This window comes from Schistocerca serialis, chromosome 3 (genome assembly GCF_023864345.2).
Source record: "Schistocerca serialis cubense isolate TAMUIC-IGC-003099 chromosome 3, iqSchSeri2.2, whole genome shotgun sequence".
In the NCBI taxonomy this organism is placed as follows: domain Eukaryota; kingdom Metazoa; phylum Arthropoda; class Insecta; order Orthoptera; family Acrididae; genus Schistocerca; species Schistocerca serialis.
Genome location: NC_064640.1, coordinates 509,998,763 through 510,070,851, shown reverse-complemented (window position 1 = coordinate 510,070,851; position 72,089 = coordinate 509,998,763).

The following is a 72,089-nucleotide window of genomic DNA, read 5'->3' as shown; positions in this document are numbered from 1 at the left end:
TCCATGCAAAGGTCGTGAAACTGAATGCGATAGAGCGAGGCTCAAGTAGTATTCTTAGGAAGAGAATGAAGATCAAGGTTAACACGATCCACTTCACGAAGCCAGGGTGGTGAAGGGTTCACGTCCACCAGGAAAGTGGCAGATAGTGTGAAGTTAAGCAGCAGAAACAAGTGCCGAAAGTGAAATCCAGGAGGTGACAGAGAAGAGGGACGTGGCCCACAGTGTCGATCAAAGAAATCATCTCAGGAGGAGGCATAGGATTGGTGGCTACACATGGCAGACAAACGGCATGAATATCTGCTGAGGAGAAAGTCACGGGGTAGGACAGTGATAGTTCTGCAGCTTTATGCAGACTCTCAACCGGGTTAATGAAAAAGGCGCCAGGCACCAAACGTATGCCACGATGGTGGATAGATTCGAGATGGCGTCAGAGGGACGGACGTGCAGACGCATAAACGAAGCACCCATAGTCTAGTTTCGGATGGTCAAGGAACCGGTACAAACAGAGGAGAGTGATTAGATCAGCACCCCAGGAAGTACAGTTGAGGACACATAGCACATGGAGGGACCACTTACAGCGGACTGCCAGGTAAGACACATGCGAGGACCAAGAGTTTTTCCTGTCGAGCACGAGACTCAGGTATTTCGTAGTTTCAACGAACGGAAGAGCAACAAGCCCAAGATGTAAAGACAGTGGGAGAAACTAATAGCCCCGGCAGAGATTCATACAGATGGTTTTGTCAGTGGAAAAACGAAAGCCATTGTCCATGCTCCAGGACTAAAGACGATCAAGACATCGCTGAAGACGCCGCTCAGTGGGACAGGACCGTGGAGAACTGCAATAGATGGCAAACAGGGAGTCGGAAATGACTGACGGGAGACAGGTCATTATAGGGCTAATGGCAACAGCAAAGAGAACAATGCTCAGAACGGAGCCCTGAGACACACCGGTTTCCTGGATAAAGGTGTCCGACAAGGTAGAACCAACAAACACCTTGAAAACTCGGCCATTTAAAAATTCCCGAAGGAAACGGGGCAGGCAGCCACGGAAGCACACGTGTAAAGAGTACGGAGGATACCAGTTGTCCAGCAGGTGTCGTAGGCCCTCTCCAAATCGAAAAACAAGGCCACAGTCTGGGATTTCCCCTGAAAACCATTCATGACATGGGTGGACAGAGTGACGAGATAATCAATGGTGGGCTAGAAATTCACATTGTGCAGTCGTCAGTATGTTACGAGGCTCGAGCCACCATACCAGCAGGGCATGAATCCTATTTTCCATCACCTTGCAAACACAGCTGGTGAGAGAAATGGGGCCGTAGCTAGGAGGAAGGTTTCTGTCCTTACTGAGATTGTGTATGAGTATGATGGTGGCTTCACGCCAACTTCCGGGAAATGTGCCCTCTTCCTAGATGTGGTTGTACGTATTAAGCAGAAAGCGCTTGTTCGCAAGATAAAGATGCTGCAACATCTGAATGTGGACAGCGTCTGACCCTGGGGCGGAGGATTGGGATGAACTGAGAGCATGATCTCACTTCCTCATAGTAAAGGCGGCATTGTAGCACTCACCATTCTAAGAAGACAAGAGTATCACCTGAGCCGCCTCAGCTCGTTTCCAATGGAGGAAGGCAGCATGATAATGAGAAGAACTCGAAATTTCTGCAAAATGATGGCCCAAGGTGTTGGACATAGCAATAGGGTCCACAATGATATCGTCTGCTACGGTCTGGCCGGAAACTGGCGAAAGGACCTTGGTCCCAGAGATCCAACGGAGGTAGGCCCAGAAGACAAAGGAAGGGGTGGAACTGTTAAAAGAACTAGTGAATGAAAACCCGACGAAAACCCGACGTTTCCTCGCCATCTGCGGAGGGCTTTTAAAGGGGGATCGTAGCTTTGTTGGATGTCCAAATGGCTCTGAGCACTATGGGACTTAACATCAGTCCCCTAGAACTTAGAACTACTTAAAGCTAACTAACCTAAGGACATCACACACATCCATGCCCGAGGCAGGATTCGAACCTGCGACCGTAGCAGTCCCGCGGTTTCGGACTGTAGCGCCTAGAACCGCAAGACCACCGCGGCCGGCTCTGTTGGATGTCCGATTCACACCATTGCTCGCTACTGACTACAGCAAAATTCCGCTTCCGCAAGCTTCCGGGTATTGGCGTGACGTCAGATGTTTCGAATAAGTGAGCGCAACTGGCCGTTGTCGACTGCCGTCGTCCGCTGTTACTATCATCCCATGGTGGAAGACTGGTACATATCTTCTTCAGCACCGGAATCAAAATTCCGTGCCCTCCTTCCTCCTATCAAAATTCCTCGGAAGTTTCACAATCTCTACGGCCCCTCTGTATAGCCTTTCGCTGTATCCGTTTGTGGTTGTCAGTACTTGAATCCGATCAAAATGGATGTTGTCGTCTCCTGGCTGTAGAGCATGTTCTCGTAAAACTGATCTGTCAAGATGTTCAGATGTTTCTGAAAACGATCCAGTTCCTCCCTGCCATGCCGCCACAAAACAAACGTATCATCCACGTAACGGATCCAAATCGCTTTCTTGTTCGCAGTTTCCCATGGCTGCTCCCCGAATACTTCCATAAAGAAGTTTACTATAACCGGGATTAAGGGGCTCCACATAGCGACGCCATTCCTCTGTTCATTGACGTCTTGGTTCCATTTGAAATACGTGGTTGTGAGGCGATATTTGAGCAGTTCTGCAACATCGGGAGGAAAATTCCGATTCAGCTGTTGCAACGCTTCATTGAGTGGAACCATAGTGAATAGCGACACCACATCAAAACTAATAAGTCCTCCGGCTGTGCGACTATGCCATTTAATATACTGATAAAACGTGCCGAATTTTTAATACACGAATCAGATCGGCCGACATGCGGTTGAAATGAGGTTATCGAGAACTTGGCAATCGAATATGTTGGCGAACCAGTAGCACTCACTGTAGGACTTAGAGGAACATGCTCTTTGTGCACCTTCGGCAATGTTGAAGTACTGGTGCCAGCGCAACTGAATTTAACAGACTTTTCTGAACTTTGTCTTCGACAGAGCACTTATTTATCAACCGCGTAACAGTTCTAAGAACTCAGTCAGGCCGTCTTTACAGAGCTTCCTGTATGTTTGCGGATTTAATAAGTCGTTAATATTACTATAATAATTGGTCACATTTAAAACAACCGTTGCATTACCCTTGTCAGCGGGGAGAATGATAACACTATCGTCCTCATTCAGGCCTTTTAATGCATTCCTCTCACCAACAGTTAAATTACCATTGGGAGGCTTTGCACAAGGCAATATTTTTACTATTTCTATACGGAATTCTTCAGCCGTAACTATGTTCACATTACGAATATCTGCTTCATACTAGTTATTATATCTTCCGTGGGCACAACTCGTGGGCTAATGGCTAAATTTCTACCCTTGTCAAGCACAGATCTCTCGTCGTCAGATAACGAACGCCTGGGTAAACTTATGATGGCGCGGGGAGCGTCTAAATGGTGTATCCTCATATTAGGTTGCAAGTTGCCGAATTTCTTTTTCTCTCTATTAGACGTAGTTAACATACGATTCCTATTAGAATCGTCAAAAAGGCTATCAATTCTATCCCAGTCACCACTACACAAGTTGCTGATAGTAATATGGGGAGACATTTACTTAAAATCTGTGCTTACCAGGTCCCGGCGTGTCTGTTGAATCCGCTCTCGTAGTAAAGCCTCTTCCGTTCGTTTGAAAATCCGCTGCGCCTAGGCCGAGCTGCATAGTCGCTTAATTCTCAAAAACTTCGAAATGACACTGACCGCTCTGCAGTGAGACAGAAATGTGATGCAACACAAAAGCTGAACACTCTTCTTCTGGAGAGCTTCCATGCGTCGCACATTTCTTGACGTCTCCTCCCCGTGGAGGCATCTAATTGTAAAATGTAAACTTTCACGGTCGGAATGTCAAATTAATAAAATATTAATTATGTCAAAAAACGACACAAAGAGCACATGGGCAATTTCAGAAGAGGGGAGAATGATAGTAGTTGCGGAACATGCTTTACGGCCAGAAGACCACCGCATTTATTTTGACCGGACTCAAGTACTGGAAGCCACAAACGGATAAGTGGTGGTGGTAAGTTCCTATGGGACCAAACTGTTGAGGTAATCGGTCCATAGACGTACACACTAATTAATCTAACTCAAACTAACTTTACACTAAGGACAAGCCGGCCGAAGTGGCCGTGCGGTTAAAGGCGCTGCAGTCTGGAACCGCAAGACCGCTACGGTCGCAGGTTCGAATCCTGCCTCGGGCATGGATGTTTGTTATGTCCTTAGGTTAGTTAGGTTTAACTAGTTCTAAGTTCTAGGGGACTAATGACCTCAGAAGTTGAGTCCCATAGTGCTCAGAGCCATTTTTGAACACTAAGGACAACAAACACACCCATTACCCAGGAAGGACTCGAACCTCCGACCGAGGAACCGCTCTAACCATGGCAAATCACCTCCGACCTCGCGGGTACTTGAACGGATTCCACAAAAGGCTATGCAGAGAGGCCATAGAGATTGTGAAATACACCACGAATTTCAATAGGAAGGAGCTTGGCGTCAAATTTAATGAAATATTGATTCCAGTGCTGAATAAGATGTGTACCAGTCATCCACCATGGGATGATAGTAACATCGGACGACGGAAGTCGACAATGGCCAGTTGCGCTCGCTTAATAAAAACATGTTACGTCACGCCACTGCGCGTAAACTTGCGGAAGCGAAATTTTTCTGTAGTCAGTAGCGATCCGGGGTTGAATCGGACATCCAACAAAGCTACGATCCCCATTGAAAATATTCTCCACGGATGGGGAGTGTTTTAAAGTGTAGTCCCTTCGTCCACGGCATAATAGCCCGGAATATGGTATTAATTATGACAATTCCGGCCGTTCAACATATTTTGGTTCGCTGAATACATGTGTTTTAGTATATGTAGGGCCGGGCCCTTGCCACTCCTGTCCTCAGCACGTCAGCACGACACTTAGCCCTGCTGGTTGCCACTCATTACTGCCACAGGCGCAACTCCTTCGGTTACAAATAGTTGTGTGTCTCGATTGTACTCCCTGTGTTCGTATTCGGTGCTGATTGTAAACATTCTGTGTACAGGCTCAAGGCTAAGAAGCACCACCAGGAATCGGTAACATCGGCCACAGACAGCACGCGCTCCATCAACGGTGGTGTTGTTATCAATGACTATCTTACGTCCGCGCATCAAGTGATCCTCGCGTGCCCGTCGATATTCCTCCGCCGTGGTATGCCTAAGCCGTGGGGCACACTCGAGCAGCTATTGTGTTTCATTTTACGTTTTATGATTCCCGTTACGTACTACCAGTGCAAAAACTCATCTATCATATCTCATAACTTCCGTTTTGTCCCTTAAAGGAAGCGGTGGGATGAAATAATAATAAATGAAAAATAACTATAGCAGCCAGTTCCAGTAGCAACTTATCTCCAGGCCGCTCGCACCGGTCTCCAACAGCGTCACATTTGTTTGAGCACAACCGACTCTGCACCATGCCATAATGCTCCGCTACGCTATCCGTAATCCATCACCACTCTCCCTCGGTTGCCATGGTTCGATGTAGTTGCGCAGCAGTGATTATGTTGCGATCTACGTCGTCAGCCAGATCACGACAAACTGTTGGTATTGCTACGATCACATTGGTCAAGAAAGATCATTTCTGGTATAATTTTCTTATGTGGAAATTTACTTTTCGGGGGTGATACTGCAATAAATATCACTTTTCAAAGTAACAGTGAATTCATCAATCGTTGCAGCCAATCTATGGATATAAAATACACACATCAAATAAAGTTTTGCATCACTCCGGTTCCCAGAACTCCTGAGGATAGACGTTGACTGTGGATACTGTATCACAGTCACAGTCCCTTTACTTGTACAGGGATGTCACAAAACCCACTCAAAGATACAAACAACCACGCATGGGTAGTGGCTATTAGACGGAGGGGGTCTGATAGCCGATCAGTTCCAGCCATTCCACCGGGAAGCAGGTACAGGGCTAGTGTGGTCCGTAGTTCAACCATGCCTAGACGGTCAGTACCGCGGTTCGATTGCGTCCGCATTGTTACGTTCTGCCAGGAAGGGTTCTCAACAAGGGAAGTGGTCCAGGCATCGAAGAGTGAACCAAAACTATCTTGTTCGGACATGGACAGATACAGAGAGACAGGAACTGTTGATGACATGCCTCGCTCAGGCCGCCCAAGGGCTGCTACTGCAGTGGATGACCGCTACCTACAGATTATGGCTCGGAGGAACCCTGACAGTAAAGCCACCATGTTTAATAATGCTTTTCGTGCAGCCACAGGACGTCGTGTTACGACTGAAACTGGGCGAAATAGGCTGCACGACGCGCAACTTCACTCCCGACATCCATTACAACCACGACACCACGCAGCACGATACAGATGGGCCCAACAACATGCCGAATGGACCTCTCACGATTGACATCACGTTCTCTTTACCGCTGAGTGTCGCATATTCCTTCAACCAGGCAACCAGGTGAGGCCGAACGCCTTAGACACACTGTCCACTGAGTGCACTATGGTGGAGGTTCCCTGCTGTTTTGGGGTGGCATTTTGTGGGGCCGACGTACGCCGCTGGTGGTCAGGGAAGGCGGCGTAGCTGCTATGCGATACGTGAATGCCATCCTCCTACGAATAGTGCAACCACATCGACAGCATATTGGTAAGGCATTCGCCTTCGCGGACGACAATTCGCGCCCCCATTGTGCACATCCTGTGAATGACTTCCTTCAGGATAACGACATCGCTCGACTAGAATGCCCAGCACGCTTTCCAGACATGAACTCTATCGCACATACCTGGGATACATTGAAAAGGGCTATTTATGGACGACGTGACACACCAACCACTCTGAAGGTTCTACGTCGAATCGCCGTTGAGGACTGGGACAATCTGGACCAACAGTGCCTTGATGAACTTGTGGATGGTATGCCACGACGAATACATCCATGCATCAATGCAAGATGACGTACTACTGGCTATTAGAGGTACCGGTGAGTACAGTAATCTCGCTGTATGGTGGTACAATACGGAATGTGCGGTTTTCATGAGCAATAAAAAGGGCGGAAATGATGTTTATGTTGATCTCTATTCCAATTTTCTGTACAGGTTCCGGAACTCTCGGAAGCGTGGTGATGTAATACTTTTTTTGATGTGTGTATATAGAAACACGAAAGAGTCAGACTTACGAGGGCGTAATCTGATGAGCGTCAAAATGCTATGGTGGTGGTGGTGATCAGTGTTTAACGTCCCGTCGACAACGAGGTCATTAGAGACGGAGCGCAAGCTTGGGTTAGGGAAGGATTGGGAAGGATATCGGCCGTGCCCTTTCAAAGGAACCATCCCGGCATTTGCCTGAAACGATTTAGGGAAATCACGGAAAACCTAAATCAGGATGGCTGGAGACGGGATCGAACCGTCGTCCTCCCGAATGCGAGTCCAGTGTGAAAAATGCTGTGAATGGATGGAAAAAGACAAAAGGTACTTAATTAAATCTTATGTCTGGAATTTGATCCCTAGTCAGTTTTAGAGATTCCATCTGTGATTGTCACTCTTTTACCGTCTTCACATATTTGTTAACCAGGAAAAAGTCACCCTGGTTCGCAGACTATGTTATACTCCAGATTTTGCTATGACTGGCTGGGTAAGTCAGTCAAAGGTATGAGAAAGCTAGTTCGACTTCGCGTTCGCTTCCGAGATGCAACTCAGCGTTGAGCACAGAGAGTGGGGACTTCGCCGCCCTGTAAACAAATTACTGCTGTGGCTCAGTACCTGCGGGCACGAACTGGTTAATAACATAAAAATCAGTTGCTCGACGACGTTTATCAAAATTTTGATAATTCTATTCAGACGGATGTACAAGTAAAGAATATCGAGTGATTCAACTGTACAATCAATTTCTTTACTTCCGTCTATGATATTAAACTTGTTAGGTCCTCAGACTACCTGTTTCTGTGAGCAATTACTATTTTCAGATGTATGTTAAAAACATGTCGTAATACAATGGAGCCATAGTGGCAACGTCAAAAGATAAACACAAAACCAGCTTAAAATCGACGATGCTGTGCTGATTTTGTGTTTATCTTTTGACGCTTTCGCTACGGTCGCAGGTTCGAATCCTGTCTCGCGCATGGATGTGTGTGATGTCCTTAGGTTAGTTAGGTTTAATTAGTTCTAAGTTCTAGGCGATTGATGACCTCAGTCGCATAGTGCTCAAAGCCATTTGAACCATTTTTTGACGCTTCCACTACGGTTCCATTGTGTTAGGACATGTTTTCCAAACTGATCCGAAGATGGTAACTGCTGATCAAACTGGTAGACTGTGGACCTAACAGATTTGTGGCCACAGACGGAAAAAATTCGTTCTACACTCACTGCATCATTGCTCTATTCGCAACCATGTCGCAGCTTGTGAATTCAACTGTTTTTCGTAGTTTTGTGTTGGTTGCAAACAACAGCCACAGACTTTGAAATTGCATTGTAGGTGTAACATACTGTCAAGCCATTGCTTATAAACCTTTCCAAGATTTGTTATTTTCATGTTTATTAACCCTAGATTACTTAACGCTTGTAAAATTTAAATTGCGTAATTGTATAAAACAGAACTCATTTTCATCATTTGGTATGCAACAAACCAATGGAGACCTAATAATCGTAATTTACTAATGTCTAATAGCAGTTACGACTTCCTTTAAATAAAAAGATGTTCAAATGTGTGTGAGTTCCTAAGGACCAAACTGCTGGTTCATCGGTCCCTAGACTTACACACTACATAAACTAACTTAAAGTAACTTATGCTACGAACAACACACACACTCATGACCGAGGGAGGACTCGAACCTCCGGCGGGAGGGTCGGCGCAATCCCTTTGATTAAAATTTGGAGTGGTAAACTTTACGATAGTTTAGTTGCAATATAACATTTTCCGCCTTTAGATTCCTAGGATTAAGGACGTTGCATATTTTGGCGGGAAAACGTTGTAGATGCTCTCTTCAAGCTAACCTAGAGCTAGGAAATGTCAGCATCATATTCAACGAGTAAATTTGATAAGCTGTATAGCGTCTCAAATTTTGATCTGTAATACCCTGAGGTACAATGCGTTGTGAATAGACCAGATTAGAGCCGAAAACTTTAACGAACTCGTATTACAAAACACTAGTATCTATATGTTTCAAATGAGAAACTGAAACATACCCTATTTTCACTGGGGAATCACTCGCTACCATGCCAAAAATTAGCGATTCTTAACATCTGGGAAAACTATGAGAGTGTTCCGATTTCGCTTCTGGGCTTTCTAAGTGTATTTCCCTATGAGCACTGTGGTAACTACGGCCGTTGTTCAAAACGCTCCTGGGCAGGGCAAGTGTAGTAGAAGAGTCGGACAGGAGTCACCGAGTGTTAATAAGGACGAGTGCAATCTGATGCAGCCAGTTACTGCGTGAATTCATGATAGTAAGCAAGATCGCCAAATGATGCCTTATCAAGATATTGCATCGCGTGCTATGTCTTCTCTTATCGATGAATTACGTAATTGGCTTTTTGTGGGATGTCTGAATGATAACTGTGATTAATTCATCTCAGATATCGATATTTTGCTCGATCTTTTCTGTGGTGGTTGCATGGAATACGGCATGGAAATTGGAACTCTACTAGAACTTTCCACATTAGGGGGAGAAAAGTAACATTGAATTACCGCTTGATTGTTAATAAAATTGTTTGGGCTGAACTGTGGAGGTCTGGAGACTCTCTGATCCAAAACGTGCCAGATACTGTAAGAAAAACAAAAGAAAGAGATATACCTTCACGGTGGAAGTATAATGGAACAATAGTTACACACATTTATACCAGAATAGAGTTAAAATTACTTATTTAACGGAGAGTAATTTTTACGCAAAAGCATATCTCACTGTTAGTTCATCAGTTTTGAAATTAATTAGCTCATTATTCGCAGCATTTAGAACTAAAATTGACAACGGATGGACGGCTATTTTTCAGTTACCTATTTACGTTGTACTGATGCCCTTGTTGCGTGGGAGATAGTAAGAACTGACGAATTATGGACTGCATGAACGAGTAACGAGCACCACATTACAGTATAACATCTCGTTCGTCTCGTCGGCACAATGACAATTGTTCATAGGAAGACAATGGCATACAACGTCCAACAGAACCATTCCTTGTAAAGCTGTGTGCTGTTTAAGCCAATATTTGGATGAATAGCAGCTATTACTGTTCTTTCGTTAGTTTCATTAACGGTTTCCCTGGCGTATTCTTCTTCTGTACATGGGAAACTGGTTGGTAAGAGTTTTAGTCTCAGTATATCTTATATGTGTTAACGTCTCGTTTCCAGGGAAACCTTGTATGATACTTCTAGAAAAATAGCTTGTTAGAAAATGTTTCACTTCGCTTTGTACGTTAATTGACCAAATATGTTCTAATTATGTGAAATGTGGGGGAGTTCGACCGTGCGCAGGTGGTGTTGAGGTCGCTTTGCGAAGTGATAATTTGTGATTAATGGCTCTCTACGTTCAAAGTGATAGCGCGGTCGCCCCACATGAACAGTCATCATGAGAGTCACTTGATCGTAAAATTACTACTAATTTTCCGAGTTACATGACCAGCCGCGCTGCTGCATGTTATGTTCTTCATCGGGTGGAGTTTTAACGGTTGTATTGCTACTGGAAAAGCTATATTCATTCCATAGTATTCTAAGCACATATAATTTTTCTATGCTAAAAGAGAGATAGAACGTATACTTTGAAATTGCAGGAAAATCAACTGTCATTGCGCACAAAAATTTTGTACGCATCTGCTCAACATATTCATTGCTGAAATCTGACAGTAATTTAAACTGGATACGCGCAGTCATTCGATACCGCTGCGATACACGGCCGTAGAGGAGATCTGATCGTGTTTTACAGGAATTTAATAATATTTTTTGCCACTTTCAGTTCAGTATGGTAATTATGCAGGCCACACCGCGCTATTTAGCCAAGTTGTCGCTGGTCAGTTCGGGTCAGCGATATCATCAATCATCCCACCTCTGGTGAGCCGAGGCCAGCGATTTAAACATCTGTCTATTTGCCACCCGGAGCAAGCTAGCTTTTTACCGATATTATCGTGGGTTGTTTTTGTGCCTTGAGAAGGATACCTGTAGCAAGACTGGGGGTAAACGTAGGATTTTAGAATGGTAGCTAGGGGAGAGGTTGCTGCTGCTGCCGTCGCGCTGACCAGAGATTCCTTTCGAAGTTCGTTGCTGATTTAAGTAATGTTGCTCCATCGCGCTGGTAACTGCTCCTTTCGTTTGCACATCCCCAGCAGCAGTTCAGTTGATATGGCAAGTCGCCGCTACCACAGTTTGTTGTACATAATTTGGCGTCATATTGTAGACTTGGTGATTTGAGATACCATGTGTCTTATGAACAAAGGAAACCTAGTCTCACTTGGTAGTGTGCCATATTAGGGATAGTTTGCACCACTCATTTTACCCCACATTAGAGCTTTGTTTCTTTGAACGCTTTTCCAAATTAATTAAATTAGTGGCAGCCAGAGTATGTCATTTAAAACCACATGTGTCCACTATTTAGTTTTGTTTCCCAGAATTACGATACCTAATTTCTTTAACATTCAGCATTGGTAACGAGCTTTCGAGTGATTTTGGTTATAGAGAGGATCCTAGATTGAGTCTGAGTATTTTTATGAAGTAAGCAAATGAGTTTCTCCGTAAAATTATTAGAGCGAACAAGTGTTTCAGGTTAAATCACTGATCAGAACTTTTGCTTAACCCACGATTAACATTCTATTTCTCCACGAATAGGAGAATATATGAAACCTTATTTAGGAAGCAAGTTGTGCTGTGAGCAGTGCAGCGAGTGACTGTTTAAATGCTGATTCACAATAATACAACAATTCGAACGCTTGGCATAGTTTAATATGAATATACGTAGTTATATTGCGTGATTAATCTAAGCGGCATGAATTATTTCCCCCATTTATTTTGCAGCTGTACCGTATTACGTCATAAAATAAAGGCGTAAATATACTGGAGTGGGGGATACAGTACTGGACAGTGAAAATGAAGCACTATGAAAAAATTGTAGGAGGCCACGGAAAGGTTGCCACAAACAGCTAATAGTGACACAACGTTATGACGTTTAAAAGTGCTTTCTGTGTTATTGCTTGGGGTCGTAAGTACAACTAAGCACCTCGTTGATATCCTACTTAAGTTATGCCTAGATATCTTTGCAACAGTAACTGGAAAAGCAGCGATCGTTAAAACATATTTAATAAAAATTGAAAAAGTCTTGATGGCCTTCATACATTTATTTAAAAACTGTGACCGGCTTCAGTTTATTTTAGACCATCGTCAGCCCATAACTGAAAAGTGTCAGGCAATGACAATGACACGGAGCTGGAACCGTATACTGAGCTGTTGAGAACCATGTCTTGTACATACAATTTCTGCTCCGCGTCACGGCATCTGCCTCCTACCTTTCTATTGTGGTCTGATGATGGTCTAAAACAGACAGACACCGGTCACCATTTTTAAAAAAATTTGTTCATGAGGACAAGACTGCTTTTGAAATTTTATTAAATGTTGTTATTACGCCCCTGATTTGATGCAAGTTCTGAATTTATTGATACAGAGTTACAAACGGCATTGTCTGGTAAACTTCCAACTGGTATGTGCTACACGTCTCCACCGACGGCATCCCTAGCCTCTCCTAACTGCTAAAATAAAGATATCATTGTAAGATTCACGTGACGGATCTTGAGTCTTGTACTCGATTTTTCGGGTACAAGTCAGTCGACTCTTAGACAGTGCTTCATGTGCGTAGTGTCTTTAACTGGTATACGTACATATTAGAAATTGTCAGTAGATCCGGTTAATCGAAGAGTAAGGCATACTATTGAGTAGTTCAAAAATGGCTCTGAGCACTATGGGACATAACATCTGAGGTGATCAGTCCCCTAGAACTTAGAACTATTTAAACCTAACTGACCTAAGGACATCACACACATCGATGCCCGAGGCAGGATTAGAACCTGCGACCGTAGCGGTCGCGCGGTTCCAGACTGAAGCGCCTAGAACCGCTCGGCCACACGGGCCGACTATTGAGTAGTGTGCGCTCTGCGTTGTTATCTGTTATATTAACATAAGGGCCGATGAGCAATGTGAGCTCGGTCGGAGCTAACGGAGAGGACAGTCATTTCACTGGAACATAGCTAGCGAATCGGGTTAGCTGGCTAGTAATTCGGAGCTTACAACCAGTGCACTACCTCCGATTATCGACACTTATCAGAGAACGTAATGAGAAAACGGATAAGGCCATCATTGGGTGAAAGACTGTGTTCGTATATTAACACTATGAGCTCAGATTAACTTTGTGTGCTGCACAGAGAAGCAGGAACCTAGAAGCTTATACAGATTGGGCAATTATTCTTGTAAGATCGCTTTATCTGAAAATATTACTATATATTGTCAGAAAACGTTTTTTAGGTATGTCAAAACGAAAATCTCATATGGGACACTTTTTCTTAGTGAGCGAAGGACCAAAAAAGCTTATATGTTGTCCCTACTGGCGGGCTTATGCCACAGGTTGAAGAACATCTAAGCTCCATAATCATGTAAAATTTAAAATGACACGAAAAACTGTGTGTGCGTGTGTGGTGGAGATGATCAGTTTGGCTTTAAGAAAGGTAAAGCCGCAAAAGAGGCAGTTGTGACGATTAACGCTATGCGTGATATTGGACGACCACGTAGTAGACGATGATAATGTTTGGTTTGTGGGGTGCTCAATTGTGCGGTTATCAGTGCCCGTACAAATTCCCAACCTTTGGTCAGTCCAGTCTCGCCACTTTCTTGAATGATGATGAAATGATAAGGACAACACAACCACGCAGTCATCTCGAGGCAGGTGAAAATCCCTGACCTCGCCGGGAATCGAACTCGGGACCCCGTGTCCATTAAGCGAGAACGCGACAGCGAGACCAGGATCTGCGGACGTAGTAGACGAAGAGAAGGAACTGTGCTACCTTGAATTCAAAATATTGCATAATGGACAAAGGTAGGGTTGAAAAGCATAGTCGCGCGGGATTAGCCGAGCAGTCTGAGGCGCTGCAGTCATAGACTGTGCGGCTGGTCCCGGCGGAGGTTCGAGTCCTCCCTCGGGCATGGGCGTGTTTGTTTGCCCTTAGGATAATTTAGGTTAAGTAGTGTGTCAGCTTAGGGACTGATGACCTTAGCAGTTAAGTCCCATAAGATATCACATACATCTGAACATTTGAAAAGTATACTAGCACAAGCAAAGATGACAAACCTCCACAAAAGGAGTATAATAAAATTAAATGTAGACATTCCTTTGAAGAATAAATCACTGAGAATGTAAACTGAAACTACGATTGTCCGTAAATGAATCATGAACAGTGGGAAAACCGAATAGCAAGATAATAGAAGCATTTGTGATATGGTCTTATTGAAGGATGGAGATAACTAATTGGGCTGATGAAATAAGAAATGGCTGTTATAGACAGAATTAACGAGGAAAAGTGCATGTAAGAAACATTGACTAAAATAAGGTGCAAGGTAATGGGACATTTGTTTAGACGTAAGGTAATAACACCCAAAGAAGGCAAAACCATATGGGAAGACAGGTATTGGAATACGTGCAACAATAAATAACCAAGGACGCGGAGCGTCAGTGAGGAAGTTAGCACAAGAAGGGGAAGGCGGGTCATCAAATCTCGTAAGAAGACTGTTGGTATTAAAAAGAAAACCAACAAATGCGTCTGTTTAAACTGTAAAAAATTATTGCTTGTCATGCAGGAAATTATAGTCAAAAATATGTTAACATTCTCTCAGATATTACATAATTTGTCGGGATAGTAGAAGCTTGATAAGTTGTGTCTTCTGAAGATTTTAATTAAATACTGTGGAATCTTAGTCCGCGAACATCGGGCGTATTACACCATACACCGAAGTTCATGTAATTCATGTCATTTGTACAAATTTAGTGTAAAGACGTTATCAATATTGCAGGTATCTTTACTCTAACAGTGAAAGAATCGGTTGACACCGAAAAAGCCTTTGAAGAATGTATAAAGAACTACAATTCTGGAACAGAACTACACCATAGATTCATGTGGAAAATCAAGTTTGGTACCTGCCACTTGGTGCTTAATAAGGTCACAATGACTCCCTGTTCGCTATTTTATGAGACCATGAGACCATAATGACTATACATCTGTGAGAAAGTAGACTATCAATTTATTTAGCGTAATAAAGAGCATCAAAAATAGAACAGTGGTCCACGGAAACTACGGTTCGGTAGTTTTGAGACTTATATAAAAGACCTGGTAAATGATAGGATTGGTAGCAATTTTAGACAAAGAAACATAAATTAATGTGTAGGAGGAGAGGAACTGGGAATCGACGACTTCTCTTTGTTTTATGTCCGTTTGTTTGTTTGTTTTGACATGATTAAAACTTTACGCGTTCAGTGATAGTCCATTGTGTATTTTCCATCCTTACAAAATGTAAATTACATTTCATAATTAATATAAATTAGTAACTCGAGTAACGCCCTTAGTGTTAAGTACTGAAATATTTACTTTTGGTGCAAATAGAGTTTATACGCACAAATATCAAAGTCTGTGTAACTATTGTTCTTATATTGTACTCAATAGAGCTTTCATCATGACCGAAGACATGAGTTCCTGTTGTTATTGATAAGAGCGAAAATTAATACTGAATAACGGAAACATGCTTTATACAAGCTCAAAAAAGTACTGAAACGACGTGTCATATGTTTCATTCTTAAGAATTTTTTGTTGTTGAGGAAGTTTCATTTTCTAGCACTATATGTTAAACCTGATTTTTAAAATTTTTGCTACATCATCTCTTTTTTCCACGCAACAAATCAACAATTTTCGAATAAAATATGAATTAAACATTGAAAAGTTTAAGTTTGCTATAAATGCTGTTCATTTTATGGCAACATGTGGATAACTATTTATGCCATTAATGTTCTGTAGGTTATCCGTTCTTTGTGTACCCTCACTGAGTTCCTAGGCGGTTCACCGCTTCCGGTTTCTAGAGGAATCAAGTAACAAACTGATCGCATAAGCAGACAAAGCGATCTAAATGAAGTAGCGTCCGACAGGTAGGCAACACACCCCACGTACAGGCAACGCGGTTACGATTTTAACTGACCTAGGCTGCTAGCAAAACTACAGTGGTGTACGCTTACTTACGACAGTCTACGGTAGCCTAAAGTAGCTTTACAACTGTAATCTAAAGTGAAACAGATGCGTCATTCAATACAGGATGTACAATCTAACAGATATAACGACAGATTCAATAGAAACTTAATTTCTTTTACCAATCAAGTGTTAGGAATGTATACTGAAGTGAGTACTCGACTTGCCTAGGAATGTTCGTGGTGAAGAAGATAAACAAAACGTACGTTCCTCTAAGATCGATATACTAACTCTCACTCTAGTTCGAGCAGCAAAATTACTAACTTTCTATTACTGGCGAGTGAGTTAAGTGCACTGAATACTCTGGTTCTTAGGAGTATTTGAGCACCACCGTAATTTCATGTTCTCTTTAAGTGTAGGGCTACATCATCGTTTTTAAAGTATGTGAACTTTCATTTCAAGTCGGCGAGGTAATAAAGTGATGTAAACGACACACGAGATAAAACGTCCTAGGAGATTAAAACTGTGTGCCGTACCGAGACTGCAACTCGGGACCTTTGCCTATCGTGGGCAAGAACTCTACCGACTTTTTTTTGTACTTGTATTAAACTAAAGAGAAAGTATCAGAACCTATCAGAAAACTCAAAGGCCAGTAAAAACATTTTCAGATCCAGAGCGATTCGAACCAGCAACACATCGCAGCCTACTTTACAATTTTGAGACACAATCCTATTTTTTTTAAAATAATCATTATTGAACAAACTAACAGTACATATATAAACACAATGCAACAGTTCTTTAAGGTACAATTTAAACGTATACAAATGAGTTTTAGTTCAACAAAAATAATAGAAAAACGTTAAGTACAACAAAATATAACACTTTTTTTATCGATGCATGAGAACGTGGATAAGGGTGTTGCAACATTTGACGGGTAGGCATGACACACCCAAACTTTGAGCGGGGTCAAGGAAGACGCTGCGGATATAACCGGCAAAAGTTTGTGGGTAAGATGGTTTTCGGGTGAGGGTGCTATGCTCGGTCACAACGTTGTAACATAAGTCGAGGACTGTATGCGGACCACTCCGAAAGAGGTATTCTGAAGCCTGTCCTCGAAACCAGATGAGTGTATGGTGCTTAGAAAGAGGGTAGTGAAATGTCTGGGGCGACTAAAAGAAATCTGGGATTACCGTTCGTTGGATGAGGAGCCAAACGTTTCGTTTTAGGGGCACGTAAGACGGTGCTCGAGCTGACAGTCAGGGCAGAGTGGGGAGGTGGCCAGGCCTATGTGATAAAGTTGACTATTAGTCGGGAATTTGCCGTAGACTAAAACATACCAGAGTGCAGACACAGACGAAGGTAAAAATGTTGCATGCACACGCCCCCAAACCGCTAGTTAATGACAGGGTGCTGTAGCACCATGGGGTCACAAGGGTTGGACAGCATAAACAAACGATAATAGTGTTTTGTACGGGGAGGACGGGTGACTGGAAGATAGAGCCTAGTGTAGCTGAGTTCTATGAAACAATTGGCGACATGGTAGAATAATGGAGAAATAGGGGCCACATTGATAGGTGGATCGAGAGAAGCTGGTAGGGGGATATCTAAGAGACTGCGTGTTAAAGACAGGACGGGCCCTCGCCAGTGCCGCAACATACTATGACCAAAGGGTGCAGGGGACTGATGACCATCGATGTTAAGTCCCATGGTGCTCAGAGCCATTTTTGAACCAAAGGGTGCAGAATATTGTGCCCGCACGTTGACGAGTCCGAGGTCACCTCTTGCAGGAGGCAGGAGGCAGTGTTAGAGTGTTGTAGCGGACTCTGAAAAGTGCTGATTGGATGTGGCAGCCAAGGAGTAACGGCATTGGGAGGATCTGGGAGACGTGTACCAGCTTCGTGGCGACATAGGTGTTGACATAGGACATACGTTGCAGTTGGTTTAAGTTACGATGAACTTGATCGCGAACACGATGCCGAATCGACTGCAAAAGCCGCCGGTAAGCTAGGACACTGTACGGTGTGTGGAGCTCGTAAATTCGATACCCAAGTAACGAAGGGTGGTACTGACTGGGAGTTGGGTTGGCACCATAACCGGTAGGCCACGCTCAATGTGCATCATAGTCGATTTGCGGACATTAAGAATGGTACCCGAAATGCGTCAATACTGGTGGATCCATTGGATGCGTCAATGAGTTCCGTGGAGGAGCGGGTGAGAAAGAGGAGGTCGTCCACATAAGCCCTGCAGTGAAAGGTGCAGTCTAGATTTAAGACCAGTGATGAGCGGCTCAAGTGCAATAGCATGTAGTAAAGTATACATAGGGCATCCTTGACGCACAGAGCGGCGTATAGGAATTGGTCCTACAAGCCTTCCATTGACTTGTACCATCGAAACCGCGGGAAGCAGTAACCGGCGAATGGCATCCCTACATGCGTCGCTACCATGAGGAGGAATAGGTGTCGAACGCGATCAAAGGCGCTCGTGAAATCGATGGATACCAGTGCTGCACGAAGGCGACAAACTACCGCCAGCGCGATGAGGTCACGGCATTCTCCTAGAGCTGTTTGTAGGGTGACCCGACAACCACGTGCAGTCTGCTCCTGTGGAAGGACCATAGGTAAGATGGTGCGTATGCGCTCTGCTAAGAGCCGTGCATAGATTTTATGGTCTGCATTAATTAATGTAAGGGGGCGATATGCAGACACATTAGACCCTCCCTTCGGCTTAGGCACAGGTAGAGGAATGCCAGTGACGAATTCAGGTGGAATTGGGAAGGATGGAGTAAAGAGTTCCTGAATCATTTCGTTCAGCGAGGGAGAATTAACGTGGTGAATGCCCGGTAAGACTCCACGGGGGACCATCCGGTCCTGGTGATTTGTTCTTGGTCCCCTTGTTGATGCCATCTACCACCTCTTCTGCGGTGATTGCAGACATAATGGACTTTGACTCTGCTACGGTAAGGGTCCGATCAGGGTGAGGATGGAGATCATCGGGAATTGACGTTGCCATCGGTTCGTCGTCATAAAATTGGCGATAATGTTCAGCAAAGGCAGACACCACTGCCGCCTGTGTTGTGTGGTGAACACCGTCGGAGGTCGTGATGCTGGAAACGAAAAGTCGACATCGACGACGATGGTCGGATGTGGCATGGATAATGGATGACGTCTCGTCGTGGAGGAGGTCCTGTCGTCGGGAAAGCACGACTATACCATACATCCGTGTATGTTGGAGAGAGAGGAGAGGAGCTTCAGAACGCCGTTGTTCCCTATGGGTTTCAGGTGATGGAGGGAGCGCATCGAGAAAATTTGTGGTGTCTCGTTGCCATGCTGCTGCTTCCTTACCACACTGCATGAAGACGCTTCCGATAGCAGGTTTCACACATTTGAGCCACCAGTGGAACGTGGCTGTGTTCTGCAGAAGGCGTCATTCGCAAGTGGCAATACATTGTCGACAGTGAGGATCATTAAGGAGGGAGGCATTAAGCTTCCAGTAACCTCTGCTACCCCATATTGACTGAGGTGGCAAAGCCAGGGATGAAATGATGGCGCAATGGTCCGAAAATGCAAGGGACCCTCGTTCTGCTTGGGAGACTTCGTTACCAAGGTGTGCGGAGACATAAAACCGGTCCAGTCTGCTCGCATAGTGTGCTATATAATGGGTAAAACCGGAGGTATTGCCATGAATTTTCTCCCAAACGTCCACTAGAGGAAATTCTTGGATTAAGGAGAGCAGCGCCGGGCATGACGAATAACTAGGTATTTGGTCGTGCGGATGGAGGACGCAGTTGGAATCGCCTCCCATGATAAGGTGATCATAGCGCCCAGAAAACAGGGGCGCCACGTCATGTCCGCAAAAAGTGGACCACTGCCGAAGGTTCGTGGACCCAGACGGAGAGTAGATATTGATGACGCGCTTGTCTAAGATGGTAACAGCCATGCCTCTACTAGAGGGAAAGATTGTCGTGTCCGTGAATGCGATTCCTTCGCGTATGTAGAAAGCCAATCCACGCCCTGGCTGATCACATGAGGACGTGTATGAGTCGCAGCCCTGGCCGAAATCTGCGCAGAAATGTCGGCTGGTTGGGTGTCGTCTCCGTCTTCTGGGGTGGCGATGCTTTGAGAGCCCGTGGGTGAACGGAGGCGGCGTTTGCGTCTACGTGGCAAGCGCTGATTGCGCACGTGTTCCTCAGTGTCGGACGACAGCAAGGAGGAGCGTCGACCTGGTTCGAAGGCGTCGGTGGGTACAATGAAATTGTCAAACAGGTGTTGTGGAGAAATACTGGTCTCCTCAGCGTCCGGTAAGGGAGCCTGTTCGGAGGCAAGGTTGTCAGGTGGGTAGTCTGCACTTCCGTAGGTGAATGGGACGATGGGACGTGCCGATCGGTGGGATCTGGCGACGGGCTGGACGAGACTGTAGACGTGGCTATAGCTGCTGCGTCAGTGACTGACAGGGCGGTCGTCATGAATGTGACGGACGCTTCCGATAACGGGCACGTCGTTGAATGCATTCAGACTGTAAATGATCTTCCCCGCAACCGGAACAGGTGCGAGGTTGGACGTCGTACATTATAATGGCACGGCTACCTCCGATTCGTAGATAGGAAGGCACGTGTTTCTGCAACTAGACGTGGACCTGCCTGATAGCGATTAAAACGGGATAGGTTTGAAATTGTACCCATCGTTCAGCGACATGTTTCAGAACGTTGCCATGGGATGGAGCGCCGCGGCCGCGCGGGGTTAGCCGAGCGGTCTACGCGCTGCAGTCATGGACTGTGCGGCTGGTCCCGGCGGAGGTTCGAGTCCTCCCTCAGGCATGGGTGTGTATGTTTGTCCTTAGGATAATTTAGGTTAAGTAGTGTGTACGCTTAGGGACTGATGACCTTAGCAGTTAAGTCCCATAAGATTTCACACTTTTGAACCTTTCGAACGGAGCGCCGTGATGACGACGTCTGCAGGTAGTTCGAACGGCAGTTCGAAGATCCTTGTCGTAAGTGTGCCGGGACCTGTGTGATTGACGGTAACGGGTCCAACGATGCTGTCGGAATGACAGGAACGGCCGGCCGGAGTGGTCGAGCTGCTCTAGACTCTAAAGTCTGGAACCGCGCAACCGCAACGGTCGCAGGTTCGAATCCTGTCTCGGGTATGGATGTGTGTGATGTCATTATGTTAGTTAGGTTTAAGTAGTTCTAAGGTCTAGGGGACTGATGACCACAGCAGTTAAGTCCCATGGTGCTCAGAGCCATTTGAACCATTTGACAGAAACGCAGTCCACGTTTTACCTCTTGAAGCACCTTGTCGCACGCCGCATCGTTGATAATTTTGACGTATACGGTACTGCTAACTATGGAGAGGTCGATACCTATGAGATCCGTTGGTGGTATTTTAACTTCGTAGCGAATAAATCGTTCAACTTCCAGGGCCTTAGGTCGGGCGTAGTCTGAACAAAAGCTGAAACGCAATGTCTTCTTCCGATAGTTGTATGCCATGGTGGTCTAGAAGGTAAACAGCACTTACAGCGGCCGAAGTAAACACAAACACACCGTGCGCGCCACGCCTGTAACGCTCTGGCGCGTGACAGTCTCGCAGCACTGCCGGCGGAAGACTGGCCGACTGAGCTACCCAAGCACGACTCACGGCCCGTCCTCCCAACTTCAGTTCCTCCAGTACCTCAACTCCTACCTTCCAAACTTCACAGAAGCTCTTCTGCAAACGCCGACCGGTGTGGCCGAGCGGTTCTAGGCTGTTCAGCCAGGAACCGCGCTACCGCTATCGTCACAGGCTCGAATCCTGCCTCAGGCATGGATGTGTGTGATGCCCTTAGGTTAGTTATTTTTAAGTAGTTCTAAGTTCTAGGGGACTGATGACCTCAGATGTTAAGTCCGAAAGTGCTCAGAGCAATTTGAACCATCTTCTGCAAACCTTGCAGAACTAACACTCTTGGGAGACAGGATATTGCGGAGACATGGCTTAGCGACAGCCACGGGGATGTTTCCAGAACGTGATTTTCACTCTGAGGTGGAGTGTGCGCTGATATGAAACTTCCTGCCAGATTAAAACTGTGAGCCGGACTGAGACTACAACGCGGGACCTTTGCCTTTCGCGGGCAAGTGTTGTAGAGCTCTTCGAGTCTCGGTCCGGCACACAGTTTTGATCTGCCAGGAAGTTTCATATCAGCACACACTCCGTTGCAGAGTAAAAAACTCATTCTGGACACACGAGATAGTTAAATTTTTTTTTTTATAATAGCTCATTATCTCAATTTCTGAATCAGTTTAAATATAAATTCCTATGAAACAAAGAGCATTGGTCATTTCAAGTTAGGCCCAGCGTACGAAAGACAATAATTAGCCCCTGATGTGCCAGTGATTTCGCTACCTCTAAACTTCTCATATAATTGCTTAAAGCAAGCGACCCGCAGCTCAGGCTATCACTTAACCCTTACCGGCCAACATAGGACTCATCACCTCCGGGCTCCCAGGCTAACTACCTTTACTGGGCGTGCCGTGTTGAAAACTCGCTCGTACGATTTATTTATTTTTTTCACAACATTATGAAGTATCTTTCCGCTCATTGAAATGTTTGTTCTCTTCTGTAGTCTTGGCAGTTGTCATACTATGCCTTGGTTATTGCATATGAGTCATGTGGTGAAAATATATTACCGCCGCAAGTAGATGTGATGAATAGTGAGAGCAGGTGAGGTGCCACATACACGTCTCTAAGAAATGAAAAGAAGAAGTAAACGACTGTGAACTACGTTACAATGAAGCAATTCAAGAGTCAATAATTCCAAAGCGGAACACAACGTTAAAAACATGTGTCTTAATAGAACACAGGGATAACTGTGTGGTTGTGAAACTGTTGCGTTCATCTGTTGCAGCTTAGGTGACAAACCACTATGTTTTCATCATTTCCTTCGGAATAATCACATTCACATTCATACGAACACTTAAATCTGGCATTGAGGTTTACGTCACTCACTCACCAGGCGTACGAGTTAGGTGCCTCGGTAAGATATTCCTATCATCTGACAAACGCATTGTGATTAATGCCGTGTATGACACATCAGACGTGTTTTCCGGTGGATGATTCCGTTGACTTGTCACCTTGTCATCAAAAGTTTGCGGCTCCCACGCAAAAGCCATTTTCTTTCGGCTACTAGTGGAATATTTGTGCAGAATCAGCTTTCGTTATACGTCCCTTCATTAGACCTCGCTGTGGCAAACGGACGTTACACCACGTCACAGAAACAAATTTGATTACAGCGAAAAGGGAAGAAAAGAAAAATTGAGTCAAGGGAGCTTTGAACACAGCGGGCCTCGGTTCCAGTATAACACTGTAACCGCGGGACCACGACGCCATGGCTCTGCTACTTTGCCCTATCTTGCACTTCTTATGATTTGGCCGTTCACTCTTGCTATTTTGCTTTTTCTTCACAGTTCAGGCATTATCTGCGTTCAGTTTTTAACGGGATATCCACTGGGCCCTCTTACCAATGAATCACAGAGGTGTTCAATAGGGAGTTTCCATTCTTAAGTGTGTTTTCCCAGTTTCTGGTAGATTGTCCTTTGCTCTTCATTCCAGTGAGTCTACATCTACCGACGTACCACTCAAGTCTTACTCCTTCTAGAAAATATGCAACGGGCTCAGAACCATATGTTGCAGAAGATGGCTACAATAACCACCCCGCCACCGGTATCTCAACAAGGTTGTCTCGGTAGAGGGCCTCCGCAGTTCCAGGCGTTTGACAAAAAATTGGAGCCTTGTGTCAGACTATGACACCTGCTTTGAACAGCACTTCATCACCCATGAGTTATAAAGTGATGACTAGTAGTACGATTTTTTTAGGCCTACTCAGGAGAAGGAATTTATCACCTCTTGCGACAGCTTTGTGTTGTGAACGTTAAAAATTCAGTTTGTTGTACTATATTGATGCTTACGCGCTTGTGGCAGCTGCACTTCCCAAGTTATTCAGTTGCCATAAACAAAATAACCAGTTGTACAGGGAGTGGATTGTCTGTTTTCAAGGATTTTATAGACTGCCGTTGCCAGGGTCCTAATACTGCAAACAGTCCTATAAGTAACTACTGGATACGGATATTATCGTGGTCCACTCTCCATATTAATGACTTTGGAACCACTTCTTGAAGATCAGTGACCCATTGTCAGTTACATGCCTTGTCCTGATCCAAGTTTTTGAACGGTGCATCAGCTTTCAGCAGCTCTGCAGGATCATTCGCAGGTGTTTGGCCTCCACCTAACTCGCCGGACGCAAACTCAGTCCAGTGCCCTAAAACAGCCTGCTTTACTGGCCAAAAACTCCTCTGGTAAAGATGTTTCTCGTGGCCAGTGCACCCAGTGACACACATCAGCGCCATCAGTGCTAATTTCGTAGTGCAAAACGCGCAGCCTGAGGAGTTAATGGGCGTAAGGCTATAGTGTGCAGCTCCCATGGATACGTAAGCCGATTGTGTTCGACTGTACTCCACGGGCTCCTATTCGTACGATTTTGACTTCGTGGGTGGTACTAATTAAGGACATGTTCTGGCAGTCTTACGTATCTCTGATATGTTACCAAAATGCGTAGAGGCCCGAAATGCCCTCCCAGTTGTTTTTGAAATTGATTCTGGATTTTCAACAGCTATTGTCGATTGGGAGACATTTCGCTGCCTCGGCTCTCCTACACTTGGACTTTTCATTATGCATCTGAAAAGCTATAGTAGCAACTACAGCGAGGTAAAAGGTCAGTTCAGCACTTGGGTTCAATACCAACCAGCCTCTTTGTTAGCCCACATCCTCAAAGTTGATGTGCAGGGGACCACAAATATTTTGGAATTGGATCTGTTCACTGCCCTTGGTTTAGAGGCGCACGATTCAGTGAACCATATCCAACCATTCATTACAGGTTCGTACCTGCGGGACCTTTGTGCAAAACACGCCTCGGTTTCCCACGTCCATCTACATCTACATCTACATCTACATCCATACTACGCAAGCCACCTGACGGTAAGTGGCGGGGGGGTACCTTGAGTATCTCTATCGGTTCTCCCTTCTATTCCAGTCTCGTGTTGTTCGTGGAAAGAAGGATTGTCGGTATGCCTCCGTGTGGGCTCTAATCTCTCTGATTTTATCCCCATGGTCTCTTAGCGAGATATACGTAGGAGGGAGCAATATACTGCTTGACTCCTCGGTGAAGATATGTTCTCGAAACTTCAACAAACGCCCGTACCGAGCTACTGAGCGTCTCTCCTGCAGGGTTTTCCACTGGAGTTTATCTATCATCTCCGTAACGCTTTCGCGATTACTAAATGATCCTGTAACGAAGCGCGCTGCTCTCCATTGGATCTTCTCTATCTCTACTATCAACCCTATCTGGGGCGGATCCCACATTGCTGAGCAGTATTCAAGCAGTGGGTGATCGAGCGTACTGTAACCTACTTCCTTTGTTTCGGATTGCATTTCCTTAGGATTCTTCCAATGACTCTCAGTCTGTCATCTGCTTTACCGACGATCAACTTTATATGATCATTCCATTTTAAATCACTCCTAATGCGTACTCCCAGATAATTTATGGAATTAACTGCTTCCAGTTGCTAACCTGCTATATTGTAGCTAAATAATAAGGGATCTTTCTTTCTATGTATTCGCAGCACATTACACTTGTCTACATTGAGATTGAATTGCCATTCCCTGCACCATGCGTCAATTCGCTGCAGATCCTCCTGCATTTCAGTACAACTTTCCATTGTTACAACCTCTCGATATACCACAGCATCATCAGCAAAAAGCCTCAGTGAACTTCCGATATCATCCACAAGGTCATTTATGTATATTGTGAATAGCAACGGTCCTACGACACTCCCCTGCGGCACACCTAAAATCATACTTGCATCGGAAGACTTCTCTCCATTGAGAATGACATGCTGCGTTCTGTTACCTAGCAACTCTTCAATCCAATCACACAATTGGTCTCATAGTCCGTATGCTCTTACTTTGTTCATTAAACGACTGTGGGGAACTGTATCACACGCCTTGCGGAAGTCAAGACACACGGCATCTACCTGGGATCCCTTGTCTATGGCGCTCTGAGTCTCGTGGACGAATAGCGCGAGCTGGGTTTCACACGATCGTCTTTTTCGACACCCATGCTGATTCCTACAGAGTACATTTTAGTCTCCAGAAAAGTCATTATACTCGAACATAATTCGTGTTCCAAAATTCTACAACTGATCGACGTTAGAGATATAGGTCTATAATTCTGCACATCTGTTCGACGTCCCTTCTTGAAAACGGGGATGACCTGTGCCCTTTTCTAATCCTTTGGAGCGCTACGTTCTTCTAGAGACCATCGGTACACCGCTGCAAGAAGGGGGGCAACTTCCTTAGCGTACTCTGTGTAAAATCGAACTGGTATCTATCAGGTCCAGCGGCCTTTCCTCTTTTGAGCGATTTTAATTGTTTCCATATCCCTCTGTCGTCTATTTCGATATCTACCATTTTGTCATCTGTGCGACAATCTAGAGAAGGAACTACATTGCAGAACGTGTGTCCATCAAATGGCGTCAGTAACTTTGAAGCACACCTGTCTTTGCTGCTTTCAGTGAAGCCTATGTTTTTAAAAGCACGGGATGTTCCTTTTTCTGCGCACAACAAGCTTTGTCTCGAGCTGCAACCGCTAAAGGATGAATGAATTCTGACCCCTGGGACAAACAGTGAGTGGGTCACGCGTACTGGGATCACTGAAATACCGAAAGGATAATTGAGGATTCATGGGGATTTTAAGTCAACTATCAATTCCCAGTCTGTGACCCACGCGTAAATTGGAGGATATCATGGCGTGCATAGCTGGTGGTAAAGTTTTAGTAAAAATTGACTTATGGGACACTTATTGGAACTATGCCACCCAAAGAGTCCTGGCCATAACTGCGAACTGTCGTTTTCGTCCGTGAAATGTGTGGGAATCAATGCCTCAAGAAAATGGGTGGATTCATTAATTCCCCTTATGCCACCTCCTGAGGCCTTATCGTGTAGATTCTGAGAGTGGGAGTGTGTCTGAAATAGTCTACTTCGCGATCCGCAATAAAACCGTGTGATTTCAACGCTGGTGGTGACAGTTCTGGCCTCTACCGCTGAGGCGTCAAAAAAGGGGTAAAATTTGGGTAAGAGGGAGTGAGACGACTTCCCCATCGTGTGCCTCGTCCACGGTAGCGTAGGGCAGAATTGTGGTGGAATTTGGAGCTAATGTGGCATCGATAACTCACCTGAGCTGTGGCTGGTTTTTCGCATGTGTCGACACCTCGCTACTCAAAGACTCGTCGAGCCCGAGGAGAGCGCCCTGCTTTTCCACCACTAAAGAGGAATGTTATACGCATCTTTGAGCCACATTTCAAACTTACACGTCGTAATGGAAAACAACTACGGGGTTTCGAAAAAGTGTTCCTTTCACTGTGTTGCGCAGTGATAGATTCCAGATACATGAGCCGATACACTCTTCACTCTCTATGCTAATGTCTCAGGTAACGTGTGCCATTAATCACTTCCTGGCAATCTGAACTGTATACGCCACCTGTTCCCCCTTTTATCGATTCCATCAACCAAAGTTTACGGTTGATGCTTCGTGAATAGTTGCACAGAAAATCCTTGGGCACTATGTATTTACGGACATATTCTATGTTTGTAAGCAATTCATTGCAAATCTAACTGCATCCATATGGAATTCTAAACAGTCTTCCTTCTTCTCTGGTTTACTCTAAGCTCCTTAGGCTGTCTTTATGCTTACACCTAAGACACGGAACTTAACCCTTTATTTCTAACTACATCTAAAAATTGCACTATCACCGTCGATAACTGACTTCCAGTGACCAGCAAAGTAATGCTTTCTATATCTCCTAATTTTACCTTAATTATTGACTGTACCATTCTGCTGATTACATCTTAACTTAAGCTTCTGCTAATAAACATCCTTCGATTTCTTTACATACATTGATTTTTATGTAATAAACCTTAACTCGCTGGGTTCCTCCTGAATACTTCCTTGAGTGCTGCATTTGTTTGGACATCGGTGCCTAGGTCATACAATCCCCTTACCACTTTAAATTTATTCACCTCCCAGGCGGCGGCACCCCATTTTTAAAATGTTTTTATTAGGTTCTTTCCGTCTTACCTGTCTGTTCAGCACAAATTTTGCAACTGATTTTAAACTAACTTCTCGATAAACTTGAATCTTTTAACATAGCTCATAACTAGTTAATAATGCAAAACTGACTCACTTGCCTGTCTGGTATGTGGGGGGGGGGGGGGGGGGGGGTGTACTGCTATTCGCCCCTTTTCTCATTCCTATTGCTACAAGTTTACGGGAAGAATGGTTGCCGTTTCGACTCCATGTGAGTTCGAATAGCTCCAATTCTTACCTTCACGATCTTTTCTCGAAATATGCATAGGTGGAAGTAATATACGATTGACTCAGGCGAACAGAAACTGGAGTACGAATGCATGAATGAATGCTTGAATACAAGAACAGTCCTCCTCCTAACTATTATCTATCGCGTGCACCCCCATGGTTTTCGTTGTAAATCTTACTAGCTATTAGCACATCACAATCGCAAATGTTCAGAACTATCTGTATGGAGTTATAAATGCGTACGGGAATTGGAGAAATTATTTTGTACTTCTTAATCCAGTATAAAAACATGTAGCATTCAAATTTATTTTTATTTAAATACTTAATTTCCATCTCACCAGTATTAATACACTATTGCTGTTGATAAGTACAGAAGCCTAACCTCATAGAAAGATCTGTTTTTGCATATTTTCCGACAAACACACTTTTCAGAAACATCGCTACTATGCAGAATGAGAATTTCACTCTGCGGCGGAGTGTGCGCTGATATGAAACTTCCTGACAGATTAAAATTGTGTGCCCGACCGAGACTCGAACTCGGGACCCTTGCCTTTCGCGGGCAAGTGCTCTACCAACTGAGCTACCGAAGCACGACTCAGGTCCGGTACCCACAGCTGTACTTCTGCCAGTATCTCGTCTCCTACCTTCCAAACTTTACAGAAGCTCTTCTGCGAACCATGCAGAAATAGCACTCCTGAAAGAAAGGATATAGCGGAGACATGGCTTAGCCACAGCCACAGGCTGCATGGTGCTAGTTCTGCATGGTTCGCAGAAGAGCTTCTGTAAAGTTTGGAAGGTAGGAGACGAGATACTGGCAGAAGTAAAGCTGTGGGTACCGGACGTGAGTCGTGCTTCGGTAGTTCAGTTGGTAAAGCACTTGCCCGCGAAAGGCAAGGGTCCCGAGTTCGAGTCTCGGTCGGGCACACAGTTTTAATCTGCCAGGAAGTTTCATCGCTACTATGATCTACTCAATGCACCCCATGTTTACCATTACTAATCTTAAAAGTATTTTCATAGCTATCAAGAACTCACACATAAATTTTCAGAATTATCTGTAGAGGTTTAGGAATCGTTATGTGGGTAGGACAAATAATTTCATGCTTTTCAATCTGACTTAAAAACGGGTGGCATTTAAAATTTTTTTAATCATTTTATACATTTTAGTAAAATTTATGAACGTATTATAGAAAAAATCAATTTTATTTAAATAATTAGTTTTGGCTATATGCCAACCCTGAAACACCCTCAAGAAGTTCTGAATTATTTCCAATCTCCTCTGTGAGTTCTAATTTCATACGCTCAACCCCACAGGTCACACTAGTCTTCATATCCCCCATTTCGTTAGCTAATTCTGACAAAGAACTTATCATTACTGCCAGTAGGTTCTAAATTTCCACATCCCATGCTAAGTTAGGAGTTTCCTGTTGGCTGATCGGTTCTTTGATGCTGTCGGTCAACCATAAGAGACTGAAGAACAACAGACTAGTCCAATAATTCTGCTACTCACTTGTATGTTGCCCACTGCTGACGTTTGTCGTTGCCTCTCCGTGCTCCTGCGACAAAGTCGCGAGGCCGCTACCGCTGTCACCGGTTCAAACTGGCGCTACTGCAGCCGATGCTGCCGATGATCGCTTCGTGTTAATGAAGTGCTGCGATCTGGTAGCTCCCATTCTCGCATTGAGTACTGTAGCTGCCCATGGTCTGATTAACATTTTTATAAAAAGGTCTGCCTACATAGGTAGCTTCCTCAATAGATATTTCCAGAACTGGCACCAAAATTAGAAGCTGACACAACGGTTCGAGCAGCGAGATTACTAACATTCTGTTTTCGGCGGAAGAGCTACGTGCAGTGAATACGGTGGTTCCTACGGGTATTTGCGCACCACCTATTACCTTAAGGGGAGGTTTACAATCTTTGGCCCAAAAAAAGCATGTCGTTTAAGAAATTTTCCTCGGGCTGAGTTATTGATATAAATGTCAAATTTGGTCAAAATGTTTATTGATATTTCCTCTACAAACTGGAATTTTTTCGACCGGAAATGTCGGAGAGCAAAGGCGGAAGTGCCGTCAGGACGAAACAAAATTTCGATGTATACTTCCAGTCGCGGTAAGTCACAGGTCAGCCGGCTCGTCTGAAATCAAAATTGAGATGACGCTAGCGACGTATATAAGATTCTGTAGAAGTTGTACCCCTCTCAAGTTATTTGTACCATAGGAAATAAAATGGCGGCCATTTGAAAAATGTTGGGTTTTTTTCATCGATTTTTCTACTTCGTCGGCCACGTAAAAATATTTACAGTTGATGGATCGAAATAAAAGTTGTACAACTCCTAGACAATTTAGTTAGCTTCGCCGGAAACAAAGAATCATGCCAATCGGTTTAGTAGATTTGAAATTACCATACCGCACGATAAAAAGAAACGGCATTTCGAGAAAATTCGTTTGAAGTTTTGACTACATATAAATGCAATATTATGTAACGTACGTTCAATCTGCTATTCCGGGTCCATAAACTAGTCCTTCCTCTTCCTCATAGAGGGCGTTCTGCTCGATCTGGGCCATCCTGCGCTGCTCCAGAGCCACTCGTACGGCCAGTGACAAGCGGTTTTCGGCCGCTTGGATCCGGTGGTCGTCCGAATGCCTGGCGAACTGCGTCCAATAGAGTTCCAGAGTGACGTCCATCGTTGTCATGGTCTTCAGAATTGCTGAATACCCTTCGTTGAAGCTACTCACTGCCAGGAAAGTCACCATCTCCACCAGAATGCGAACGCTTGGATGCTAACTTCCAAACACAAGTGTTCAAACTTTTCCTCCCAAACACCGGTACAATAATTCTTCCTACGAAAGAAAAAACCCTGGTGCCAGAAAAAGACCGATTTCAGGTAGGTGCATTTTTTTGTTCACCGCGAATTACAAACATTTCCGTTAGGTATTCGGAAAAACCGTTTCGGGGGTGGATTCTAAACACTTGGATCCAAAAATGCAATTTAAAAAGTCGATTTTTTGAACCAAAATATAGTAAACCTTCCCTTAAAGTGTTGCTGAAAAATTCTAAAATATAATTTGAAGTGCCCCCCATGAACCATGGACCTTGCCGTTGGTGGGGAGGCTTGCGTGCCTCAGCGATACAGATAGCCGTACCGTAGGTGCAACCACAACGGAGGGGTATCTGTTGAGAGGCCAGACAAACGTGTGGTTCCTGAAGAGGGGCAGCAGCCTTTTCAGTAGTTGCAAGGGCAACAGTCTGGATGATTGACTGATCTGGCCTTGTAACAATAACCAAAACGGCCTTGCTGTGCTGGTACTGCGAACGGCTGAAAGCAAGGGGAAACTACAGCCGTAATTTTTCCCGAGGGCATGCAGCTTTACTGTATGATTACATGATGATGGCGTCCTCTTGGGTAAAATATTCCGGAGGTAAAATAGTCCCCCATTCGGATCTCCGGGCGGGGACTACTCAAGAGGATGTCGTTATCAGGAGAAAGAAAACTGGTGTTCTACGGATCGGAGCGTGGAATGTCAGATCCCTTAATCGGGCAGGTAGGTTAGAAAATTTAAAAAGGGAAATGGATAGGTTGAAGTTAGATATAGTGGGAATTAGTGAAGTTCGGTGGCAGGAGGAACAAGACTTCTGGTCAGGTGACTACAGGGTTATAAACACAAAATCAAATAGGGGGAATGCAGGAGTAGGTTTAATAATGAATAGGAAAATAGGAATGCGGGTAAGCTACTACAAACAGCATAGTGAACGCATTATTGTGGCCAAGATAGATACGAAGCCCACACCTACTACAGTAGTACAAGTTTATATGCCAACTAGCTCTGCAGATGACGAAGAAATTGAAGAAATGTATGATGAAATAAAAGAAATTATTCAGATTGTGAAGGGAGACGAAAATTTAATAGTCATGGGTGACTGGAATTCGAGTGTAGGAAAAGGGAGAGAAGGAAACATAGTAGGTGAATATGGATTGGGGGACAGAAATGAAAGAGGAAGCCGCCTGGTAGAATTTTGCACAGAGCACAACATAATCATAACTAACACTTGGTTTAAGAATCATGAAAGAAGGTTGTATACATGGAAGAACCCTGGAGATACTAAAAGGTATCAGATAGATTATATAATGGTAAGACAAAGATTTAGGAACCAGGTTTTAAATTGTAAGACATTTCCAGGGGCAGATGTGGACTCTGACCACAATCTATTGGTTATGACCTGTAGATTAAAACTGAAGAAACTGCAAAAAGGTGGGAATTTAAGGAGATGGGACTTGGATAAACTAAAAGAACCAGAGGTTGTACAGAGATTCAGGGAGAGCATAAGGGAGCAATTGACAGGAATGGGGGAAATAAATACAGTAGAGGAAGAATGGGTAGCTTTGAGGGATGAAGTAGTGAAGGCAGCAGAGGATCAAGTAGGTAAAAAGACGAGGGCTAGTAGAAATCCTTGGGTAACAGAAGAAATATTGAATTTAATTGATGAAAGGAGAAAATATAAAAATGCAGTAAGTGAAACAGGCAAAAAGGAATACAAACGTCTCAAAAATGAGATCGACAGGAAGTGCAAAATGGCTAAGCAGGGATGGCTAGAGGACAAATGTAAGGATGTAGAGGCCTATCTCACTAGGGGTAAGATAGATACCGCCTACAGGAAAATTAAAGAGACCTTTGGAGATAAGAGAACGACTTGTATGAATATCAAGAGTTCAGATGGAAACCCAGTTCTAAGCAAAGAAGGGAAAGCAGAAGGGTGGAAGGAGTATATAGAGGGTCTATACAAGGGCAATGTACTTGAGGACAATATTATGGAAATGGAAGAGGATGTAGATGAAGATGAAATGGGAGATATGATACTGCGTGAAGAGTTTGACAGAGCACTGAAAGACCTGAGTCGAAACAAGGCCCCCGGAGTAGACAATATTCCATTGGAACTACTGACGGCCGTGGGAGAGCCAGTCCTGACAAATCTCTACCATATGGTGAGCAAGATGTATGAAACAGGCGAAATACCCTCAGACTTCAAGAAGAATATAATAATTCCAATCCCAAAGAAAGCAGGTGTTGACAGATGTGAAAATTACCGAACTATCAGCTTAATAAGTCACAGCTGCAAAATACTAACACGAATTCTTTACAGACGAATGGAAAAACTAGTAGAAGCCAACCTCGGGGAAGATCAGTTTGGATTCCGTAGAAACACTGGAACACGTGAGGCAATACTGACCTTACGACTTATCTTAGAAGAAAGATTAAGGAAAGGCAAACCTACGTTTCTAGCATTTGTAGACTTAGAGAAAGCTTTTGACAATGTTGACTGGAATACTCTCTTTCAAATTCTAAAGGTGGCAGGGGTAAAATACAGGGAGCGAAAGGCTATTTACAATTTGCACAGAAACCAGATGGCAGTTATAAGAGTCGAGGGACATGAAAGGGAAGCAGTGGTTGGGAAGGGAGTAAGACAGGGTTGTAGCCTCTCCCCGATGTTGTTCAATCTGTATATTGAGCAAGCAGTAAAGGAAACAAAAGAAAAATTCGGAGTAGGTATTAAAATTCATGGAGAAGAAATAAAAACTTTGAGGTTCCCCGATGACATTGTAATTCTGTCAGAGACAGCAAAGGACTTGGAAGAGCAGTTGAATGGAATGGACAGTGTCTTGAAAGGAGGATATAAAATGAACATCAACAAAAGCAAAACAAGGATAATGGAATGTAGTCTAATTAAGTCGGGTGATGCTGAGGGAATTAGATTAGGAAATGAGGCACTTAAAGTAGTAAAGGAGTTTTGCTATTTGGGGAGCAAAATAACTGATGATGGTCGAAGTAGAGAGGATATAAAATGTAGACTGGCAATGGCAAGGAAAGCGTTTCTGAAGAAGAGAAATTTGTTAACATCCAGTATTGATTTAAGTGTCAGGAAGTCATTTCTGAAAGTATTCGTATGGAGTGTAGCCATGTATGGAAGTGAAACATGGACGATAAATAGTTTAGACAAGAAGAGAATAGAAGCTTTCGAAATGTGGTGCTACAGAAGAATGCTGAAGATTAGATGGGTAGATCATGTAACTAATGAGGAAGTATTGAATAGGATTGGGGAGAAGAGAAGTTTGTGGCACAACTTGACCAGAAGAAGGGATCGGTTGGTAGGGCATGTTCTGAGGCATCAAGGGATCACCAATTTAGTATTGGAGGGCAGCGTGGAGGGTAAAAATCGTAGAGGGAGACCACGAGATGAATACACTAAGCAGATTCAGAAGGATGTAGGTTGCAGTAGGTACTGGGAGATGAAAAAGCTTGCACAGGATAGAGTAGCATGGAGAGCTGCATCAAACCAGTCTCAGGACTGAAGACCACAACAACAACAATTTGAAGTGGACTAAAATGATGTAGGCGACACACAGGATCGTTTATATTTATATAATATACAAATATTTAAAGTTCGTTACTTCAAATTTTGAATCAGTTTAAAAACATATCCTTTTCAGGCAAAGGAACTTTGATCCTTTTAGAACAGGCATACCGCGCAACTGACAATCATTACTCGATGATCCGTTAGTAATTTCTCTAGAACTACAACTGTTTATACAATTCCGTAACGCAGCCGACCCAGCACTCAAGTTACCATTTCACACTTGCTCGGCAACATACGCGTCATAACCGCCGGTCTCCCAAGCTAACTGCCCTTACTCCGCAGCTGTCTGCGCCTGGCTGTTCTTTGATACACTCGAATCGCTTGACAGTGACGTTACTGCTAGACGTCAGAACACATCTCATCAGCACAATGTAAATTTATTGGAATTGTTATTGAGATTCTAGTATACTTTGCTGCTGTATGTCAATCTGCACCTTGTATACATGTCCATTAATTAATAAATTTTATTACTCTGTTATTTCGCGCTATACTCTGTCAAGGTGAGAGTGCCACCCGTTCCTCTCCTCCAGATTACTGAACAATGAAGTAAATGGCGTTGCCCGGGATTCTCTGCAATTGTTCATTCACTACCTCTCCGTGGTCTGTGCTGGCTGCTCGCCACATTCACAGGCCTTTGAGCAAGTTTGTCAGCTGCTAAAATTCACCACTTCTGGACGGTAACGGTCGACGCCAAATTCCATCTGTTTACGGTTACACCGAATTTAATTTAGGTGCGTAATGTTGGGACGTTCTTACTTCACACTGAGCCAGTGAACAACATGTAGTACTGTACTGCCGCCGGCCGGAGTGGCCGAGCGGTTCTAGGCGCTACAGTCTGGAACCGCGCGACCGTTACGGTCGCAGGTTCGAATCCTGCCTCGGGCATGGATGTGTGTGCTGTCCTTAGGTTAGTTAGGTTTAAGTAGTTCTAAGTTCTAGGGGACTGATGACCTCAGAAGTTAAGCCCCATAGTGCTCAGAGCCATTTGAACCATTTGAACTGTACTGCCTACTTGATCGTCGCAGTGAAGAACATGGAGTGCTACACACGGAGAGAAATGGGAGACGTATAATTTGTTCAATTTGCAGCGGAAGGCAATGGTCAAGGAACTCACCCAATGTACCATGAATGTTCCCTTGCACGCTGATGTTCTTATTACTGCACAGTTACTGCATCCTACGTGTGACTGGGCAATACTGGTACATTAATGGAAGGAAGTCTCAATGCAGGCAGGCCACACTTGGAGCGTACACATATCTTTGAGGAAAACTTACTTCACGCTTTGAGGACAGGCCAGAAGCAGGTACATTAACAATTACCACTGATTTTGGTGTTCACCATATTTCACTACAAAATGTTATGCGTGATAAGTTGCTTGATTCGTTTCAACCTACCTGATTAGTAGCGCTGCATCATAGGCTTGTCGTTCATTCGGCACCAGATTCGACATGAAACTGCTGGAGCGCTGCAGAACGCGGTCCTATAAAGGCCAACTGGCATATAGATAACAACAAGTGGCCGGCGCCACGTGGCCTCACAGATGCGAAGTAGTGCTGGCTGTGTCCGGCGATTGTGGCGCCCTCCTTACTGCAGCGAATGTCGCAGTGAAGTTGGGAAGCGTCAGCTGCAGGCGTCTACTAGACGGCAACCCGCAATGGAATCCTGTTTGCGGGTATGCCGTGTCGTCAGGCACCAGCCGTAGACAGCAGGAAGGCATGTACAATAATTATCTTGAAACGTATTTATGGCCGGATGAAGACCCTTGTACAACAGATCTGCGAAGTCATCAGCGACAATTTTCTGTGAACTGTCTAGACCACATAACTACTTGGACCCTACATGTCGCCTCCTTAACTCGGCTTTCAATGTACAGATTGTTATTGCTAGACCACCTGCCGACGTTATTGGAGGAGTTTCTCCTACATATCAGTGTGGGGACGTGGTAGCATCATAATGGGGTCCAGCTGCGTTTTGTATAACCAGCACGTGCAGCATTAACCCCAACTTTCGGCAATCGGTGGTTCGGCTGGGGATGACATTCAAACATGCCTGCAAGACCCCTTAACGCCAACTCTTTAGACTTCTTTCCCTGGGAGCTACATAAAAACTGAAGTTGATGCTGCCCCTGTGGACTCGGGGGAGGAATGAGTTGCCAGATTTGTTGCAGTGGTCACAATGCGAGGTTCCAAGACAAACTGGACCACAAGTGATCATAATCGCTGCCAGAAACAACGGTGAATGAGAGATACACTGAGGAGAGCTCCCATACGCTACTGCATCAGCTTGCTTGCCTACTTCTGAGTGCAGTGCTGCTCAGCCGGTCAGCAATCATCACCGAAGACGACAGCATCGTCTCTCTACTGAGCTAACAATTCGACAGTTGTGCAAGACAAAATTCTGTGCAAAAGATCATCGTCACTTGTACTTCGTGAGAAAACACTGGTATCTTTTTTCTATCAAGTGATACGTTTATGTTTGGTGAGATTAATAAATGCTCATGACATTCCTGTGGTCATGGATTGCTACAAAGTTGAAATATTTCATCTTATTCATGTTGTAATAAAATGACCTAGTATTTTATATCTTGTAGTATCATCTCGGTTCCTCCGGGAGTAAAGGTAAGAACCCACCGCGGTACCGACTAGTGTTATTTCGTCTGTTACAACAATATCTGTCGGTCTGGAAATTGTATTTCTGAACACGATGTATGTGTGATTAGGAGGCGACGCTTCGACGAGACCACGTAGGCCAGTTGTTTAAAATTCCCTCGCTCACCATCCAACTCGATGGCTCCGATTGAAATGGCGTGGGAGCTTCGTCTCTGCATAAAGAGGATGAATGTTGTAGTGGTTTTAATCAGACTCAGAGAAAGAAACTTTTGTTATTTGTTGGCAGTTTTATTGACACACTTTTCGTAAAAATTGTTAAAAACCTAAGAGCCAAAGCTCCGTCTACTGGCAATATCAGACCACTGGGTACCGACCCCTTCCAATCCTCCCGTTGATGAAAAATGTCTGGCATTACCGAGTATCTAATCCGTGTCCTACGCCTAGAAGACACGTTCACCACTGGTCTACGAAGGCGGACAGAAAGTATATTTTAAGAAAGGATGACATTTGAATTCAAGGAAATTATAATGGACCCAGCATGACACAGAAGACCGCTCCTTATCGCAGAATGAATTAAAAAGTTATTCACCGAACAATGGAGGTGTAGTACGTTAGGTCGACAAAATGAAGCTGCTTCGGCAGAAATATCCGTTGTAATGTGTAGGTCCGTACAATATAAAATGTAGTTATGCGAGTAAAGATGCTGATCTTGTGATGGACGGTGCATTGGTTAACTTTAATCACAATTCAATCAGTGGACTAAATTTCGATATTTGGTAAGTTTCATTAGTAGTCCATATGATTTATGATACGATTATGTGACTGTAGACGGAACTTTGATTTACACACTGTCAAAAACAGAAGTTATGTCAAAACACTGGATTAGCGTTAGTGAGTGTAGACAGTATCATCACCCATAAAGACAGCAAGCGTCTATAGAATCAGGTTTCTAAGCACCCAAAAAGGCGGAAGAAAAATTAACGCTGATAATAAACCAAGAATGTGTCGATTATCTTCATCAGTGCGAAACGAATTCCATACGATTCTGAGTAGGAATACAGAATTCAATTGCTCATGCGTGTATGAACCTAAAAGACTCCTGAAACCCCTTCAAATGGCGCTGTCAGTTTGTGTCCTCAAATTATCTCAATACGAACAAGAAACTCTGTAGCTGTCCCCTTCGTCATTTACCATCAAACCCACTGACACATTTATTTTTCCATTTTTCTAAAATCGAGTGTTATGAGTGCTTGCTTTCGCCAGCAGTAGCACAGAGATACGTAGCTAGAGAAACACAGCTGTCAAATGTTATGTATACGAACGGCAGTGGGGTGCCGCGCAGCTATCGCGTAAACAAGCTCACATGGCTGTGTGTAGTCTGGTAACACAATCCCATTAGCTGTCCATTAAATACCAATTCATGCTGCAATGCGTTTCACTCGATTGACATCCAACCTTTCTATCTGAGGTAGCGTGTGCAGAAGCGGATCATCTTTACTCCGCTTAGTACGCCACTAACGTTTCAAAGAGAAGCACATGCTACGCTCTCGGTGCGTCCTGATATTTTCAGCAACGTGCAAGTATAATATATAAGTTATGGCTGACAACTTGGCGAAATTTCTGACATACACCCGTAATTCTGAACTTTTATACCTGTATAGTTATGACACCGGCGTATATACACTCTTCTGTAGCACCGGAGAGAGCCTACAAACAGGAATGAAGTAATATAACATACTTGAAACTGGGTCAAATAATTACAAGAAAACAGCGTCGAACACCGCTATCTCACCGTTACGGGGAGAGGCCTCATAACCATCTGCTCTTCTGTACCAGACATAAGTTGATAACTTCGCAGAGATCTGGCAGTGACTGAGATAGGCCTTCATTCTTACATTGCACGAGATGTTTACAAAATATACACGAGCGCCAATCGAAGATTCATTCTCCTGCAAGCCATTTTAATTAACAATTCTGTCCATCTCGTCCTAAGAACACAATAACTACTTCAACACAAACTTAAAAATTTTCTGTATATTTGCGTCCAGGGTCTTGACGTATTATGGAAATGACAACATATTCCATTTGACTGCTGTTAAATTATTGGCAATCGAGATTTCGGCTATTGTGTCATTCTCAAGTGATAGCTCACTATGAATTTCATCAAAGCATAAGAGTTCCTTTTACGTTGACGCTGTTCTTGTGTAAATCATGTTTGTATATTTAATGATCATAATGAAACAAGATTGTTCCTCATCTCTATAAAAGGATGTAGCACATAAAATATTGTGCAGACAATGGTTATCAAATATATTTAACAACTTGCAGACCCAATGTGTTATCATTTCTAAAATACTGAAGTACTCTTGACGCACATAAATAGAAAAAATTTAATAAGTTGCAAGCATTAAGTAAAAAGCTGTTACACCAACAGACGAAGAACAAGTTTCTGAGAATCAAATGTATTAGGTTTAATAAGCAACGTCTTTACAGTAAGTGAAGTGCTATATCATCTTATACAAGTGACGAATTATCCTACCCTATTGTGCATATATATTATGTAAACATGGTTGATACGAAGACAATTTCCTTTCAGTAGGAAAGATTATACACTGACGCGCTTCACAGTGAGCTGCTGCTGGGAATGGAACAATAGCTAAAATCGTGGTTGTGAATAAATACATTTAATAACAGTCCAAGTGGAATGAATTGTCATTTATACTTAATTGATGAATACGAAGTCGATTTCCGCCCTGGTCTATCAGCGTAAAAGAATTTTCAACCTAAAATGAATACTAAAACACGAAGCACTCAAAGAAGCAGTCCACAGACAATCTCTCTTGATAATACTCGAGGTACAAGGACGAGTTCCATAAATTCTGAACGTATACAAACAAACGCTCACCAACAAATACTCCAAAACGAATTTCGAGGGCTATCCTATCCCGACCAACAGTGGCGTTCGACAGGGAGATTGTGTGTCAGCGCTGCTCTGCATCATCATTGTGGACTAAGTGATCTGAAAATGACGAAAAGAAATGAATTTTCTAAATTACTGGAAATCCACACGATTAGTGTGGTGTCTAGGAAGTCTGCATACTCGGTTCGCTAGACAAACATTAAAAACCGAAATAAAGAGTTTTATTACTAAAAGAATAGATACAATATTTAACATTGCAATTAAACAGATGTGTCGCAAGCAAAGGGTGACACACGAAATAATCCCAAATGTATGCTACATAGAAAGCAGAGGTGAAGTGAATAGAGTTAACGCTGCTATACAAGTGCTTAATCTTGAAGCTGCTATTCAACTGGGTGCTCACCAATCGGTGGCGGTGCTTATGTCCACTTCACACACGGGCCACTGCTGTCGTCCTAGAGAGGGGTCGGTCAGCGTGTGATTCGCTGAGGTCTTTTCACAGTCATCTCTTCCCTATCGTTCCCGATTGACGTGCCGGCTCTTGACTTTACGCAGTAACAAGTAGGACAACAGAAAAAATGGTATCCTATTAACAAAGGACGACGCTACTTCAATGAGACAGTTAAAAATATTGGCTTACGAGCTGAAAATATTGGTTTAAAAATTTCCTTTGAAGGAAACTCAATGCAGGTGCTGAAAACTCGGCATCCAAAAATTGTTCACAATGTATGATCAAATACAGAGCATTCCGTAATTCAAGTTCCTAGGCCAGAAAATTCAGTCTAATCTGGGAAAAGAAATAGCGCAGAGAGTACTTATATAGCATTGGACGGCAAACGTCTTGCTCAGAGACCAATACTGACGTTTGGGGAAGGCGTCTCGGGCCGCATATGTACCGGTCTTATTCTTAGTTGGTAAAGTACATTAACTAGTATTTTACGAGACTCCAAAAGTATAGCTGAAGCAGCGATGCAATATGTTGGCTGGCGGCTTCCAAATACTGATCGTTAAAGGTCGCCAACATTCCATAGACTTTGTGCAACTGCTCTCTGTTTCAGATTGCTGTCACACTCAGCGACCCAAAAATTTGACATTGTAATTGACTGGCGAAGCGTCGTGTTGTCTGTGTGAGCAGATGATAAATTGGCTAATAACACTAATTGTACTTATATTTAACACGTTCACGCCGTCGCTGATAATTGTTTTTCTCGCTGTGGTGAGGCGCGCGTATTCATACTTTACTTCATCTGGTGGCCCTGCTTTTCGTGTTTCCAGTCGTGGGTGGGTGGTCGTATTCAACAGCCCGAGGCTGCTATTTCAGTACATTAACCTTTGCAAATAATTTTATTCTCGGCTGTTCGTCGCGCATGGCTATTAGGTAACACCTTATACGTTAGTGTTTTACTGGTAGCATATCAGAGAGGCAGTTACGGCTGCTCGACCTGCAGCTCAATCTTATTTGCCGTTTTCGGAAAATCAAGTAACGACGGCAAAACTAAAGGTTAATAATGGACGAGGACCACTTTCGAAACAACCTGCCCAATATCAGTCTGAACTTTATTGCGTGGAGTTCAAAACCATTAGTGTTAATAGTTACCAGAGATATAGAGCGGACGTTTTGACGGAACGTCAAAACCAAGTGTATTTACTGTGTCTGCAGTTACTTATTGAATTACACTCATACCCGTTCATACAAAACCATTAAGTGACTTTCGTTGACAACCAGCAGGCTCCTCCTAAACCATCTATTCGCTGTTACAACTCCGTGTTAGAAGCTATGCAAAACTCGTGATTTTTTCTGACGATTAGTTGTGTCAAATATAAAAATCAATGAATCTGTCAACATTGCAAAATGTAGAACGCCTCCGTTAGTTACATTATGGATGACTTTATACAATATGGATGAGTGCACTGTTTGGCTCATTTTTAGGACTGACCATGTAGCGTTGAATTCGTGGATTTTATTATTTGACGGCATTGACTTTATATCGCCTAGTATGATGTAAATGTTTTATGAACCTAATTAGGAACTTCAGACAGAAATTAGTTGTTCAATAAAGATTATTTATCAGTACCTCTTAGTGGTAAGACATTAGGTTTTTCAAACTGTGGCGAGTGTTACATTCGTATTTATTTTGGTTAGGATAACACGTTCACTATACTGTTTGCTGTAGCCTAAACGAATCATATTTTCTTTGTTACTGTTAGACCTTTTGCTGTTCACACTACACCAGTTACCACCAGACTTGAGGTGCTTCTTCGAATTACTGATTCGTTTCGCCAAATGAAACATAATCTTCCCGACTCAGTAAAACAGTCACTAAGCGTAGATTGATACTCATGGTAATAGGTACAACTATACCTAGCTTATTAGAATACGTTTTCTTAAACTGTAATTTGTGTACAATTGTTATTTACTGATCCATGGAAATCTTATATTTCGGCTGTGAATCGTCTAGCCATATTCATAATGAACCGAAATACATACCGGACATGTATTTGTTTTGTTTTATATTTATCGTTACATGAACTAATTGTCAGTCAGCAGCTTAGCGTGCACTGATTTAAACTTCTTAATAGATTAAGCCAATCTGCCGGACCTGGACAGAGCTCAGGATGACTCGGATAAGTCTTTTGTAGTGGTAGAAGGTGCTGGGAAGATGCAATTGACATGTGCGATCTGTTAGCAGGTTTAGTAATTTTTGTGTATTGACGTCATGGGGCCGGCCGGTGTGGCCACGCGGTTCTAGGAGCTTCAGTCTAGAACCGCGCGGGTCGCAGGTTTGAATCCAGCCTCGGGCATGGATGTGTGTAATGTCATTAGGCTAGGTTTAAGTAGCCCTAAGTTCTAGGGGACTGATGACCTCAAATGTTAAGGCCCAAAGTGCCCAGAGCCATTTGAACCATTTTTGACGTCATGGAATAATGGAGGCCGAGGCACAGGCTTTGCTCGCCTCTTACATCGAGGACCATATTGGAACATTCGACGTCGTCTTAAATCAGCAGCAAAATGTGCTGGTTCCCCATCTTGCATGTAACACAGTGGTCGAGAAATATTTTTTGCTCAAGAGCGAATACTGACATTGTGGCACGGCATCCCGTGCCGTGAATGTACCGATCTTATTATTAATAACCCGTAACCTACATGGTTAGCCATCAAAAGTTCACTGCCGACCCCCAAGTGGTCCAACTGATCGTTAAAAGTCGGCACCACTTGGAACACTTCGTTTTGGCTGTTCCCTGCTTCAGAATGCTGCCATCCACAGCTTCGGAGAATTGTAGTACTCTAATTGCCTGACGATGTGTTCTTGTGTTGCGCGCATTATGGGATAATTCATTGATTAATAACAGTAACAGTGCTAATATTTAAACGCATTATACAAAGAGACACATGAATACAATTATTTACCAAGTAATTGTAATGTCATTTTTCTTACGTTTACTGCGTTGTTTTACAACAGACATAATTTCATACTCGTTGCTACAATTACACTCTAAGAAAGAAAAGAGGCGCCAATCGTGGAACTATTCCAATGGGACGGAAACTGGTAGATGTGTAGTACTATCACACTCAAACGTATCGGAAGGATCTCAATTGCGTTTCGCCTGATTTGCAGGTTTAAATTAAGTTTTTTCTTGAACAAAATATTTTGAGACAACTTCTGAACTCTTAAAGTTCACTGACAATACGAATTATTTTTTTCTCTTAAGAAGATTTTCCCTCGCCTTGAAACGTCGTGTGTGAAGCGAGTGGTTTGTCATGAACTGGATGTTGAAGTAACTAGTTAAAAGCAATTCAATTAAAAGCGACAAGGCAACCTTAACATTAACATTGTATCACCAGTAATTTCTGTGCACTCATAATTAAGCAATTATTTGCCCGTATGTCTGAATTTTAAATAACATGACGGACCCTTTTGTTCTGGACCTGGATTGAAACCAAGTACCTATATCCATTGCATCTAAGAAAAGAATTCGTGCCTGAAAGAGAATCGATGATAGCAACGTTCGTCAGTGGTGACTAGGCATAAAAAATCGCGAAATTTCGAAGGTTTCACCAGTATTAGTTAGCAAATTTGAACTTAAAAATTTTTGTGCTCTGACTGGAATCCTGACATGTCCCTTATCTCCCCGTTAACTAACCATGAAAAACGTTTAATAAATATCAAAAAAGAAAGTTCGCACCTGATTAAAACGACGTGCCATGACGTAATGCATTGTGAGAGGGACTCGAACCTAGCTCGTAATCAGATTGTTAACTAAGTAAAATCAGATGATAGATATAGAATTTTTTCTCCATCAGTGAGATATTCGAATTTGAAGTGAGTATACAGCTTATTTGCCTGGCCGAGAATTGAACGCGGCACCTACCGCCGTTCTTTTCTATCCACAGATTGTTTGCGCATGTTGTTGACAACACATGAAGAGACATTAAAACTGAAAATTATATATCATTGGTAGGATTTGAAACCACATACGTGCCTTTCGTGGAGACCTAGAGACGTTTGCAATGAAATGATTGAACTATATCGTTCCGGGTGGGTTAGATACCACGAAATAAGACATCCTAATTCTAATCCCACTCCAGCATCAAATGTTTCAACGTCCAAAGTTCAGATAAAATAACAACCCTGTAAGCTGAAGTGACCAAAGCTTCATTAAATAAAATACAGTACCTAGTGTAAAGAAGCTCACTGTGGACAGAGATTCTGTTTGCAGCGACTTCCGCATCTGTTTGGGCCAACCTAAACTGGCTCTGCCCCAGTTGGTAGCGAAGGGATATGATGTTTATAATGCTGATTGTGAACTACAGCGCACCCTGACGTCCTTTACGTGGCATTACTAAACGTGAATGTGATCTGTTCGTGTGTGTTTAAAAAACACGACGGAAGTTAGAATCGAACTTGTACCTCGCCACTAAGAAACTAGGATCAGTGCGCGAGACCACTGAAGCCCACATTTGCTACAGTCACTATTGTGTCGTAACATATGATGCACTTAGCTTATAATCTGAACACGGTGAAAAATTTCTGTTCTTTATTAACTCATTAAAATCATCGAGTTTCTGACACGGAAACGTTGTCGGGATGCAACGACGTTTTTAGCCATCATAGCCTCATTTCGAAGCCAATTTTAAATTTTCAGTATTTCAAGAAAATTATTAGATCCAAAAATGCAGTTATAATGCTTCTTGGTCATTTTTAGAGGCAGTTGTCCAAAAACAGGGAATATTAGATGTACACAAATGGTTGCGGGGTGCTGTGCAAGTGGACCATAACAAGTAGTTATTTAGTTCATTCCATGTCTACGGAGCACTTTTCAAGTTAATATTGGACATTCGTAGATTACATTAAAACTAAAGTAACTGATGAAGGCGTTACTTCATAAGACAAACAGCATTGAGCTGCTTCATTTACTTGCACTTAACGACGCTTTTAATATGCTAATAGTGGCTGTAAACACGAATTTCAAAGCCAGAGGATGTTCAGTTCTTCTGTTAAACGTTACGATCATTCTCTCCATATAACTTGGTCAACGTCACCTGTTTCAAGTAGTACACTAAAGAAATTATCGCAAAAGATCAACTGTTTTCTCTGTCATAAACTCATTTTACGTGGTCCAAGTTCACATTTTCACGGAATTACTCTAACTGGAATATCCACCTCAATAATGTAGAAAAATATTTCAACGCAACAAAACTTCCTACCCCTTAGTCGCCCACAGAAATTCTGATTGTGCGGAACATCAGTTTCAGTAATTTGATCTAGCGAATACTGTTTACTGCTGATTTCTCCCGCCGGAAAATACACAGTTGACTTATTTTGCTGTATAACTAAACACCAACAGTAATTTCTTCGGCAAGCAATTAGAGCAATTAGAGAATTTAATGGTGCTGTGGCATATAGTTCTGACATTCCTAACCTAAACTGGCTCGGTATCATTTTAGATCCCAAGTACTGCAACGTCATATTGACGCCAATAGTGCCCTCGTACTGCCAACTTCCCTGTTCTTTAAACTTGAAATAAAAGTCACGTGAAGTCTCAAAATAAGAGGTTTCATTTTGTTCCCCCTATCCCTCTGGAGATTAGTTTTCTGGTCAGTAACCTTTTTCCCTTATATCCAGAGAAATGCGGCAAAATGCGTCCAGTAATCACTTCACAAACCGCTATTCAGCGTTGTTATGGCGATTTCTTTTAATATAATTGTTGGTGAAGGAATTTAATTTAATTTAATCTTAAGACATCTTAAGCAGCAACGTTCACAGATTTACCGAATAAGAAATCATATTGTTCACGTAGATAAAGATTTAAAAACAAAATCTGCACCGTCTTGGCCAGGTCGATCTTTCTGCCTGATCGCACTGCATTCAGTAGTTTGCTAAGAGATATCACACATTGTGTTCCTGCATCTGTGGAAATTATAAGTCAAACCGAGAGCTACATCTAAGGGTATGGTACTGCTGGAAATAACGATTGAAAATCGAAGACTGAGTTCATTCTCAAACTGAGGCGTATTTATTACATGGAAACCAGGAGAGACCACTTGTCCTTGCCTTCCTCCGATGAGCATTGGCAGCCATATACACAAATGGTTACAATACTACTAGTACTTTGAACGTTATGACTGACAGTGTCCTACTAAATTACTAGTTCTTTGCTCGCAACGAATTAAAATTTGTAAAAGAGGCAGAATTAGAACCTGATAACAAGACATTATAGACTCGCTGCTTTACCTCCTCCACTATCCTCCCATTTGTATGAAGCGCTGTCAGTTTTCTATAGTGAAATATGTGAGGCAACACATTGATTCAAAAACGGAAGCTGGAGCAACATGACCTGCATTACACCGTGAATCTAAATTTTACTTTTCATTTCTGAAAACAATGCCATAATCATTACTACTACGTTTAGCAGATCAACGGTCTTGCCGCAGTGGTAGCATCGGTTCCCATCAGAACACCGAAGTTAAGAGCTGTCGGGATTGGCTAACATTTGGATTGGTCATAATCTGGGTCTGCCTAGTGCTGTTTCCAAGCGAGGTGCACTCAGCCCTTGTGAGGCCAATTGAGTAGCTACTTGATGAAGAAATAGCGGCGGGATTAGCCGAGCGGTCTAGGGCACTGCAGTCATGGACGGCGCGGCTGGTCCCGGCGGAGGTTCGAGTCCTCCCTGGGGCATGGACGTGTGTGTTTGTCCTTAGGATAATTTAGGTTATGTAGTGTGTAAGCTTAGGGACTGATGATCTTAGTAGTTAGGTCCCATAAGATTTCACACACAACAAGAAATAGTGGTACCGATCACGAAAACTGACTACGGCCAGGAGAGCTGTGTGCTGACCACATGCCCACTCGCAAAAGATGACGCTTAAGGGCTGAGGATGACACGGCGACAGGTCGGTTCCGTTGGGCCTTCAGGGCCTGTTCAGACGGAGTTTCTTGTTTTATGATGTTTAGAGACAAAATATACTTACATGATGCTCTAAACGTATGCTTTTTCCAAAGCGTGTGATCGGGAATGAATTCGACTTCCAAGGCGTAGGAATTGCTATCCGCTTCGTATCACATTTCGTCTCCTCCTCCCTAGTCAACAAGTCCTTACTTGAGAAATGTTACAGGTCAAGGAATTTGATAAAGGTCCTATGAAGATATATACTGTATGTGCGCTATTTTCCATGCCCTAGGATACAGAAAATCTATGATAAATCTCTAGGTGAAGAGCATGGTTCAAATGGGTCAAATGGATCTGAGCGCTATGGGACTTAACATCTGAGGTCATCAGTCCCCTAGAACTTAGAAGTGCTTAAACCTAACTAATCTAAGGACATCACACACAACCATGCCCGAGGCAGGATTCGAACCTGCGACCGTAGCGGTCGCGCGCTTCCAGACTGAAGCGCCTAGAACCGCTCGGTCACAACGGCCGGCTAAGAGGATAGTGGAGGAAGGCCAAGTCAACCGTTTTTGTCATTCTGGATGTCTACAGACTACGACGGAGGATCAAGTCAATAGCATACTCCACTGGAGTGATGAGAATCCTTTCATGACTTGCACAGATTGGGAACAACCTCCAGTTAATCGCCGTGGTCTCAACGAGAAACGAATGTATGAATGAAAATCATTGGTTTAGGAAATCTTGTAGGAGCAACATAAGGCTGTCAGATTAAACTTCACCCTTGCATACCGAAGTAAACGGCTTTCGTGCTCGGATCAAATTACATTTGCGGATCTTATCTGTAGACGTACAATGACTACATGAATCTGTGTCGCTAAGCCAAATATGGAGAAGTCGCTCGTTCGTTGGAATCAAGTTATTTACTGCCTTATAACAAGAGGAGGCTACGCGCATTGGTAAAATTGGAAGACTGTTATTGAAACAAACTGTCGTCCAGATTGTTTACGGCGATTCTCTTTCAATGAAGTTCGCGCAAGGGGCTGCTTTTCAACGAGTCGGTATGAATTTAGAATGCCATCCCCTAAATAGCTTACCGCAAGATAGAAGTCACGAATATGTTTAACTTATAATTATGCAACAAACATCAATAGGGGTTTCGTGACTCGCAGGAAGGAAACGAAGAAATAAATGAGCCGTGAATATGTACTTGAGTATATCATAAAAACAGTACGCCGCTCATATAGCATCTGCGCCTTCCTTTGTATATCAGATACCAGCCGGGCCCAACCTCCCCCCCCCCCCCCCCCGCCCCACCCCCGCCACGTCAAAAACGAACGAGGCTTCGTGACTACCTCATACCGTAAACGAAAGATATATCTTTTCCAAAATAATCGACCAGACAGTTGCTGTAGTTTCTTCTCCATCATCGAGGGAAGCGGATGAACTTGGGCCACGTCACAAACTTTGAATAAGACATATGTAGCCAGTATTCGGACTTCCTGGAGCAGAGTATCGTTCCCTGAATTTCTTCCGTAACAGACTTCCAGTTGAGCGTCACCATTTTGAGTGGACAACTGTCAACGATGATACCAAGAGACGTATGCCGATTCACTGCAGTAGCCCATGGAACAACCGCGTCGTCAAAACCTCGCAAAGTAAGAAGCCTGCATTTACTTTCATTAAGTGTGCACTTCAACTCCAACAACAGTCATCGATTACAGCTTTCAGTTGAAGTATCTTGGCAAAATTGCGGTGTAGAACCATCACGTCATCCGCGTAAACACGAAGAGTTATAGCCCTCCGGAAAGCGTCAAACGTTTCAGCTGGAGTGCTATCATCCAAAGTTGGGGCCCCAGAGACAACACAAACAAAATCGTTGACAGCGGACTTCCTTGGGACACTCCGCGACGGATAGTTATTGGGAGCGTCCGTTGGCCATTAACAACCGCCGCAACCGAAATACCCGTAAACAGACTTGAGAGCAATCGCCGTGTGCCAGCAGTAAAACCAACTGTCTCCAGAATCCGAAACAAAAAGTCGTGATTTACATGATCAAATACCTTATCAAAGTCTAGCGAAACAAGGGATGGACGTTACAGCAGCAACCGAAACCACGGCACACCATTCGACTATAGGGGTAAGAATGGTACGACCAGGTACATCGGTTTGATGTTTTGCAGCAATCGTCTCCATCAGATCTCACGTCCTACTATTAACTTCCTCGTCACAGTCTTATAATCAATGTTTAACTAAGTAATTGGGGGAAAGCTGTCAGGTGAAGCCAGTCCAGGGCATTTCGGGATTGAAACAACTTTTACCACTTTGAACGAGGTCGGCACTTCTCTACCCTTAGCACTTCATTCAAAAGGGACGTAAAGGTAGCACCCAACAGCGACCAAAAGCGCACGTAAAACTCCTTGGGAAGTTCATCCAGACCCGGGGACTTTTGAGAAGGCCATCCTACAATAATTTTATAAGCTTCCTCAGGCATCTAAGAGGGTTTCACTATGTTCAGGTGTAATTTTCGTATCCAAGATGCTGACTAGTGAGTGTGGGTCGTGAAAGGTTTCACTCAACTAAAATGGTTCAAATAGCTCTGAGCACTGTGGAACTTAACATCTGAGGTCACCAGTCCCCTAGAATTTAGAACTACTTAAACCTAACCTAAGGACATCACACACATCCATGCCCGAGAGATGATTCGGACCTACGACCATAGCGGTCGCGCGGTTCCAGACTGAAGCGCCTAGAACCGCTAGGCCACAACGACCGGCTCACTCAACTCATCGATGTCGTAGATGTCTACATATTATTCGTGTAAGACACGCACTATATCTGCTTGCTCCAATACGATACGTCCAATATTTGTCGTGAGAGAATGACTATAAGCGTGTCGCCGCCGGGTCTGATTCGGAAGCAAATAATATAAGGAAGTCAGTTCTTCCGTCACCAATGAACGTGGCTTGGATCGCATTTTCAACCCTTCCATTTTTATTCCCTTCAAGGTCAAAAATTTTACCTTTAAACGCCTAACATGCGCAATTCGAAGAGGGACGTTATCCCCAGCATCATAAAGTTCACGAAGGATGGAATAGTAATATTCATAAGTTCCCCGAAAGTCTTGCACTTAGGCAGCACAGAAAAGTATCAAAGTTGGACTGAGCCTCGGCCAGCTGTGTCCACCAGTCATGGATGAAAGAGTACATCCCAATTGACCGTAGAGTATTGTCACACACGGCTCGCATCACGTCATCGAGAGAGGGGCCAGGTAGATGAACGACGTTTAACATCCACGGAGTGCGAAACAATTTGACTGATGGTTGTAGTGACAGCACAGTGATCCGTGAAGGAAGTTGGGATGACTTCAACATTAAGAATACAATCGCGCCGGCCGTTTGATAAGTAAAACCTATCTAACCTGCTACTAGAAGTCGCAGTCAAGTGAGTAAATTTAACTAATGTCCCGTATTTACAAATCCAGACGTCTTTAAAGCTTAAGGAGCGGACCCATTTATGTATTTCACGACAGAAATTAAAATGTGGAGATTGGTCTGCAGGACGCAACACACAGTTAAAATCACCAAGCAACAGAATTCACGGAGGACTCTTACGCAACCGATAAATAATTTCCTCTGTATAAAAACGCGAACGATCCACTGCGCGACCAGTGCCAGAAGGGGCATATAAAAGGACCAAGGTAAGATTGTAAAGATGACAATGTATTCCCACGCTAGAATCCAGCATTTCCGCCTAAGCAATAGGAATGCCTTCGCGAAAGAATAAGGCAGTCCCAGCAGAATATTCGGGTGCAACATTAAAGATCATACGAAAACCGGGTTAGGAGAAATGCCTAAATATCACCTCCTGTGGGTAGACTATGTCCGCATGTAAATCATAAATGAGCTGACGGAATGAAGCAAATCGCAATCCTGACTCCACCCGATTAACATCTAAGAAAAGGAACATTTAGGCTTTGGTCATTGATCACAGGTATACAGGGATGTATGGGAATGTACCGAGCAGAGTTAGGTAGACAGCCGAGAGTCAAGGTCCTTGCGGCCGAGCGGTTCTAGGCACTACAGTCTGGAACCGCGCGACCGCTACGGTCGCAGGATCGAATCCAGCCTCGGGCATGGATGTGTGTGATGTCCTTAGGTTAGTTAGGTTTAAGTAGTTCTAAGTTCTAGGGGACTGATGACCACAGATGTTAAGTCCCATAGTGCTCAGAGCCATTTGAACCATTTGAACCATTGCGTTTGACATTCATTTCCTGTATACGACACGAACGCGGTAACCACACACTTGTAAATGTGATGGAATATTGCATCTGACATTCATTTCCACGGAACAAATTCCACTATAGCACTGTAATCTGTGTTGAGTATACCAACGTTCACAACTGACGGTTTTCACATTACTGTAAGGAGTCAATATGTCCTTTAGAAAGTTGTCATCACTCGAACATTGGTAAAGTCAATTTCAGCATCTGCGAATGACACCATACTAACGGAACTATTGCGATGCTTGAACGGGCCTTCAGAACTATGTCGAGACAGTAATTTTCCAACGTGAAAAGGAGCCATAAATTTCGCGTACAACATGTACTCGTCTGCGTCAAAATAAGCGGCGTGACCCTGATCAGAGTTCACGTGAATTGTATCGACAAGCCAATCGTGGATATCTAGAGAACCAAGCTGCACGTGCCGCGTTGTTTTATAGAAAGTAAAGCTCACAATACATTTTCGTAGAATACACGTGGAAACCATGGTAGCCATAGCGGAGCAGCCGACGCCGCTGCGAGTAGACGAAAACAGACAGTAAGGCGGGGCGGTACCGCTACGCCTCACGCAGCAGACAGAACAACACTAATGAGGAAAAACTCACACAAGCGACGCTGCGACAAGTGAAATAAAAAAGAACCTTCCCTTCGTAGGAGAGCTTCTGTAAACTTTGGAAGGTAGGATACGAGGTACTGGCAGAAGTGAAACTGTGAAGACGGGACGTGAGTTGTTCTTGGATAGCGCAGAGCCGGCACGGTAGCTCAGCGTGTTGGGTAAGAGGGTTTATCTACCCTCTGTAATAAAAAAAACTGAGTGAATTGATCAGCGCACAAAATGAACGGGTGTCATCGGACGTCCGCCACGAACAAATTCAACGAATAATTTAGAACATAATCAGAACAAAAAGAAAAAGAAAGATGGTAGAGCACTTGCCCACGAAAGGAAAAGGTCCTGAGTTCGAGTCTCGGTCCAGTACACAGTTTTAATCTGCCAGGAAGTTTCCTATCAGCGCACACTCCGCTGCAGAGTGAAAATCTCATTCGGAAGAACCTTCCCGCTCGTCTCTCGAAGCGGAAATACCGTTAAACCATCAGCCAGTTGCCTACGCTATATTTACGAAATGGTATGATATGGACTGTGATGTCACACTTCTCATGAAAAAGAAATGATATACCGAGTGAAAGTGGCGCAGTGCGTCTTCGACGGAAGTGCAGACGATCTAATTGACTTCTAATTCCACAAACAGAGTTATTAACCACATGAGACAATTGAAAGTGACACAGTAGGTATCCTGCTATGTTTTATCAGATCAGTTTGTTCTGAATGTGCCATGTGTGTACGTATATGAGAACTAGATAGCTGCTAACGCAAGTGTCATAGTATTTCGACACAATTATGAAGTTACTCATAGGGCAATTGCTCATGCAGAAAATTGCCTGAGAATCTTTGAAGCATATATTCCATCACCATGACTGAAATGTCTCAGAAAACGCAGTTGAATTATATACGTATCATATCTGTCTTACGACAAATGTTTCATGTAACGATGGAAAACTGTTTGTTTCAGTCACAATCGTGAAATGGTTCAAGTATACCACACAGTAATAAAAATGTGTATTTACAAGGAAAATGTATCTCTCCTAATGCAGATAAAAAAGAAATATGAGATAAAGTGCGGAAATTCTGCTATTCAATTCTTTTTCACCCCTAGATTTATCTTAATACGTTCATTGCTTCTGTGACGTTTGTTTCAGGTGATGATTGTCTAAATGAAAGGAAACATACAAGTTACTGTCATTAATGTTTCCTTTGACCCTTTTCTGAGCGTTTATTGTGAAGTAACTCAATATTTCCTAAATAGATATTACTGCTCACACCTGCAATGTAATGAATAGAGGTTGTAAGATTGATGATGACGCAGTACTTGTCTTCCGGTTTACTTATTGAATTTCATTCTGGCCATTTGAATATCGAATAAAGAAAACGAGAGAAAGATTTCCAAACTGCAGTGTTTCTCCAGCGAGATCCTAACGGACTTGCAAATAAACAAGCACACTGGGAGTCGAGGGTGTTACTGATTTTAATCAAAGTACCTGTAACACGAGCTTGGCTGTACCAGCACATAGGCCTTTTAATAAGATATTATCCATTGTGGACTTCGAAACGTTATGTGTTCACTTTCTGTTCTGTGTCACAACGAAGTAGTACGGAAATGTGGAATCTCATTAAAAAATCCTTATTGATTTTAGATTTGAATGTTTCTAGGTCCGTCACAGAACGGCAACATAAGTACCCTTCAGCAAAACTGGAATCAGGGACCAAAGGAGCACCACTTTACAATGGATCAAGTTAACTCATAGCTAGGGGAATAATGCAGCATTCTGCTCTCCCTCATTTCTCCAGTACTAGCTAGGACAGATAAACTCGAACTTAAAAGACGACATTAAATGCAGTTTCCACATCGAATGATTTTTCTGGACCAAAAACCAAAAACTGATACATATTATTCACTCCTTATGTGATTATTTAATGCAAATGATATGAATACATCACAGGCCAACTGCTTTGCCGCAGTGGTAACACCGGTTCCTGTGAGATCACCGAAGATAAGCGCTGTCGGGCAGGGCTAGCACTTGGATGGGTGACCATCCGGTCTGCCAAGCGCTGTTGGCAAGCGGGGTGCACTCAACCTTTGAGAGACAAACTGAGGAGTACTTAACTGAGAAGTATAGGCTCCGGTCTCGGAAAATGACGTACGGCCGGGAGAGCAGTGTGCTGGCCACATGCCACTCCATATCCGCATCCAGTGACGCCTGTGGGCTGAGGATGACACGGCGGCCGGTCGGTACCTTTGGGCCCTCATGGCCTGTGCGGGAGGAGTTATATGAAGATATCAAGTGAATATTGTAGGCTAATTGTGTGTCATTAAGAAATAACTCGTCGGTCATAGAGTTATCAAACATAGACTATGTTGTTGCCAAGCGTCGGTTATACTTCTAGTAGGAAGAACACCAGCCTTGAGAGGTCTAGGAAGTGAATATAGGTCTTGTCTCAAAGACGTGGCGGCCGAGCACAGAAATATACAAAGTTGATATCAATGAATCTTATTTGCGGATCAGTAACTCGGTTTAGGGACCAGATCGTCATCACTAATAATACTCACATTCTTCGACTGAAAACTATCTAACGTACTTCCCTGGTTGTTATGACCCGTCCTCACCACTTGCCATGCACGGAGATATCTGACAGAACTAAAGTATCTGCGAACCCAGGCGCTGCAAGGTAGGGTGATCCCAGATGAAGTCACGATTAGACATCAAAATAACAGCCGTCATACATGTTCTAAAATATTTCAATGAGGAAGAGGTAGCCTCTACTCTAGAACACACAAACAACTGTTACCTGTACTAAATGTTTTTATTACAGAATCACCATACGCATTGGGTTCAAGTGTGCAGTTCATGACACTGAAAATTCCTCTATAATTAGGAAGATCCTGACAATGAATTCGTAAACTAAATCAAATTAATCATTATAAACATGAACACATAATGAACTTTCAAAAGCGTTCCTACATTAGAAAAGAACGCGTAGCGTAACTTACAACGCAGTGATGACAGAACAATTTACCCTTCAAAACAATACACTCTGAACACTTCAATATGCCCTATTGTCCATTTTAGCTGGACAATAACGTATATTTACCGATACTCTTATCGACAATTAAGCCCTATAAACACACACGCGATGCATGGCTAGCATGGATACAAGAGAATGAGAAGAAAATACATAACACACCTCCAATCTCCAACACAAGTGAAGTACAAACACAAGTTAGAGATTCTCTTACTGAGCGCCTGAGCAAACGCGGGATTTACCGTGCTTTGTCGGCGACTGCTGTGGTTGGCACTGGCGTATGATGACGACGGCGCATCGACGCTGTGCGGACCTGTAAACCTCAATACTATTCTGGCCTTGACTGTATCAGCAGTCAGGAACTGCCCTGTGTTTTCGTGAGACAAAAAACTGTGGTTTTCCCTAGCTAAACTGTTGGCAATGTCCACTCGCTTAGGCTTAGCGACGTGTGTACCTCTGCCCTTTTATAATTGTTCCACAGAAAAAAATAGCCCGGGTTGAAATCTGTAATCTCCATTCCGGAGATGTTATGAGATTTTTGAACCCTGTGAACGCAAGTGTTCACAAAAAAGCCCTTCTAGGCCGACATAACAGAAAGTGTTCCGTCTACACACGGCCCTGGTCTGAAGAGATCTCCCCTTCTTCTTCTACCCACTGTCCCGGTCTGTATATCTTTGTTCCCCCACTGTACCTGGTGTTCATCCCCTGCTACTAGTCGTAGTGGCCAAAGCTGATTGTGGTACGACTTGCATCGTTTCTTGGCCCAATGAAGCTTGAGAAGCGTCTGGCCTATAGCGTTCATGTTTCGTTCCTATACTCTCAGACGCCGCCCATACACGAGTTGTTCACGTGCACCCTCGTGTCTTCCACGCCTTCATCACGTGATATGCGAATATTTGTTAAATATAGCGGGGCTTTCACTCTGGCCTCTTTTCTGTTTTGTAAGAAACTATGATTTTCGGAGCTTGTCAAAGACCTCCCGTTGTGATTCTGAAAGCTATGCTTTCCGAGATTCTTTCCCAGGCATCACGTGTGGTCTTTCTATGTGTGTTCTGTCCTGTCGACTCTGCCTTGCTGTTAACTCTATTTTGTGCGATTTAACATTTTTCGTAAATATATTGGTCCTCTAAGAACGGCCAAGTGGACCGCTGCTATGCTAAGATGTTTCTTTCCGTTCCACGCAGATGTGAGTCAGAGAAGCTCGCGCAATGGCTTATTGTTAGCTAATGGTGCCTGACTCCCCGCTGCGAAGAGTCGGCTTTTATTGCCCCTCTTGAAATTCGTTCCATGTTCTACATCTCTAGATGGCTGGAAACTCCCCGTGTTCACTTCAGCTCAAAGTGACTGTATTACTACATGAGTATCAACATGCAAAGTAGGGAATGCTTGTTAGTATCTAGTTCATGTCGACCACGTATGAAAGATTACTCTCCATACTATGCGAATTAGTATCACTTTACTTGAAGAAGGGCATGCGTGGTATCAACGAGTGAGTGCAGCAGGATGTTTAGGAGCGAAAGTAAAGGTTAGATTTAATTAAAACAGATTCTCTTCGGTTTGTAAGTTAGGACACGACTTCAGGGCTCCCCGGTATAAGGATAGGGGCTCATGTGGCACGGCCGTCACTGACGTATATCGTTACAAAGCAGTCCGCGGCACCCTTGGATTCGGATGCTACAAAAAGGGGATGATAGCCCTCCGACCATATTACATCGTCACAAAACTCTGTTACTACGTACAGGTTGAAATGGTACATTCCCCAACCACTGGCGAGTTTAATGCTTGTCTTGGACATCGGACGTTTTTTAGTGTGGTTCTCTTTCGCCAGATATAGTTCATATTATTGTAATTGTTGTGCGATCGAATAGTGTCTTCGGGGGAGTGGTTGCGTAAATCCCATCGCCAATGGCAGATCGCTGTGAGATAGTTCTTCCAACTCCGTATACTTACTTCACCAACAGTGTAAGCCCATGCTGATGCAACTGTCTTCAACAGCTCTTCACTACCGTCTCACGAAGGACAGTATGCGTAGTATAGGGTCCACCACCATTCAATATCAAGTGACTTTTTGATTCGTTGCTGCAAAACGTCACATTTTCTAAATTAGATTTAAACCTTACTTTGTTCTTGGAAACCGAAATTTGATTTGTATTTCTTTATGTGTTTTTACATTTACTAACTTATCTATTTTTTCTGAAATGGGTTTTACAACTATTAGCGCTAGATTGCTAAACACTCATAAAATTTACGATTACAGTCGGTACTGATTCGCCGTTTCCGACAATCTGGTATTGTCGGTTTGAGATGTAAAACAGGATATTTTGTATGTGACATATCACTGGAGACCTTATAATTGTAATTAACTACTGCGTAAAATATAATTTTTGACTTCGTTTCAATAAAATATGCAGTAATAACATGTACTACATTTTAGTAACATTGCTGCTTTTTTCCCCCTTCAGAGTCCTAGTATTAGGAATTCATACAGTTAGAATTTAAGAACTACTTCCAAACGTTTATTCTTGATTCGAATGAAACTCTCCCAATTGCCTCTATGTGTTACGCTTAAAATGTCTAAAGGTGTCCAATTTTGCAATATTTGATAACTGAAATTTTAAAGAAAAAAGTGTAAACTGTTTCATAGCACAACTGTTACAAAATTTTTGCAACGGACCTATTGAGGAGAAGATGATAAATTGCTGTGAGCGCCTGTGCCAGTTGATTTGCAGCTCCAGAAGAAGCAACGTGTTGTGTTACAGTGGTGGAGCAGTGCGAGTGCGGGCAGCAGGGTCCGGTGTTCCTGCAGGAGCCACCGCACCGCGCAGACTTCTCCAACTCCACAGGCATCGCTCTGCAATGCTCCGCACACGGCAGCCCGCCACCGGTAACTCTCCACCTCTCTTACATCTAGCACTGGTCTTACATGTAGACGCACGTAATAGTATCGCTTGAAGAACAATTTTACTAACAGACTTATATGATTAAATATTTGGATGCTGCATGGATGATTTACACGATATCTTGCTATCACATACAGAATATGTTTAAGCGATGTACAAAAATGATAAGTACTTACGTCAAAACAATAGCGTAATATGTGCTCAATATAGGCCAAACAGGTTTCAAGAATTTTGGTTCCAGATGTAATGAACTTTTCTTATTGCGCTGACATATCGAAAAAAAAAGACAGTCTGTTGGAAAAAAATTAATTTAGCTGTCATTAGTGTCAAATGCTCGACGACGCCAGAAAATGCTATCCGCAGATCTTCCCCTCACTGTTTTAAAAGATACAGATATTTATGAAAATGAAACAGTTCGATTGACATAGATTGGAAATTAACAGAAAACCAGAAACAATGATTGATAATTTCAGAGGTGTTCACGGCCTGTGTCAGTCTCACTAAAATCATTTCGGGCATTAGGATTCGCCCTTGCGAAACACTGAAATCTAAAATGTTTACGGTTCGACCTCCTTCACAGCGGCCCTCCTCCTGCTGGATTCTGGGGACATTTCCCTTCTATCTACTGTCTTCTTTCGGTTTTCAGGTGGGTACCGACATCATATTATAGGATGGCAGTCGACAGTTCGATTCAAGTATTGCTATGGATGGATGGCTGTATGCATGTACTACGCTGGAAGGTGGTTGGTAGCGAATAGTATATCGGCAGCTTGTGTCCAAGTTAGTGATAAGCTGCAGTGAGACACTGACGCAGTACCGCAGTTCTATTTTGGCCGCTTGCTTATACTGTTGAACTCATGTGGATCTGCTGGTTGGCGAAGACACGTGGGCCGAAGACAGTGGTCGTTGGCAGCCAGACTGTCGGTAACTTGTAGCCACGATCCTTGTTCATGCTGTTTGGACGTTTAATTATTTTGATAGACTCTCGTATTTTTGGCTGCTGTGTCCATGGCTTCAGAGGAAGCACACGAGTTTCTTGAAAATAAGTGGATCGAACACAGTCCATGTTGTGTTCAGATATAGCTCATTTGATGTGTTGCCCCAGTCGTACGTATTGTTCATGCTCCGACACACGACTGCTACTTGGTTTCCCGGTTTCAACAACACAAACTTCTCCGCATTCGCATCGAAATTTGTGGAAGCCAGAAGTGATGAGAGAATTGTGACATCATTCGTGGTTTCAACAGATCTCTGATCTTCCGGCCGTTCTGGAATATTGATTTAAATCCTTTGCTGCTCTGCAACTTCCCTAAGTGGCCGTTGGCGCCTCGTACACAAGGTGAGCGAGCAACAGGAAGAGTTTTTTTCTGTTCTTTTGGCTGTTTTATCTTCTTTGTATCACATAGCTATAGGATACTGCTGCTGCTGTATACATTCGCTCGGAATGTTGTCGGGCCCTCGTGCAGTTCAGACTGAAGGTTCTAGGGGTAGCTAATCCTGTGAGCTCCTCCATTCAGCGTACGTAGCACAGAGTTCTTTTCTGGTGGATCTTGGTGCGACCCCATATACAGATGTCTGTTGGTGTGTGTCAGTTTCCTGTGCACTTGTTCTAGTTTACCGCTGAATATTATATAAAATTCTACACTCCTGGAAATTGAAATAAGAACACCGTGAATTCATTGTCCCAGGAAGGGGAAACTTTATTGACACATTCCTGGGGTCAGATACATCACATGATCACACTGACAGAACCACAGGCACATAGACATAGGCAACAGAGCATGCACAATGTCGGCACTAGTACAGTGTATATCCACCTTTCGCAGCAATGCAGGCTGCTATTCTCCCATGGAGACGATCGTAGAGATGCTGGATGTAGTCCTGTGGAACGGCTTGCCATGCCATTTCCACCTGGCGCCTCAGTTGGACCAGCGTTCGTGCTGGACGTGCAGACCGCGTGAGACGACGCTTCATCCAGTCCCAAACATGCTCAATGGGGGACAGATCCGGAGATCTTGCTGGCCAGGGTAGTTGACTTACACCTTCTAGAGCACGTTGGGTGGCACGGGATACATGCGGTCGTGCATTGTCCTGTTGGAACAGCAAGTTCCCTTGCCGGTCTAGGAATGGTAGAACGATGGGTTGGATGACGGTTTGGATGTACCGTGCACTATTCAGTGTCCCCTCGACGATCACCAGTGGTGTACGGCCAGTGTAGGAGATCGCTCCCCACACCATGATGCCGGGTGTTGGCCCTGTGTGCCTCGGTCGTATGCAGTCCTGATTGTGGCGCTCACCTGCACGGCGCCAAACACGCATACGACCATCATTGGCACCAAGGCAGAAGCGACTCTCATCGCTGAAGACGACACGTCTCCATTCGTCCCTCCATTCACGCCTGTCGCGACACCACTGGAGGCGGGCTGCACGATGTTGGGGCGTGAGCGGAAGACGGCCTAACGGTGTGCGGGACCGTAGCCCAGCTTCATGGAGACGGTTGCGAATGGTCCTCGCCGATACCCTAGGTGCAACAGTGTCCCTAATTTGCTGGGAAGTGGCGGTGCGGTCCCCTACGGCACTACGTAGGATCCTACGGTCTTGGCGTGCATCCGTGCGTCGCTGCGATCCGGTCCCAGGTCGACGGGCACGTGCACCTTCCGCCGACCACTGGCGACAACATCTATGTACTGTGGAGACCTCACGCCCCACGTGTTGAGCAATTCGGCGGTACGTCCACCCGGCCTCCCGCATGCCCACTATACGCCCTCGCTCAAAGTCCGTCAACTGCACATACGGTTCACGTCCACGCTGTCGCGGCATGCTACCAGTGTTAAAGACTGCGATGGAGCTCCGTATGCCGCGGCAAACTGGCTGACACTGACGGCGGCGGTGCACAAATGCTGCGCAGCTAGCGCCATTCGACGGCCAACACCGCGGTTCCTGGTGTGTCCGCTGTGCCGTGCGTGTAATCATTGCTTGTACAGCCCTCTCGCAGTGTCCGGAGCAAGTATGGTGTGTCTGACACACCGGTGTCAATGTGTTCTTTTTTCCATTTCCAGGAGTGTATATCCACGGGAGGAATCTCGCTACGTTATTTTCTTTTTCTAACGTGAACTGTGTGTTTTGTGTAAGCCTATGAAATTTACGTAGTTGTGCTTACTTATGTGGCCATATGACGAAAATGTGGTCCACGTACCTCCACCAAAAGGTTGGGCGCTCCGGCGGGGAACTCAACACTGACTTCCTGTTTCCATTCATACGGCAGCTGCTACAGGTGAAGGGGAAAGCCCATTGTCACTTCACTGTTTGTTCGTAGGGTTTGTGCTGCCAACTAAATTACGTTGACGATAATCACAATTACACCAAGTCGCAGATGTCTGGCCGGTATTTTCTTCTGTAAGATGTTAATCGTTTCACCGATAGACACGTCCGAAAACGGAGATATTGTGTCCAGGCTAACAATTAAATGCGTGTCTGGTACTTGTTGTTCCCGTGTGCGATGGAAGAAGTAGCTAAAATGCTTAACATTAGACCTTGGTTGACTAAACAGGCAGCGTAACTTGTGGGCTAAATATCTCGGCAGATAACATGTGAGCAGGCTGGTGCTATTTATGATTGGTCGTAGAGGACAGCCTTTCTTATGCATATTTGCTACTCCATATACACGGTGAACGTTAATAAAACCTACAAACTGCAGGGACGGATTAATGAATAGAAATGGAGGAAAAAAAGATCCAGTAAACACTTGTCCGGAAATGCATCGTTGCCACGGTAGATGGCGCTGACGAATCAAAGTTCCTCTGACTATGTGCCATGTGTTCCTTGAGTGTTGCAGGCTGTGTAGTTTATCCAGAGTACTGTAAGAAACAGAATGATCTGGTACTCATATGTGGAACAAGAGGAGATATTGTTTGTGTACGGCCTACCAGATGGAAAAGGTCGAGATGCAGACTTCGGTCCTCCAAATCAGGTGTACGCACAGTCCTCCACCTCCCTGCACGTTCGTCTACCTGAAAGGATCCATGACTGCACAAACGCCCAGAAGGGCTTGAAATTTTGTGAGATGTGGTTCGTGTCTATGAGGGTACTTGTTTTGGTACAGCTATAGCCATGTTACCTCTCGACGGTTTCCATCTTCTTGGCTGTACGCAAACACCATCTCGGCTTGTTCCCGAAATGAATATGGGACCATTCTGCTGCTTCCAGTACGCTGCGTCAATCACACAGCCTGCAACACACAAGAAACACACGGGCAGTGGTCAGAGTAACTTTCATTCGTCACAACCACTTACCTTGGCAACGATGCGTTTGCTGACACATGTTGTAGGATCTCCTTCCCGCCATTTCCAGACTGTTATCCGTTCATACAGTTTGTCGGTTTTATTAATGTTCACTTTGTCTTTAATAAGAGCGCCTTAGCTGTGCCAGTATCGATTGTAGAAACCCTTAATTAATGTTTGCGTCTGTTCCCTTTCTTCGCTATAGGGTCACTTTTCATTTTTTTGTAAATGAGGTCATTCACCAACTTTCTCATTTTGGCTATTGCACACCAGTCACCTGCCAGAGTAGCATATACAGTGCCCTACCATGCTTACACCCCTTCACAGCAATCTTTGCTTCCAATTGTTCAGTGGCACTGCAGAATGTTATGTTCGTACCAAACTGACATCTGAAATAAGACCGTATGCAGAGTAAGATCATCATCAGAATCCAGAAATTCCTTGGCTTGAAGAGGACCGGTCGAAATGTAGCCATTTAAGCTGTTTTAGAATTTTAGAATGACACGGCTTCATATCTACAAAGTTGTATTCAAACAGTGATATATATGTCACATTTTTTAATCTGCCAATTGACGCTGGATGCTTACTTGGTATACTAAAATTAACTTTACACAACAAACAAGTCTGTTTTCAATGGTAAAAGCACTTCTTCATTGCGATGATTTTGTTCTGACTTATTAAAGACGGTGACTTACGAAAGGAAATATATAAACTAAATAGAAGAAAAAGTATTGTAGGAATGAAACTGTTGTTAATAGGACCGGTGTGGTATATTTATTATGATTACTGCATGGACATACTAAAAAATTAACGGCTTTAACGTGGTCTTCGTATAAATCAAGACCATGGCAAGGTGGGGAAATAACAGCAGCTTATGTGATATCAGAGAGGGAAAGAGATAGAAAGAGAAATACATTAGTTGTAAACAGTTATTAAAATGAATTTCGTTTCACCGAACTTTTTATTAATGTGGCTTCTGCGTTAGCAGTACCTAGAAATACGTGCTCAGAACGTTCTTTCAAAGGACGATCTCAAACATATTAGCAAGGATCATGACACGATACTTACGTAGTTTGCTTTCTTTCTCCCGACCGATTCTGTAGTGTAGTTTCTAGTCTTATTCCTAAGAATTTCCATCACTATTAGTAAAGAAAACATGCAGGCTGATGAAAAATAGCCTCAGATTAGAAAGATTTCCTTTTTAAATTAATGTGAACAATCCTGGATCAATAAACACGATGTAGCACCACACGACACGTTTCGACTGCGTTGACTAAATACGACTACCTGCTTGAAAGATACAGGTAGTGAGAATAAATAACGCACGAAAAAATCTGACATGGCCTGCCGCGGTGGCCGAGCGGTTATAGGCGCTTCAGTCCGGAACTGCGCGACTGCTACGGTCGCAGGTTCGAATCCTGCCTCGGGCATGGATGTGTGTGATGTCCTTAGGTTTGTTAGGTTTAAGTAGTTCTAAGCTCTAGGGGACTGCTGACCTCAGATGTTAAGTCCAATAGTGCTCAGAGCCATTTATTTGATGATCATTTATACCTACGTAGGTAGGCGCCAACAAGCTATTTTCACACTCTGACGAAAAAGTTGGTGACTGAAATTTCATGAAAACACCATGCCGCAGCGTAAAACGCCTTTGTTTTAATGTCTGCCATCCTAATTCGAATATCATATCCGAGGCACTCTCTCCTCTATATCGCGATATCGCGATAATACAAGACGATTGTCCTTCTTTTCCGATGTTCTCCGTCAAACCTATCTGATGCGGATCCCCCACCGCACAGTAAAACTGCAGATGTTTGACAAGCGCAGTGTAAGCAGTCTGTTTAGTAGACCTGTTACATTTTGTATGTGCCGGTAATAAATTTCAGTCTTTGGTTACCTTTCCCCTAATGTTATCTATTCGATCGTTCCAATTTAAGTTATTCATAATTGTAATTGTAATACCGTGATTGGTACATACAAAATATTTTGTTTCATTTGCGTCCCACTATTGGCCAACTTTGACTACTACATCTTTATAAAATGTGCCTAAACTTATTGACAAACTGAAGGCAAAAATGAAGATCAGAATGAAAGACATAGGAACATGAATAATTATGGAGTCCGTCTGAATCACAGGTAAAAAATATATCAGTAGCCTACATGAGCTTGCATCAGAACATAGGTGAGCGACCGACTGCACATGGCGTCCCGGACTCTTATGCAAAAATGTAAAAGATAACATCTGTATATGAAAGACTAGTACTCAATGTGACTAGGGGCACATGATTAGTAATTATACAGAAAAAAATAACCACATCTTTCAATAGAAGAAAAAACCCTCAGTGTATGGCTTAATAATATGAAACGGCTTGTTCGTGCACACGAAACTCAACTGCAGGCAAGTCCGTCTACTAATGGTACCTAAAGAACAGAAATTCTATACTTTTTGTTATCCTTATGAGTTATAGGGCAAAAATTAACGACTTATTACTGTGTAAACATAGTATATGATTACATATAATTTTAAAAAAACGTATACTTTGACGAATAATATCCGAAATGTAGTATCGTACCTACCATTAGAAAAGCATGGATGTATTCCTTGCAATTGTTTAATCACTGTTCAGTTAGAAACTCCCGGTTCGAGAAGAGCTTAAAAACAAGATATTCTAAACGTCGAAAAAAGAACTTAAATCCTTCTAATTTCTCAGCGATTTAGAACTGCTGCCTCTTAGGCATCCAATAAGCTGAATCACTGCTTGAGACACTGATTCAAAATCCCTCTGGCCATAAAGATATATATTTTATGTCGTTTTCCTACGTCACTTTTGCCAGTTGTTGGCGTTGTTCCTTCTCCAACTGAAGCTAACTGTCTCTGTCAAAGAAGCGCGAAACACTATCCACTGCTGAATGATTTTGGTAAAACAAAATTCCTCAACAGACTACGTCTTTCTGGGAAATCTATCCTAACTATAATCATGTTGGTGTAATTATGAAGCAAATTCAGAATCGTGACATTGTAGGTTATTTTGTGTTTTTCACGGTTTACTTTCTTTTAATGGTTTACACTTATACTGTTTTCGATGAGAAGATTATACTCCTTTTTCGTTCAGAGGGAGATGTGGGCTTCCCATCGGTGTTCTCTCTCCCTCTGTCATCACGAACGAAGTGTATTGTAGTTTTTTAATGTCTAGTTTTAATCGAAATTGTTATTCATTATTACGGTTCTTGGTACCTAGTATATGATACATCTCTTTGGTGTGACTGTTTCCCACGTTTTCTAAATGCCGATCTCTGTATAAAGCTTTCAAGAACGTGAGGTGGTTTCATAAAATCATATATTATTTTACTTTTAAGGCTTTCTATTGAAAAATTTTAGTATATTTCGATTGCCCTAGTGCAACATGAAGCTGTTAATCTTCATTATATTCCTTAGCATTGAAGTACTTGTTAAGTTTTGATGTTAGGTTCTCATGATATGCATCTAAATAGTAGCGAAGTTATACCGTTGTTTCACATAGATTGAATTTAGAAATGAGTTTCACTTTCCTGCTAATAAAGAAAGGGATATAAGTTCTAATAATCGTCAGTGCAGTTTTCTTTCTTCAGATAAGCTGAGGAATGAGTGTCAATAAGTTACTGGAGAAGACTATGCAATATTGACATTAGTACAGGTGTTTGTGGACTGCAAATGGTTATGAGTTTAAATTACAGATCTCTTCCATCGATTAAAAGAATTAAAACAATCCCATTGAGAATGGGATTGTTTTCAAACCATTTCGACAAGGGTTTGTCCCTCATATCATGCCATAGGCCTCCTTTGCGTCTAGAAAATCTGCTGTGGGAGAGTTAAGCTACCGGGTGTTTCTAAATGAGGTGCAGCTACTCACAGAGGTCTAGTGTCGACTGCCATTATCGTGTGGCGGTGGATGTTCGAATGTTTTAAGGTGGAAGCGATTTACGCTGGAAAAAATTAGCTCCAATTTTGGTCTCCAAGTGCAAATCTGGCGCTGTACGGCATCTCGTCGACATATCTGGTGCTCCTATTGAGCAAACCGTGTAAGTGGCTGTTAATAATATCAATATTATGCCTTTCTCACTTGTTTCACCTTTTCTGCCCACATCCCGTTCTTAATCCATGAGATATAGATACATCTATATATGTCCTCCTTGCATTCATAGCGCCAAATTTGCAGCTGGTGGCCAAAATTGGAACTAACTTTTTTCCATCGTAAATAGGTTCCGCATTGACACATTAGGATATCTACCAAGTTTCGCTGCCATATGATAATTAAATACCAAATTCGACCTTTATTAGGAGCTGCACTTTATTTACAACTACCCAGTAGTAAAATTTGTATTAGTTCTCAGTAGGCATTATTCTGCAGACAACTATTTTGGAACTCTGATTGGTTTGACCGTATGATATTTTGATTGAAATGTTCTTGGGTGCGCTTCAGTATTACCCTTTCCGTGACTCTGACAAGAGTGAAAGATTCTTTTCGTGTTGATGTACTGCAGTTATTCTTTCTCATCCTCCACTCTAGAGGGAAGAATCCTAGTGATAAACGTGTACTGATCATTCTTGTAGCGAATGTTATATCTTGGTTAGATAGCCTTAAGTTACTGGTTTCCTCGTTTGTTGCTTCTCTTACTCTGCTGACTTACTGCGGCATATGTTTTTCTGATGGTTACGATTGTGTCGCCATCGGTAACTTTCAGTACTGCCTGTGCAACCGTGTACTGTCTGTTTCAGTGATTTTTGTGATCCTCTCATTTTGAAAAGTGGCAATGGATATTTAGTTTCTAGAAGGAATGTGGGAATTTTTTACTGTTACGTCTCTTGTCTTCAGATGGTGACCTTCAGTGCACAGGATAGGCGATGCATTTCCCTTCTGCTATTCGAATTTCCATGAAGGTCCCACAATTTATGTGTCGGCTCCATTCAATGTTTAATATTGTAAGAGTTCCGCGAATGTTTCAAATAGAGAATCTGGAAGTATAGTTACTGTGCATTCTCTCGTGCTTGCTCTTTCAGCTTTCCTTATGACGATGTTCATTGCAGTGTATATAGCTGAAGGTGTTGACACGTCTTAGTTAACCCCAGTTGTTGGTGAGCTGACGTTAACGTCCTCTTCTGTGTATGATTCCTAATACTGGCTTGTGATCCTATGGCAGGTCGTTGATGGTACGTGGCTATACGGTAAGATTTATAGCTGTTATGATTGCTACCAACAAAATTCATGGGTTTTCTCTACGGAAATTTGGTACCCAGTTTGGTTGTCTTGATCTGCGTATTGATACACTTAAAACTGCACTAAAATCATGCCACCAGGGAATTTTTTGGGGAATTGTATGCTGCTACTGCCGTAGTGATCTCAGTCACCTATGAACAGTTATTGTGATTGCTGGTAACTTCCTTATGACCAGAAGCTCTACTGCTTTTTAAGTGCAATTTAAATAAATATTTTATCACATGCGTCAAGTTTTTTACTTCGATCAGTTTGGTAACCTTGCGTGATACGTAAATTGATAGTTAGTGTATGCGTTAAGGGAATAGCGAATATTACTGTGGTAAATATTCTGCGCCGAATTATGAACTCGATTAATTTAAGTGTCTTTGTTTTCAATCTTAGCATTCCACGATAAGCACGTTAGGTTTCTTGTGTAATGACTATTGGTCAATCTTTTCAATTAACTCATATATCAGATTCAATCTATTTCTCTTGGAAATTATTTTCGTTGTTGCTAAGTTTCTTCCTAGCGGATTAAAACTGTGTGCAACGCTGGGCTTAGAACCCGTGACCTTTGCATTTAGCTGGCAGATTTAACGAAACCATCTGTGGTTTAGAATCTGCAGTTTGCGTAGGTTTGGCTATTCAGTTTAAAGAGCTAATTCTACCACTATCTGGCCTTTTTAACATAACAAATATTAGGTGGGACAAGTTCAGTTAAATACACACACCTTGTCGCTCTCGTTTTTGAGGTTCCCCACGGTGGATTTCCGATCTGTGGCTACGTAACAGATTTTACACCCATAGATGTCCCCTACCCTGCACTGACCTTATGATCAGCTGTCCCTCTGCGCTCTCTATGTTACCTTATGTCTGTGTTAGAAGGAGCCTACTCGTGGTAGGATAGCATAAAGTAATGAAGTACCCTCTATACGTTTCATCATCTTGTCAGTAACTAAAGGCTTTCAATTAAACTATATACCTGTGGATAACAGTTACGAACAAGTTCAGTTTGAATGATTACATGGAAAATGTTGTGGGGAAGGCGTACCAAAGACGGCGTTTCATTGGTAGAACACTTAGAAGATAAAACAGATCTACTAAGGAGACAGACTACACAACATATGTTCGTCCTCTTCTGGAACAATGCTGCATAGTATAGGGTAGCATTGACGGGAGACATAGGAGAAGCTCGTTTTGTATTATGACGGAACAGGACAGAGAGTGCCATGCATATGACACGTGAGTTGCATTGGTAATCCTTAAAATAAAGCATTCTTCGTTCTGGCTAGATCCTTTGACAAAATGTCTATCACCAACTTTCTCCTCCGGTTGCGAAGCTTTTTTGTTGGTTCCCACCTACATACGAAAAAAAAGACCACCGTAATGAAATTTGTAAAATCAGAGCTCGCAAGAATATATTTAGGTGTTATTTCCACGTGGTATTTGAGAATATAATATTCCACAAATAGTGGAAATGTGGTTCTATGAATCCGCGTCGGGATACTTAAGAAGGTATTGCGGAGTAGTCATGTAGATGTAGATCTAATAAGTCCAGGCCATGTCATGTCAGCGATCGCTGCGGACCAGCGATCCCTAAGCAACAGCAGCGACAAAACGTGTTATTGACTGGGAGGAAAGCTGTGCTCCCCATGTTCCATAACCCCACAAAAATAATCAATACTGCAAACCCTGTCTGTGTCTGTGAGCGTAAACCAATAATTCTACATATTTTTATATGTCTTTGGCTCATCGTAAGGCAGTATTGGTTATCAACAAGTTCGTAAAATACACCATACAAAATGAAGGAATTAAGAACAGTGTTGCCATGTTTCCCTTCGATTAAGTCTGCTGTAAATTGTCAATAGCATTTACACTGCGATGTCCTCTGGAGCTCGTATTTCGCAGTGATTCTGATGGAGCCTAGACCTAATGTGTCGTATACTAAGACCAGTCAAACAACTGTTGCTCATACACACGGTCCATTCATATTAATGCGACCACCGCCTCTGTTTGACGTCAGTGCACTAGCCACTCACAGACGGCAGGTGGCAACATCAGCAGTGGAGGGTACACAGGGTGATATTTTTCCACCGTGAAGAAACTCTAGTGATTTATCGATGACAGGATGCTGAACGAAAAAGGTCTAATGAACTTATGTCCGTAAATGCATGGTTTCCATGCTAGACACCATTTAATCAATCATAAATTGTTACAGAGACTGCGGTCTAGCATGCTCTGTACCATGTAGATATAGTTACATAATGTGTTTAAAATAGTTTACATGTGCCTCAACGCATGCGCGTACGCGCCGTAGCATGTTCTGTCTCTCACATTCTTATCACTAGGCTGCATCCGAACAGTGTCAAAGGCAGCATGAATACGCTGCTCTAGCGTCTCCACATCTGGAATGGGCTCTGCATACACGATACCTTTGAGATGGCTCCATAACCAGAATCCGCACAGGGAAGACACGATGGCGATGCGTCTGGACATCAACGGCGAAGTGTGCTGGAACTCCAGCATGTAGCAGCTGCGTAACCCTTGGAATCATCAACGGCACTTTTCCAGCACGGGAAGCAAAGTCGCCCACAAGAGACGCCGATAGTTCCGGCCTGTTAGGGGACGTGGAAGGAAGCCTGGTACTCAAAGACAGTCGATAATTGTCCTGGCCCACAGATTTCGGCTGCACCCATGCTGATGATTCGTTGTCATCATACGATGGAGGCTCTGCGTTCTATCCCACAGATGACTGATACGAAAGTTGACCATACCACTTGGCGTAAATGTTTCCTCATCTGTGAGTAGGATTGACGACACAGATCCCGGAATCGTGATTGCCTGGTGAAGAAACCAGTGACAGAACTGCTCCGAACGTGGCAAGTCTGTCGCTAGTAAACCCTGCACATACTATAAGGGATAAGGGAAGTATCTATTGTCATGGGCCGTGCGGGGTAGCCGGACGGTCTCAGGCGCCTTGTCACAGTCCGCGCGGCTACCCCCGTCGGAGGTTCGAGTCTTCCCTCATGCATGGGTATGTGGGTTGTCCTTAGCATAATTTAGTTTCAGTTAGATTAAGTAGTGCGTAAGCTTGGGGAGCGATGACCTTAGCAGTTTTGTTCCATAAGACCTTACCACGAATTAAAATTAATTTTCTTGGAGAATGTTCTACACATTCGTCTGGCCTTCCCTGTACTGGCGGGCCAACTGCCAGGTACTGATGAGGCAGTCACCTTCCGCAGTGTTAAACGCATTTTCCTCCAAGTGTGGTGCCTGTACATTTGTGGTAAGTCGTTCGTGATTTCCTGCTTCCTGGAACGACCCTGTCTCAGGCAAAGGGCAAAACACTGCAGCAAACATTGAATGCTGTGGTTTTTGTCAGCGGGGATAGGTCTCCTGACAGAACCTTGCTGCCCGCCACCCACTTCCATTGGCCTTTCCGTAAGTAAACACCATGGCGGCAAGCTCTCGATTCAAAAACGGAACCATTGTGTACAACGCTCTATCATCTTCACTACAACGTGAATCACGAAGAGAAACAAATCGGACACAACATTACCAATTACAATGGCAGGAGATGGTGCTAGGGCATGACGTATGAGGAATAATACCGCCCTCTAGGAGGAAACCATGCATAGTATATCTGTGGCTGCATGGTACAGCGCCTATTAGACCGTGATCCCTACAACAAAGTATGACTGAATAATGGTCTCTAGCATCGAAACAATGCATTACCGAACATAAGTTCATTGGACTTTT